At 39.5% G+C, this 60,948-nt stretch overlaps 1 protein-coding gene across 2 annotated transcripts; it reads left to right on the top strand.

Annotated features, from left to right (window-relative positions):
* The first annotated feature begins 1,068 nt into the window (after nucleotides 1–1,068).
* On the top strand, nucleotides 1,069–39,064 carry anxa6 (annexin A6). 2 transcript variants are annotated; one of them, XM_062045691.1, is made up of 25 exons: nucleotides 1,069–1,278; nucleotides 4,128–4,188; nucleotides 12,625–12,709; nucleotides 12,779–12,873; nucleotides 12,935–13,048; nucleotides 13,124–13,214; nucleotides 13,284–13,363; nucleotides 13,471–13,527; nucleotides 16,021–16,114; nucleotides 16,277–16,372; nucleotides 16,450–16,508; nucleotides 16,599–16,721; nucleotides 19,089–19,147; nucleotides 19,310–19,388; nucleotides 22,211–22,292; nucleotides 23,894–23,988; nucleotides 24,091–24,204; nucleotides 28,209–28,299; nucleotides 28,389–28,468; nucleotides 28,850–28,903; nucleotides 28,986–29,079; nucleotides 30,692–30,787; nucleotides 30,885–30,943; nucleotides 33,397–33,534; nucleotides 38,319–39,064. In XM_062045691.1, exons 2-25 carry the CDS (start codon nucleotides 4,186–4,188, stop codon nucleotides 38,376–38,378), a joined length of 1,998 nt encoding a protein of 665 aa, XP_061901675.1. In that variant the 5' UTR covers nucleotides 1,069–1,278; nucleotides 4,128–4,185; the 3' UTR covers nucleotides 38,379–39,064. The 2 variants fall into 2 exon arrangements, with proteins under 2 accessions (XP_061901675.1, XP_061901676.1); XM_062045692.1 differs by having other exon boundaries at nucleotides 1,072–1,278; nucleotides 33,397–33,519.
* Nucleotides 39,065–60,948: the final 21,884 nt, after the last annotated feature.

The raw sequence follows: 60,948 nt of genomic DNA, 5'->3' as shown, positions 1-60,948 counted from the left end.
TCTTTTCCTCTTTGGTCCGGAGGACACGACGTCCACAGTTTCCAAAAACAATTTGAAATGTGAACTCGTCAGACCACAGAACACTTTTCCACTTTGTATCAGTCCATCTTAGATGAGCTCAGGCCCAGCGAAGCCGACGGCGTTTATGGGTGTTGTTGATCATTATTTATTATGTGGTGATATCCTTTACACACTGATGTCGCTTGTTGATGCAGTACAGCCTGAGGGATCGAAGGTCACAGGCTTAGCTGCTTACGTGCAGTGATTTCTCCAGATTCTCTGAACCCTTTGATGATATTACGGACTGTAGATGGTGAAATCCCTAAATTCCTTGCAATAGCTGGTTGAGAAAGGTTTTTGTTAAACTGTTCAACAATTTGCTCACGCATTTGTTGACAAAGTGGTGACCCTCGCCCCATCCTTGTTTGTGAATGACTGAGCATTTCATGGAATGTACTTTTATACCCAATGATGGCACCCACCTGTTCCCAATTTGCCTGTTCACCTGTGGGATGTTCCAAATAAGTGTTTGATTAGCATTCCTCAACTTTATCAGTATTTATTGCCACCTTTCCCAACTTTTTTGTCACGTGTTGCTGGCATCAAATTCTAAAGTTAATGATTATTTGCAAAAAAAAAAAAAGTTTATCAGTTTGAACATCAAATATGTTGTCTTTTTTGTATATTCAACTGAATATGGGTTGAAAATGATTTGCAAATCATTGTATTCCGTTTATATTTACATCTAACACAATTTCCCAACTCATATTGGTTTGTATATGTATGTATATATATATATATATATACTGTATATATATTTTTTTTAAACTTGGGACTTCCCGCAGGCCGGATTTTGGACGCTGGCAGGCCATATTCGGCCCGCGGGCCGTAGTTTGGGGACCCCTGAACTATCCTCTTTTGATCCAAATTCAAACTCTATCCCGATTCCTCCGCGTGACTGACTCATCTCGGATATGTTAAAAAAAAAAAAAAAAAAAGGGCATGATAATAATCTTCATCGGACAAAAAGTCAACTGAGTCGAATGGTAGCTTCTTGTACGCGGAGAACAACTTAGAGAAAATGTGCGCATAGTTACGCGTAAAAGTTGTGCGTAAAGTCATACTGTATCAGTTCAACCCCCGGGACGTGCGAGAGCGCCGCCGTCGTGACGTCACGCAGGAGGTGGGACACGTAACGGTCCGCAAAGACAGAAGAGCAGTCGGCGGGACGCCACCGTTCTACCCCACCTATCCTTGTAACCACACTCTCTGAAACAGGTAAGATATTGTTTTTTTTATATCAGTTAGTTCATTCTGCGTTGCGTGTTAGCTACTTCGAGGTGACTTGTTTGAGAAGTGTTGAGAAGAGTGGGGTACAAGGGTGTGGTACGGTCGAGGCCCAGACCCTCAGACTGCATTCTATTGCTATTTTTAGAATTACACAGCACTTCTTCGACTAACAGTGCTGCATTTCACAACCAATGGGGGGCTTCTCTCCTACCCAGAGGGGCACCAAGCCTGTTGTGAGTTAGCTTAACACCCTTTTCAGGAACTAGACTTTTCTTCTAAACGTGACTCAAAATATGACATTTCTAAGAACGTGCATGAGAAAGAAGAGGCTGTGGTGTTAGAGACTAACACTGCTGTTGAGGCAGCACCACTGATTAGATTACCCGTGAGAGGAGTCACTGTGACTCTTTGCATGGAGAATTAGTTTTTTTTTTATTGATTGAGACTTTTATTAGTAGCTTGCACAGTGAAGTACATATTCCATACAATTGACCACTAAATGGTAACACCCAAATAAGTTTTTCAACTTTTTTAAGTTGATACAGATATACCGTATACTATCAGCTATATGCAGTGTTGGGTTAGTTACTGAAAACCAGTAACTAGTTACAGTTACTAGTTACTTTATTTCAAAAGTAACTCAGTTACTAACTCAGTTACTTACACCAAAAAGTAATGCGTTACTGTGAAAAGTAACTATTTAGTAACTATTTACCTACCCTTTTAGCCTTCATTTCAGTACTGTTATTGCACTGGAGAATAATACAATCTGTTGATCCACTTGACATGTATTTGCATCACTGAACTCTGCTAAGCAATGTGGTCTACATACAACACACAAAGACAAAGATATGTTTCAAAGGGCCAATTTATTTCAGGCCAGAACAAATTGACAAAACTATTTTAAATAGCTCCAACATAACATACACTACCGTTCAAAAGTTTGGGGTAACATTGAAATGTCCTCATTTTTGAAGGAAAAGCGCTGTACTTTTCAATGAAGATAACTTTAAACTAGTCTTAACTTTAAAGAAATACACTCTATACATTGCTAATGTGGTAAATGACTATTCTAGCTGCAAATGTCTGGTTTTTGGTGCAATATCTACATAGGTGTATAGAGGCCCATTTCCAGCAACTATCACTCCAGTGTTCTAATGGTACAATGTGTTTGCTCATTGGCTCAGAAGGCTAATTGATGATTAGAAAACCCTTGTGCAATCATGTTCACACATCTGAAAACAGTTTAGCTCGTTACAGAAGCTACAAAACTGACCTTCCTTTGAGCAGATTGAGTTTCTGGAGCATCACATTTGTGGGGTCAATTAAACGCTCAAAATGGCCAGAAAAAGAGAACTTTCATCTGAAACTCGACAGTCTATTCTTGTTCTTAGAAATGAAGGCTATTCCACAAAATTGTTTGGGTGACCCCAAACTTTTGAACAGTAGTGTACATAAGTAACAAACAGCATAATAACAACATAGCTGTAAACCTGGCTTTACCCAAGGAAGGCACACGTGACATACACAAAGCCTAACCAGGCAGATTTGAATTGTTCTTTTGGGCAGTAGACGGGATCTTTGATCCAAGACACAACTTACATTTAACTAAAATGTTCTTTTCTTTGTGTTCGACAAAAGAAAAGAAGTGAGAATACCTCATACTTGCCAACCCTTCTGAATTACAGTGCCTCTCCCCGGGACAACCATTCTCCCGAATTTCTCTCGATTTCCAGCCGGACTTAAGGCACGCCCCCTCCAGGTCCGTGCAGACCTGAGTGAGGACAGCCTGTCGTCACGTCCGCTATAACACTATACCGTATAGTGTTCTGTGGTTACTTTTTGGTTGGCCAACGGTTTACGTTGTATTGCGCACCCCCCTCCCCTCCCCTCCCTCCCCACAACCAGACACACCAAGAACGCGCCTCTGCTTGTGACACAAGAGATTCAGAAGCACGACACTGCAGCGCTGCAATAAAACACACTCAGATCTTCTGTTTCTAGCCGATACTACATAAAAAATAACGTAAAAGAACGCAGTAACGCATCATGTAGCAACGGTAACTGAGTTACTGAAGATAAAAAAATAACGCATTAGATTACTAGTTACCGCCAAAACTAACGGCGTTAAAGTAACGCATTACTTTGTAACGCGTTAGTCCCAACACTGGATATATACTATCATCATAATACAGTCATCACACAAGATAATCATCAGAGTATATACATTGAATTATTTACATTATTTACAATCCGGGGTGTGGGATGTGGAGGGGGGTGGGGGGGTAGGTTTGGTTGTTATCATCACTTCAGTCATCAACAATTGTATCATCAGAGAAATGTACATTGAAACAGTGTAGGTCTGACTTGGTAGGATATGTACAGCAAGTAGTGGACAGAGAGAGAGAGAGAGAGAGAGAGAGAGAGAGAGAGATCAGAAAGCATAAGAAAAAGTATCTACATTTGATTATTTACATTTGATTATTAACAATCCGGGGAGGGTGTTAGTTTAGGGTTGAAGTTGCCTGGAGGTGTTCTTTTAGTGCGGTTTTGAAGGAGGATAGAGATGCCCTTTCTTTTACACCTGTTGGGAGCGCATTCCACATTGATGTGGCATAGAAAGAGAATGAGTTAAGACCTTTGTTAGATCGGAATCTGGGTTTAACGTGGTTAGTGGCGCTCTCCCTGGTTTTGTGGTTATAGCGGTCATTTACGTTAAGGAAGTAGTTTGACATGTACTTAGGTATCAGGGAAGTATAGCGGATTTTATAGACTAGGCTCAGTGCAAGTTGTTTTACTCTGTTAAGCATTGCTCTTGTCGCTCTCTTTCCTTCTAGGCCTCCAACTATTGATTTCTGCGGTGTGCTCACACAGACGACCAAATACTGCACAAAGATGGTAAGCGGACCCTCATCTTTGTGTCATTTTAATGAGGCGTGGATAACCCATCCTGTGTGTGTGTGTGAATGAAGGTGTGAGCACAGAGAGAGCCACCTGTCAGCAGTGTAAGGTGTCACCCTGCACACCTTCTGCCAAATCTGACCAATTTGCATTCTCAAAGATAATGTACGCTCGATTTTGAGTCTGAGCATTATTGATAACAATTGTTATACGGTACATAGGCGCCCATCTACATTTCTGCCAGTGGGTGCTCGTGTGTGTGTATTAAAAAAAAAAAGACGTTCAGCAAAGTTAATATCCCATATGAATTGTGGCTTTATTATTTTGTGAAACGGACCAAACTCGCCACAAAATTAACTACGACAATATTGATTTTTCCAAATTTATTTTAAAGATTGAAAGTTGCCATCAATCCCACGTGGGTGCTCGGCATTGTCCGTGGGAGCTCGGGCCCCGAAGCACCCCCGGACATCGGTGCCTATGATACGGTATATGTTTTGTGTATCCTTAGTTAATTTAACCAGTTCAGTTCAGTTCAGTGGCAGCACGGTGTGAGAGGGGTTAATACATGTACCTCACAATACGAAGGTCCTGAGTTCAATCCCGGGCTCGGGATCTTTCTGTGTGGAGTTTGTATGTTCTCCCCGTGACTGTGTGGGTTCCCTCCGGGTACTCCGGCTTCCTCCCACCTCCAAAAACATGCACCTGGGGATAGGTTGATTGCCAACACTAAATCTATCTGTGTTGGCCCTGCGATAGAGTGGCGACTTGTCCAGGGTGTACCCCGCCTTCCGCCCGAATGCAGCTGAGATAGGCTCCAGCACCCCCCGTAACCCCGAAAGGGACAAGCTGTAGAAAATGGATGGATGGAGTTCAGTTCAGTTTCAGTTTATTTCGAACATGCATACAACACTGAAAGTCAATTATCACATATTTCAAGTTGTTTCATTACAGCATGTCCGAAAAGGAGTAGGAAGAAGCTGAGCTTATTTAATCCTACCCCTTTTCATACCATAGCAATTGTATCCCATTTCCTTGTTCTCTGTAACAGAACAGTGAATAAATAGTACATTTTAGTACATCTTGGTCGGGGGTGGTTGGGGGCGGGGGGGCGTGGTTGGGGGCGTTATTATTAACAGCTAGAATTCACCAACTCGAGTATTTCATATATATATATATATATATATATATATATATATATATATATATATATATATATATATATATATATATATATATATATATACATATATACAGGTATATGTATGAAATACTTGACTTTCAGTGAATTCTAGCTATATATATATATATATATATATTTATTTTATTTACATGTAAATAAAATAAATACTTGAATTTCAGTGTTCCGGTGGCTATCCATTAGATGGCAGTATTGTCCTGTTTAACTTCTCCGTTCATGATGAGTATATCATTTCGGCCACCGTGTTCAATGAAGAAGTCTGTTCTACAAAATTTACAGGCAACATACACCTTCCCCTTCGAACTGTCCTGGATGAACTGAAATTCTTGTTTCCATTCGTTTTGGAACTTGCAAGCGTATTTCTTCATCGTGCTCGTCGACGGCGTCGCCATGTCTGTAATTTCCTCGTTCTTCTGCTTCGTCTCCTTGTTGTGTGCGCAGTTGTGCACTCTACTCTCTAAAAGCCCTAGATGTTATGACGTCATTGGGCAGGCAAGCTGTTTATATTGTGGGAAAGCGGACGTGAGAACAGGCTGTCCCCACTCAGTCTCAGGTCCGTATTGAGCTGGAGGGGGGCGTGGCCTCCAGCTCCGGCTGAATACCGGGAGTTTGTCGGGAGAAAATCTCTGCCGGGAGGTTGTCGGGAGAGGCGCTGAATACCGGGATTCTCCCGCTAAAAACGGGAGGGTTGGCAAGTATGTCTTAAAGCGAAACACGTACTTGAAGGTGGCGCCGATAGAATGAATGCAACATCAACAAGAAGCAAAAGAAAACGCTACGCTGGCAGTTTACCTGCGTCAATTTTCTCAACAAAAATACCACGTAAATGAAAATGCCTTGCTAAATAGACTACCCCCGCATGTAAGCCATTTAACATTTGTGAAGACCAAGTCCTCCAAGAAGATGTCATTCATAACTGTGGTACAATACCTTGGAGAGGCACAATTACAGCAAGGATACACCAACTGTGCTACACAAACAAGAGCATCAAGTTGCAACTACTGGTTGAATGTGAATTTATTTTGCTTTCTGGAGAACATTGGACATCTATAAGTAATTACAATGAGCTGGGGTCGCATTGTACCCAAAAAGAGATCAGCATTGACATCTGAAGAGGTAAACAAGCTTTTTTGTTTAAACAACTGGTTAAACTAAAGAAGAGTAAATGCAGATTTATATGGTGCACTATGTTGTGTTGTTTATAAGTGTGTTTACCACACTATCGATTAGTAACTGTACCTTGTTTGCAAAATTATTGCAATGACTTTCAAAATGTGCACTAAATTTTTACCATACTTACTGTCACAAAGGTTTGAGCAAATCAATGACTTTCTAATTCAGTAAAACACTTAAAAAAACATTTATGTATGACATCTTGACTACCAAATTGCATTTGTATCCAAATATTGGGGTATTTTCTTAAGCAAATGTTATGTATGCAAGCAAATAAAAACCCATGATTAATCACAGTTCAAGAGTGTGATTAACCTGATTCAAAAATATATATTACTTGACAGCCCTAATTGTTATCAGTGACGGAGAAGGAAGGGTTTAGAACAAGGGTGGGCTAACTTTTTGGCTTGGGGCCACATTGGCTTTTGAAATTTGACGGGCCGGGCGAGCACATGATGCATTTCAAAGCATATCATACATGTTGGAACTAAGAGTAAACTTCCCAAACATGGGCTATTTTGATCATATTACAGCTATTTTCAACAATATCATATCAGAACATCAAATAAACATAACAATGGTATTAAAGGGTTAACACTTACATTGTCTTTTAGTGGGAGCAGCGTTGTTGATCACCCTTTTTTGCCAGTGCGTCCAAGTCTAGTATCAGTTTTGTTGTGGCAATTCTCAAAACAGAGCTTTGCTGAAATCTGTTTTAATATTTGACGGGCCGTATTAAAGGGACCAACTGTAGTTTGCCCACCCCTGGTTTAGAAACATGTTTGCGGTTATTCATTAATTCATTAATTTGACATTTTACACGCGCTTCTTCATACAAAAATAGGGCTACCCACGTATCGAGGAACCCTACGCACAGTGCATGATCTGCATTGAACATATTGAGGGGTGTTTTTTCTTCTCATACCTTCCTTAAAGTCAGCGTCCTCTACAGGGGACATTTGTTTTGGGGCTTTGACAGAGTTACACATTTCAGGAAAGAATAGCCCTAGACAAACATAAATGTCTAATACTGCAGAGGATGCTTGCTGCACAGCTCACTTTAGGATGTATGAACTATCCAAAATACTGGAAACACTTCTCAGTACGATGCGGTGTGACTGGACATCAAACTAAAGGTACATGTATTATATTTTTAAACAAAGTTTTAAATGAATACCAATCTGTGCCAAAAAAATAAAAAATATTGTCATTCTTAAAAAAGGCAGATATTTTGTTAATCAGAGAGTGCAGGATACTGAATAAAGCCACCAATATTCAGTTAACCCTGGCGCCCAGGCCATTTGGACTCTTCCATATTAGGCCCACTTTGAGGATTTTGCTCAAAGTCTTGTTGCTATGGGCTTGTTTTGGTGGTTGCTATGTGACTGAAGCAGTCCAGCTGTCGTGGTTGGAGTGAACGTGCAGCTTTTTGGCTGACTGCCCCAGTGCGGCATTGATCTGCACGGCAGCTGCTGCAATGAACGCTTCTCACAACCTGCAATGACTTAGCCCACTTCCCTCACAACGTTAGTTGACCACAATCATGGCCGTGAGGAACTGTTGTTTATTGTTTTTATAAGGGGCTTGTTCATGACCTTTTTTTGTCACATTTGAAAGAAAGAGCCCTGCAATGCGCGTGTAATCTGACTCCATGCTGTCCACGACACTCCCACGATCCCACCCCTTCGACCTTGAACCAGCAAGACAAACACACACACCAACCCACACACATACATACATTAAAAGTTGCTAGTGTGCAGGTGGTGGGACAGCTGCAAGCAGTCAGCTGCTTTGAAGACACATTTCCCACCTCATGTCCAGTCACATGTTGTGGAGTTCGATACCCTGCAAAGGAAGACCACATTAAAAAAAAACGCAATATGTGAAATGCAGAAGAACCTCCAAAGTCGAACACCTCCATGTTGCGCGAGATTCAATCCCATAACAAATTAATATTATTTTATTCCAAGCACATAAGAAAATATTCCAGATGAATTAGTTGAATTAATGTTACAATTCGTATGCAAGGCAATTCAAACTGCTTTACAAATGCATACAATTACAAAAAGGTGAACAAAATCATGAACACAAATAAAATCATCATAAAAAAAACCGATGAAGTAATTAGATTAAAAGCAAAGAGTGTAGATAAAATACTTGCACTTGTCGTATGCAAAGTTCAGCCTGATTTGAACATTGCCACAGTTGAGGCCTGTCTCACATCTTCTGAAAAACTGTTCCAAAATATTTGCCACCTGCCAAGATTCAAAACGTTATTTGTATAAATGTCCATAGTTTTAAGAGCTATTTATTTATTTGTTACCATTTGACTAATCTTAATTTTAGCATGAATTATTTTATTTGTTTATATTGTAGTTTAGAAAAATAAAATATTTAAAAAAAAAAAACTATTATAATAAAATATTTGTGTTTAAAGTTTCTGCAACATCCTAGGACGCTTAATTTGAGAATAAAATATTTTTTTCTAGTTTAAAAGTCCTGCTAATTTCTAGATATACAAATCTTGATTTATCCTGATTTACTTGATCGTCGTATCAAGTAAAATTGTAAAATCGTCTGTCCATTTGATTTCAGTAGTTTGTAAAAAAAAAAAAAAAAAGATATATATTTTTTTTAAATGTAGCCTTTTTATCTTAATCATTTTTTTGCAGTGTAAAAATCAAATACAGCCTCACCATGTTTAGTCCTGACTCTGGGCACCAGCAGGGGACCACTTCCTGAGGTTCTCAGAACCTGAGATGGTTCATATGCTTCTAACATGTCAGAGATGTACTTTGACACAAGACCATGAAAGTACAAAGCTTTTTTAAATTCTATTCTCTGAACAACAGGAAGCCAATGCAGTGACCTAAGCACTGGACTAATACAGTCATATTCTTAATTTCTAGTCAAGACTCAAGCAGCATCATTCTGGATGTACTGCAGCTGCTTTACAGTTTGTTTAGAGAGCCCAGTGGGAATGCCATTACAGTACTCTAAAATGCTGGAGACTAAGACATGGTTTAGTCTTTCTAAGACGGATTTAAACATTATTGCTCTGATTTTGGCAATATTTGTAGGTGGTAAAAAGCTGCTGATGTTATTAACTTAATGTGGCTGTTAAAGTCTGAGTCTGAGTCCCTTACTAATCCTTGATTTCTGACCTGATTATAATGTTTGAGGGAGTGGGTCCCAAGGTGACTAATAGTTTCCCTTTGCTTCTGTGGGCCACATACAATGATTTCAGTATTGTCTTAGGTTTGTCTGAGTTTTGTTTAGCTGAAGAAAACTGTTTTGCATCCGCACATTGAACTGTTTCGATGCAGTGACAAAGTTAATCAGCAGGTTGACTTTCTCCTGCCGTCAGTGACACGTTCATCTGAGTGTCATCTGCATAGTTGTGGTAGGAACCATTGAAGCTGCGTTTGAGCTAATTTAGTGGCAACATGTACAAGTTAAAAAATAAGGGTCCCAGCCAGGATTGACCCTGAGGAACCTCATAGATCAATTCCAACAAGTTACAGAGTTTAACCCCTGTATGAAGATAGTATGGTCAACTGTGTCAAAGGCAGCACTCAGGTCCAGCAGAACCAAGTCTGAGACTTTTCCTGCACCTGTGTTCAGGTGGATATAATTTGTCACCTTGATCAGCGCTGTTTCACTGCTCCGGTGGGGCCCAAAGCCAGTTTGGAAAGTATCAAACACATTGTTATACAAAAGAAAGTCATTGCGCTGTTGGTATACAACTTTTTCCCTGGACTCAACCCAAAAATGGCAAGTTTGATATGGGCCGATAGTTTTTCAGTACTGTGGCATCACGACTACTCTTCTTTAAGAAGTGCTTAATTACAGCAGTTTTTACGGCCTTTGGAAATGTTCCAGTCTGAAGTGAGACGTTAACTAGATGTGGTCATAAAGTGCTCAGCACAGACATTAGAAATCTAGTGGGTAACTCATCAAGACAGCATGTTGATGGACTCAGAGTGTGGATGATCTCTTCAACTGTTTTGTCAATTATAGCAGTGAAATGTTATCTCTAGTTGTATAGCTGTCAACAGAGTAGCAATTTGTTTATTGTGAATTATTGCATTATTAATGCCTGAAACCTTATCCTGGAAGAATATTGCAGACTCGTTGCACTTTGATGTCGAAATGAGTTCTAAGAGAAGTGAAACTAGAGTTGTTTTTTTTATCCATTTGTGTAGCAAACAGGACACAAGATGTGTTCCTACACAGCGTTAAATAAAGGAAAAAAGTGGTTTCAACTGACAGTAAATGCACTGCACAAGACCGGCTGCGCCTAAAATACCCATAAAAAGTGGTACAGGTCTCCTGCATGTTTTAAAACATAGCAAAGCGCGGACCGCCTTATTTAAATAAGGTGGTCCGCACAGTTTTTCAATTGCGCAAGCAGTGTTAGTAGATCACGCCCAACACGCCCACTAATAGTACATGCTATTTTATTGTTTGCACGCGCTGTTTAGCGCATAATATTTTGATCTTAGTAATTCAGGCACATGATGTATAACAGTTCAACAGATCATCAACATTAGGACTGCAGCTATTGATTATTTTAGTAATCAGGTAGTCTATCGATAAATGTGTTCGATTAATCAAGTAATCAAATATAACACACTTTCTGGCTTCAATGCGACTTTTACGGAAAATAGTTAAAATAAATAAGGATTTTTCTGACTAACCCTTACCTTCTCTTCTTATAAACATACGAATTACACTTTATCTATTTAAAGCATCACTTTTCTATTACTTTTACAGTATTTAAAACCAATAAGTTAATCTAAAAGCTTCTCTAATAAAGTATGATACATTGAGTAACAAAATATTTAATAATTTAACACATGCACATTTTAAAAGGTATTAATTGAAGAAGGGTTGTTTGACCTTTGGACAAACAACTCCTACTCCAACTTTTAAATTATCACAGTTTAAAACCTCTCTCGTCTTCTGGACCTTAGCGCTCTGTCTACTTTTTTGTTGTTGTTTTTTTTAAGCGATCCCTCTTTTGCTAGCACTTCGCTGTCCCTTTGCACTCAGCTTTACCACATTGAACATGTACATGTTTGCTGTTGGATACCCAAAAAAAGCCAATTCCCTAAAACATTCCAGGCTTCAGATTCAGCTTTGTTTTGTCTATGTTGTGATGAAGGTCGACATTACTTCAGTCTAAATCAACTTGATACAGTATTGTGCAAAAGACCAACCATAGTTTTGTTGTTTTAATTACCTTTTTCTACAGTCATAAAGATACTGGAACTTTTTGGATGAGTTTTTTATTCAAACAACAGTTAACTTTGTCATGCACTTGTCCGATGAATAGAATGAGATACATGTTTGATTGATTGATTGAAACTTTTATTAGTAGATTGCACAGTGAAGTACATATTCCGTACAATTGACCACTAAATGGTAACACCCGAATAAGTTTTTTAACTTGTTTAAGTCGGGGTCCACATAACAGTATATGATAAATAAGTAAAGTACATCTTTGCATGTGACAAATGAATGTAGCATGAGAGAAGATTCACTCTAAATACTTGTCACCTAAGCCTTTCAGTGATGTGGTGGTTGGTTCTAGGTGTGGAACAGACAAACAGTCCCATTATAATGTGTTTATCAGCGAGGGCGAACTGCCATAGAAATTTAAATACATGGTGAAACACTGCCTTTTATACTTTTCTAGTGTTATGTATCTGATTGTATTCTAATAAAGACATTGAGTAATGCCTATGTATGGTCATCAAAGCAAAGATAATGATAATAATAATGGACTAGATTTATATAACGCTTTTGTAGACACTCAGAGCGATGATGGTGGTAAGCTACATTTGTAGCCAGAGCTTTTCGCCTACACATTCATAAACCAGTGTAAGCAAACTGGGAGCAAGGTGGATGAAATGTCTTGCCTAAGGTCACAATGGCTGTGACTTTCATGGCGGAAGATGGATTAGAACCAAGAACCCTCAAAATAGTATCCAGCATCTGAGCCACGCCGCCCCTAAAAAGATAATACAAAGATCATGACGATTGCATTTTTTCAGGTGTTCCGAGGCACAATTACAAATGCCGCAGGTTTTGATCCCGCCACCGATGCTGAGGCTTTGTACACTGCCATGAAAGGCATGGGTGAGTGTCTGCAAACTGCACCGTCGTCTTCCTGCAGTCTGTGATGCATGTACGCAACATGCTCCTCAGGCAGTGACAAAGAAGCCATTTTGGACCTGGTCAGCTCTCGCAGTAACGCCCAGAGGCAGGAAGTCATTGCCGCATACAAGTGTACCTATGGAAAGGTACATCTCATCATATTTACACATTGAATTAGCAAGTGGGAGCACTTTGTTTTTGTTGCAGGATCTTATTGAGGATCTGAAATATGAGCTGACGGGTAAATTTGAGCGCCTCATTGTGAGTCTGATGAGAACTCCGGCATACCACGATGCCAAAGAAATCAAAGATGCACTTAAAGTAAGACGTTTACCCCATTCTTTTTTATTCTTGTGAGGTAACACGTTATATTGAACTTCTTGCTTACGTCTCAAGGGCGCTGGAACCAACGAGGGGTGTTTGATTGAAATCCTGGCTTCAAGAAACAACAAACAAATACATGACATGGTTCAAGCATACAAGGATGGTGAGGCCTGTTTTTCTCCGGTATTGAGAACTCAATCAGTTATACGCTGATGTTTGTTTTTGTTTCCAGCCTACGGTAGAAACATGGAGGAGGATGTGATCGCTGACACTTCTGGTCACTTTAAGAAGATGCTGGTTGTTTTACTCCAGGTGATTTATCTTAGGCATGACGTGGTCAGCAGCAGGAAACACCATCAAGTCATCAAGCAAGAATATTTACTTCTGGCGTGATGGTCAACTCGTTGTCATGCTTTCAGGGGACCAGAGATGAGTCGGGAGTTGTCAACGCAGATCTGGTGGAGCAAGATGCGCTGGTGAGGATCTGAAAAACACTCGCAACTGAAGGTTACAAGTGTTTTAATAAGCTCTTTGATAAGGAAAGAGGGACCGTATTTTTCGGATTATAAATCGCAGTTTTTTTCATAGTTTGGCCGGGGGTGCGACTTATACTCCGGAGCGATTTATGTGTGAAATTATTAACACATTAAATTACCGTAAAATATCAAATAATATTATTTATCTCATTCGCGTAAGAGACGAAGCAAATGTCCGCAATCGTCACACACACGTCAGCAATTGTCACACACGTCAACCAATAAGAATTCGGCAGGGGCGGGTCATGGCAGAAGTGCATTGTGCGTCATGGCAGAAGTGCATTGTGGGTCATGGGATGCTAACTGCTGCTACATCCGTAGCTATTAAAATGGATCATTTCAACATTGGCGGTAACTTATAAAAACTGAGAAGGGCTGAACTAAAATGGCACCGAAAAGGAAATCATATACTGCAGATTAAAAGCCGGACGTAGTAAAATATGCAGGAGAAAACGGCGATCGAGCAGCAGAAAGAAAGGAAACGGCGCATACCAGAGGCGACACCGGGGAGGAAGATTTCATCGGATTTAGCGATCGGGAGTGACAGATTGTTTGGTAAACGTATAGCATGTCCTATATGTTATAGTTATTTGAATGACTCTTGCCATGATGTGTTGCGTTAACATACCAGGCACGTTCTCAGTTGGTTATTTGTACGTCATATTCTTTATTTATTTTAAATTGCCTTTCAAATGTCTATTCTTGGTGTTGGATTTTATCAAATAAATTTCCCCCAAAAATGCGACTTATACTCCAGTGCGACGTATATGTTTTTTTCCTTTTTTATTGTTCATTTTCGGCCGGTGCGACGTATACTCCGGAGCGACTTATAGTCCGAAAAATACGGTACACATTATTGAAAGTAGTAAAGACTGAAGTTTGCATCCACATCTTCAATTAGGGTAAAAGTGATGTTAAAAGATAAATGTTCATTCATTCATTCGTTCATCTGTCTTGCATTGTTTTCTGAATGTAAAACTATATGATTCTTATACTATTTTAGTCAAAATTCAATTTAATTAGATGCATTTTTTGTACTAAAAGCAATTCATGGGAAATAAATTGTTCAGTCATATAACGAACAAAAATAATACATTTTGATGTATTTTTGGATAACGTCCTGACACGAACCCAGAATGACTGCTCACTTGCTCACTAAAGATGTGCGCAATGGGGGTCTTTGACAATGCACATTCACCATCAAATACTAATCATTGGCGAAGCAGGAATGGGTTAGGAACACATTTCTGGTAAAATGTCGTATGAAGCGCCGTCTCTTTCAATAATTGACATTTTACATGCGCTTATTTACGCAAAACGCGGCCCTTCACAGATTGCACCCAGCGCGTGATCCGCATATCAATCAATCAATCAATGTTTATTTATATAGCCCTAAATCACAAGTGTCTCAAAGGGCTGCACAAGCCACAACGACATCCTCGGTACAGAGCATATCAGTATTATTCTCCTTGAGAAGTGTTTTTGGGTGTTTGGAAAAGATTAATTGAATTTGCGTGTTTTCGAATTATTCGGTCTTTGTCCCACCTTTTGAAACAAACCGAGGTACCACTGTACAGAAAAAAAGGTTATCTGTCAACTTATTGTCCAGCTCAGCTCTTAAGGCATCGGGCAATGAGGTTTACACAACGTATTATCACAGAGTCACACTCGCTGGAAGCCATTACATAAGAATATGATTTTCAAGAGGCACTCCATATTTTACTGCCTTTATTTCTCTTTTCTTCTCTCTTTTTCGGGTTTGCAAGCTATTGGTATTTAAATTTTGTGTTACCCATTTTAGCGCACGATTCACTTCTACTTTTTTCACCTGACCATTTATTTTGAATAGGGATGAACGTTATTTATTTTTTCAAGCCAATATCGGTAACTCATTTGTATGTATTATTTTTTAAATGTAGATTTATCTCTGGTTTGTGCAAATGTTTCTTTGCGGCTAACTTTGCTGCATCTTTTTAGCAGCAAGCGGCTTCATACGCTTTTTAAAACAACTTTGTAGCGATGCTGACGTTTCAGGGGGCTGATAATGTTTGATGTGTTGAAGCTCTGTGGTTTTTTCCATCTTTGTGGAATGTTTTCAGAACATTTAGTGCAAAAGTTTCTGTTCCTCTGAAACATTCAAGAAGTCCCAACAAATCGACGCCATGTTTTTTTACAGTGAGCTCAGAGGAACTTTACAGCACGGGACAGGTAGGAGAAAAGGAGTGCTTGATTTGCTCACCCTAACCCATCTTCAGCATAGTACGGGTAATCTGGCCTAATTGGAGCATTTAAAAAAAAAAAAGATTTATTAGTATGACGTCATCATTCCTAATATTGGCCCAATATTGATCAAATGGACTCTACGGCCATTTCTCACTGTAATGTAGTTTGATTGTAATGCTGCCTTCTTTTGTCTTTCTTGTCTCAACACAGGACCTTTATGCTGCTGGCGAAGAGAAGTGGGGGACCGACGAGGCCAAATTCATCACGATTCTGGGCAACCGCAGTGTGACCCACCTCCACATGGGTGAGAAAGGAATGAGCATGCATGTGTGACATTTCGGATGCTTCTCGTGTGACCTGCAGTTGTGTATTTGTGAACTAGAGTAAAAACTTCAAAAGAGAAAGTAAGAATAAAGTTGTTTTTTAGTGAAGTTAAAAGCCTTTCTCCCACACCTTGACTATGCAGTTTTTGATGCATACGAGAAGAATACAGAGACCTCCATTGAGGACAGCATTAAGAACGAGCTGTCGGGAGACTTTGAGAGGCTGATGCTTGCTGTTGGTAAGACACCACTCAGCTGTTGTGATGAAGTAACCACTAAATGCAACACGCAACTAACAGTGTTTTTTCTCACACAGTGCAGTGCATACGCAGTGTTCCCATGTTCTTTGCCAGGCGCCTATACAAGTCAATGAAGGTAAAAGTATATGTCAAACCCAGGGTCACATTCCTCTAAAAAAAAAAAATACAGTTAAAACAGCCCACTCCAATCTCTGCTTATTTCCAGGGTCTAGGTACAGCTGACAACACCTTGATCAGGATCATGATTTCTCGCAGTGAAATAGACATGTTGGACATTCGCGAGTGTTTCAGGCTCCGATATGAGAAGTCACTCTACAACATGATTACGGTAACAGAAAGTCAAATAACCTCTACAGCATGCATATATCTGGTGTGTGCACAAGTCGGAATTAGAAATTTCAATTCAACTTATTTGAAGAATTGACATTTGAATGGACTTGGCTCCAGCCTACTGGATGTTGAATTGAAATGACAGGACGTTGAAATCATTAATCAGTAAGTACAGAAAATAACAGGAAGAATGTGTTAGGTTTTTGGCCTAAATACTAATGTACTTAAACACTCAAATCAAAACATAATTCCCTAAGTAAAGCATACTGGAAAATTTAGTATTGTTCTACCATTTCCAATAATTGTATACATTCTAATACATCAAATTTAATTATCTGTTTAATAAAAGATGATTTTATCTTATTGGCTGATGGCAAACTTTTGCTGTCATTAAAATATGCAATAATGTCTACAATGAGGTTAACAGTAATAGTTAGGGTTGTCCTGAACCGATACTGATATTGGTCCGATATCAGCAAAGAAACAGGTATTGGATTATATCAACCAGCATCTAAAACGTCCGTAAAAATAAGAACTCCCGGCACAAGCTATTGTCTCTTCTTCAGAACTAGAATCAGAATCTGTGTTTATTGCCAAGTACATTTACACATATAAGACATGTGTCTTGTGTATTGGTGCAAAAACATGAAAAAGTAAAGTAAAATGAATTATAAGAAGCTATTGACAGTATATAGAATATATTTTTTTTAAAGTCTAGCATAAGCATAATTGCAAAAAAGTTAACAAATAAAACACAAAAAAGGTACATTTGGGTGCAAATAAGGAAACATGTAAAGTCCATTCAGCGTAATGTAACGCAACAGTTTCAGCCTTCACATCGCTGTGATGTTTTGTGACTATGAGGCTGATGAGAGTTGTGTTATGTGGTGTCACGAGGAAGGGCAAGGACATTGTTGTTTAGTCTGACATCAGAGGGGAAGAAACTGGTTTTGATTCGAGAGGTTTTGGTCCTGACGAACAGCAGCCTCTTGGCAGAGGGGTCGGCCACAATCTTACCAGCCCGCCTCAGAGTCCTGGAGGTGTGGAGGTCATGGAGTGATGGTAGACTGCAACCTTCTCTGCAGAGCGGATGACTCGTTGCAGCCTGCACTTACACAGTAGTTTGCTGTGGCTGCCGCATACCAGACTATGATGGAGGAGGAGGAAATTGACTCGATGATGGCAGTGTAGACGTGCACCATCATGATCTATGGCAAGTTGAACTTCCTCAGCTGCCACAGGAAGTACATCCTCTGCTGTCCTTTCTTGATGAGGAAGGTGATGTTCAGCTCCTTCTTGAGGATCTGGGTGATGGTGGTACCCAGAAAGCGGAAAGACTCCACAAACAACTATCCCCACTAGCTGTCCTCAGACCATTGCGCTCTGGGTTGTTTTCGCTGCACCAGGTCACCAGATTATCAGCCTCACACTTGTTGGCATGGCTTAGCTTAGCAGGCAGATAACAGGTTGTCGTTAAAACACTGTTAAACTAATAACACATAAATAAAGTAGATCAATACAACATACATGAGATACAAAGTAAACAGTGGCATTCCAACATAAAATACATAAAATAAATGCATTAAAAATGTGTTAGCTCAATGCTAATTTGCGATACACATAAGACTAATTGGCATCAATGAATTTATGTGGACATTCCAACACTTCCAAATTTGGCAATCAAAACTACAACTAAGATGCGTGTTACAATCAAACAGCTGTTGTGTAATAAGTACAATAATTACAGTATGAACACTTTGTAGAACTCAACATAAGACAAAACAAGCACGTGCAACTCCATGCCAATAGACAACTCACTGGCTACTGCATCTCACTAGGACTAACTGTAATGAATGCATACTGACAAATGGGACTGACAAGTGTAAGAAAACAAGAAATAACAATTAAAGTTAAGTTAAAGTACCAATGATTGTCACACACACACTAGGTGTGGTGAAATTTGTCCTCTGCATTTGACCCATCCCCTTGATCACCCCCTGGGAGGTGAGGGGAGCAGTGGGCAGCAGCGGTGCCACGCCCGGGAATCATTTTTGGTGATTGAACCCCCAATTCCAACCCTTGATGCTGAGTGCCAAGCAGGGAGGTAATGGGTCCCATTTTTATAGTCTTTGGTATGACTCGGCCAGGGTTTGAACTCACAACCTACCGATCTCAGGGCGGACACTCTAACCACTAAGCCACTGAGTAGGTACCACTAGGCCACTGAGTAGGTTAGATAGTACAGTTCATTGCAGACTCTGCTCAACAAATATATCCAGCATTCAGAGCCCATGTGATACATTTGACCAATAATGGTTTAATGGTATTAATATGAATATATCTAATGAATTCTTGCTGACCACAGGATGACACATCAGGTGATTACAAGAGGACTCTGCTGAATCTGTGTGGAGGAGATGACGAGTAAGTACCTCTGTACTGTGGTGTGGGAGTGACAGTAACAACCTCACGGGGGTGATATAGCACCATCTGCAGGGGACGAGGACCATGACTGCATAATTCTGCTACATTTCTCTGTGTTGCCTCTGCTCACTGTGCTGTGTTGTGCCAAACTGATCATTGCAGTTTAGCTGGAGAGTTCTTCCCTGAAGCTGCTCAGATAGCCTACAAGATGTGGGAAATAAGTTCCATGACCAAAGTCAAGGTTGGGTTCCCCTTTGTGCTGCAACTGTCATTGGCAGAAATAAATGCACGCCTAGCAGAATTGCTACAAATAACACTAACAGAGCATGCCTTGTAAAAGGATAGGATGTGATAAGAGCGAAACATTACACACACATTTTTGCGTTAATGCTCATTGCAAACCATTTAAAGGGGAACTGCACTTTTTTTTAGAATCTTGCTTATTCAAAATCTCTATGCAAGACAGAAACACATAGTGTTCTTTTTTATGCATTCTTAAACGTAAAATATGGCAAGTATGAATGAGGTGGTTAACAATGCAGCTAATGGAAGTACACTATTCCACCCATAAAGCCGTCTAAAAATAATCCAAAAACCGACAACAATACTCCACTTACCGGTACATGCCGTGACCTGTATATTGACCAAGTATTAACAATATTGTTGTATGAGCGCTTATGCAGACAAACTATTTTTAGCGGCACCGTGAACACACAGAGGTAACTAGTTTATGCAGCCATATTGATATTGTAGCTGTGTCTCAATTCGGGGGCTGCATCCTTCCAAGGACCCAGCCCATGCATTCGACCAAGTGTGGGTCCTGGCCAGAGTCCTCCAACAGCGGCTGGAGCGATATAAATTGGGAGAGTTTAGTTTTCGAGACACTTCCTGGTCATGTCAGTTGTTCATGCTCTTACATTTACGTCATGTATCTGCTGCTTATTCGCACGAGGTTGAATAATGGTGAAATTTAGAGAAGAATGTTGAATCGTTCTTTGTGTTCTCTTGATCTTTTACCTTAGTTTAGAGGAAGCGGCTAAGATCTACCGGCACCGCCGGCGTCTGATTTTCCTGCAGTTAGAGCCGACCGATAATGGGAGATGGTTGTCATGAAGATGTGTCACATGTTGACAATTATTTTAAAGCTGCTATTTTTAATTGTGATTTTTTTGTTTGCTTCTGAATCGTTGTTGTAGTAGGACATGTACTTTTAAAAACATGCAGACAATCCAGATGATGTCCCAGAAAGATTCCTCACGGTCTATCCATACAGGAACACCACACAATCCTATTTAGCAGTTACTTCATTAGTATGTGATTCATATTTGATGTATGTTTCTAATTTTGTCAAATTGGTTGCATTATACCCAGTAGTAGTAAATATTGGGATAGCATAATATTTTTATTTTCATATAATTATTTGCAATGAAGGCAGAGGACATTAATCACAACAACTGCAGTTTAATGTGTATAGGTTATAAAACTACTTTGTTTTTAAAGAATCATCCAAACTGGTATATACATGTTTTGTGTCATTTCTTTTTGGTCTGTTGTTCTATATATTGCCTTGTTAAAGTCCATGTCCTTGTTCTGCACAGCAAAAAAAAACAATAAACAGAAAAGTTAAACACAAGATCAAATTAATCATTTATTTTCAAGTAACGAGCAAAGGTAAACAAAAAACAGCAATAACTAATATCGGTACATTGTTGCACACATTTACAACATTTTGACTATTTAATAGGCCATAATTAAGTTAAATTATTGCGGTCTAAAAAAATAAATAAAAACATGTAAGGCTTTACTTCCAAACGTTGAAAAAAGCTCCAGGCACAAAGCCGTCTGCATTTGCCAGATATATAGCCCTTTCTAGGGGTAAAGACAGGAGCAAAGAGAACGGAAGTCGCTCCACATAACGATAGTCAAGGTCTCGTATTTTAACACAAATGTATATTACTGCTGTCACCCAAGCTTGATTTGTCTGCATGTAGGTGTTATACATTTTTTATAAAGTTTTTTTTTTTTTTTTTTTTTTTTTTTGCTCTATGCTTTTTTAACCTGTAAAGCACTTTGGTTCAATTTAAAAGTTGTTGAAAACGTACTATATAAATAAAGTTGACTTGACTTGACTTGACTAAATGAAAAAAATGAAGCTATACTTACATTTTACTTACATTGTGGCCATAAACCGAGAAGTTAGTCAACTTTGACATTGGCGAGAAAACACATGACATTTTTTTTTAACCTTGTGAGGATTATGATTAATTCTTCATCTAAACGACATCTCATCAGTCCGCATCCCAGTGAGAGCAGACTATGTACAGTTTCATTACAATACTGCTGTGTGCTTCACTTAAGCTGTAGCAGTTTTCCACACAGCTTCTAAAACTTGCAGCTCATCCTCCGTGTATTCAGGCTAAAACATTTCAGGTTCTGATCATCATTCGTCCCAAAGTAGTCTTTGTTGGCTCTCATGAAGTGTGCCATAATTAGTACTGTAGTTGTTGTCAAAAGGAAAAATTAACGTTGGGATGCGTCTGTGAAAATATTGTGCTGCTGTATGCTTAAAATAAGCAAAATACGTCAACATTAAATGTTATTATGAATACTACTGTTACTAAATTACATATATACTTTTATACAAAATTATATCAAACGATAATGGAGGTTTTCAGATTTTTTTAGCGCGCTTAGTAGAGCGTACCCCATTAGCTGCATTGTTAGCTGACAGCGTTTATTAGAGTTAGTATGCATTAAAAAAAGGTAAGCATATGTTTACTTGTCTTACATTAGAATTGTGAATGATGGACAGAATTAAAATAAACTGCAGCTCCCCTTTAACTGTAGTTTTTCAGGCCGCCCACTCACATGTCATTGTTGGTCCTGTCATTGTCTCTAAGGGTGACACGCTTCCCATCAAATGTTTTTCAAAAATGTTAATAGGCTGTCACTCAATTGAAGTTAATTCTCCTCACCAACATGCAATTATGTGAGCTTTCTAACACTTTTTTTTATGTCAAAGTGTAGCATTAACCTTTTTTATTTTTTTAATTCCACTTCCAGCTGAGGCCAACGGTTGTCCCTGCACCCAACTTTGACCCTGCTGCCGATGCACAAGCGCTTAGAAAAGCCATGAAAGGGTTCGGTATGTAACCTCATTTTGACAGTGTAGAGTAAACCAGGGGTAGCCGAAGTGGGGCCTGGAGGCAAAATTTGGCCCGTTGTGTCGTTTGATCGGACCCGCCAAAGGGTGGCTTACCAAATGTTATTCATATTCATACTGACCTTCTTTTAAGATCACTAGGGGTGTCCCGATCCGATAAGGATATCGGATATCAGTGTCAAATTATATCGGCTCGCATCTAAACTTTCCAATATTAGCTCTAATACAAGCAGTCCTGCAGCATGTTTACTTGTGCAATGCTGGATAGCCAGTTAACATTTAAATGTCCTCCTATAAGCACACAAGGTTGCTCTTTTCTTGTATTTTAGAGAAGTCCTTTACAAAAGGTAAACATGGTGGGCTATAGGCTACTAAGAGCTAGCAGCTACACAACAGCTAAGAACACGATAGCACACAAGCGATACGTATGTAATAAGTGTATTTAATTGATCAACATTGCAGTCTATAAAACATTTTCAATATAAACAAGTACTGTAATCAAATAAATATACCGGTAGTTGCATATTACTTACACATACTGAGTATCCAACACAGAAGCGTTTCAAAAACTGTTCTGTAGCAAGGGTGTCCGCATCATTCAACTTACTGTGTCATGAGTCGAATTAATTATTATGAACACTTGGGGCCTGATTTACTAAGATCTAAATACCGTATTTTTCGGAGTATAAGTCGCTCCGGAGTATAAGTCGCATCTGCCGAAAATGCATAATAAAGAAGGAAAAAAACATATATAAGTCGCACTGGAGTATAAGTCGCATTTTTTGGGGACATTTATTTGATAAAACCCAACACCAAGAATAGACATTTGAAAGGCAATTTAAAATAAATAAAGAATAGTGAACAACAGGCTGAATAAGTGTACGTTATATGAGGCATAAATAACCAACTGAGAACGTGCCTGGTATGTTAACGTAACATATTATGGTAAGAGTCATTCAAATAACTATAACATATACATGCTATACGTTTACCAAACAATCTGTCACTCCTGATCGCTAAATCCCATGAAATCTTATACGTCTAGTCTCTTACGTGAATGATCTAAATAATATTATTTGATACTTTACGGTAATGTGTTAATAATTTCACACATAAGTCGCTCCTGAGTATAAGTCGCACCCCCGGTCAAACTATGAAAAAAACTGCGACTTATAGTCCGAAAAACACGGTAAGTCAATACTAGACGGTTAATAATAATTAAGGTTTTTTTTTCTGTTTGACTAATTTCACCTAAACAATCCCTTTTCTAACATTTCACACTACACAATAATAAAAGTATGTATGATTTCTGCTGATATTGTATCGGATCAATAACGGCCAGTACTAAAATCTTCCATATCGGTATCGTATTGAAAGTGAAAATGTTCTGGACATCCCTACTGCTCACACAGTCATTGATGGCATGTTCTCAAGGCTAACGAGTTGTCATCTGTCTATGTTATTGGCATTAATTATAGGAACATTTAATTATTTTGTTTTTTCCGCTTAAAATTTTTACTTTGGGCCTTGCAGGCAAAAAGTTTTTGCACACCATTTTTTACCCCAGTCTTTCTGTACCACAGGAACTGATGAAGATGCAATTATTGACATCGTTGCACATAGAAGTAATGCGCAGAGACAAGTGATCAGACAGACCTTCAAATCACTACTGGGAAGGGTAAGTGATGATTGCTTATGAACATAAGAATGATGGTAATTGATATAAGTAGAATAAACAACACTACATTTGCAGTCTGTAACAAATTTGAACCGTTTGCAGGATCTGATGAAGGACCTGAAGTCTGAACTGTCAAAGAACATGGAGAGACTGATCATTGGCCTCATGTTAACCCCCGCTGAGTTTAATGCCAAAATGATGAAGAAAGCCATTGAGGTAGTATCACATAAGACCGTGACTTGTTTCCTACACTTTTCAAAGACTGCAAACAGAGAATACAGTACAATGTTATCACAGCAGGGGGCAGCATATGGTTGTAGTTGTGGCTGCCATCATAAACTGAACTAAATCAGTGACTTTATTGTGTGAGGTGTGTCACATGAAAGTATCCAATTCCACCTGATTGGTGAAAAAGTATTTATTTTCTACAAATACAGACAGAACAATTAAATGCTCTTGCACTTGATGGTAGAAGATACAAACTAACCTGTGTATCCACTAGTTACCATGCATACAACATTTTTGTCATTAAATATATATATATAAATGACTTTGTCAGCAAATAAAGAAGTATCACATGATATTGGCTTGCATCTAAAATGTCCGATACAAGCACACAAGGTTGGTCTTTTCTATTTAGTCAAGTCATTTACAAAAGGTAAACATGGTTAGCTATAGACCAGTGGTCACCAAACTTTTCGAGCCCAAGATCCCTGGTCCCAGCCAAAAACCAATACAAGATCTACCTCTGCGTCAACAATGTTTATATATTTATATATATAGCTATATAGTATATATATATATATACATATGTATGCATATATATATATATATACACATATATGTATGTATGTAATATGTATATATATATATATATATATATATATTAGGGGTGTGGGAAAAAATCGATTCGAATTCAAATCGCGATTCTCATGTTGTGCGATTCAGAATCGATTCTCATTTTTAAAAAATCGATTTTTTTACTTTTTTTTTTAAAAAATATATTTTTTTTTTTCTTTTAATTAATCAATCCAACAAAACAATACACAGCAATACCATAACATCCATCCATTCCATCCATTTTCTACCGCTTAGTCCCTTTGGGGTCGCGGGGGGCGCTGGAGCCTATCTCAGCTACAATCGGGCGGAAGGCAGGGTACACCCTGGACAAGTCGCCACCTCATCGCAGGGCCAACACAGAGAGACAGACAACATTCACACTCACATTCACACACTAGGGCCAATTTAGTGTTGCCAATCAACCTATCCCCAGGTGCATGTCTTTGGAGGTGGGAGGAAGCCGGAGTACCCGGAGGGAACCCACGCAGTCACGGGGAGAACATGCAAACTCCACACAGAAAGATCCCGAGCCTGGGATTGAACCCAAGACTACTCAGGACCTTCGTATTGTGAGGCAGACGCACTAACCCCTCTGCCACCGTGCTGCCCCATAACAATACCATAACAATGCAATCCAATTCCAAAACCAAACCCGACCCAGCAACACTCAGAACTGCAAAAACAGAGCAATTGAGAGGAGACACAAACACGACACAGAACAAACCAAAAGTAGTGAAACAAAAATGAATATTATCAACAACAGTATCGATATTAGTTACAATTTCAACATAGCAGTGATTAAACATCCCTCATTGACATTATCAGTAGACATTTATAAAAAATAAAAAAAAAAGAACAATAGTGTCACAGTGGCTTACACTTGCATCGCATCTCATAAGCTTGACAACACACTGTGTCCAATATTTTCACAAAGATAGAATAAGTCATATTTTTGGTTCATTTAATAGTTAAAACAAATTTACATTATTGCAATCAGTTGATAAAACCTTGTCCTTTACAATTATAAAAGCTTTTTACAAAAATATACTAGTCTGCTTGCATGTCAGCAGACTGGGGTAGATCCTGCTGAAAACCTATGTATTGAATGAATAGAGAATCGTTTTGAATCGGGAAAAAATCGTTTTTGAATTGAGAATCGTGTTGAATTGAAAAAAAAATCGATTTTGAATTAAATCATGACCCCAAGAATCGATATTGAATCGAATCGTGGGACACCCAAAGATTCACAGCCTTAATATATATTTCATACCTACCATTGTTCTCTGTTTGACAAATTTCACTTGATTAAACCTTTTCCACACTACAAAATAAAGTGCTTAGTATGATTTTTGCTAACATCATTAATAACAGTGTTGGCCAATACTCAAGGCTCCAAAATCTGTATGGTATCAGAAGTGAAAAAGTTATATCGGGACACACATTGTTATTATTATTAGTAATGTTATAAATTACGTTATTTTCAGGAGCTCGATATAATTGTAAGCCATTTTTTACCATTCCATTTTTTCTGATGCATATAAATAACCTAATTAAATAAAACAGATGATATAAAACATACTATGCATGTTTAATTGGGACTATTGCTTTACAGATAAGACACTGATAAGTTTCTTAGGTTGGAATACAGTTTTTACTTTTCTAAAAAGATGGTAGTTGATAGTAATAACATCATACTTGCCAACCCTCCCGATTTTCCCGGGAGAGTCCCGAATTTCAGTGCCCCCCCCGAAAATCTCCCGGGGCAACCATTCTCACAAATTTCTCACGATTTCCACCCGGACAACAATATTGGGGGCGTGCCTTTAGCGTCCTGTCTCACCTGAAACCTTTACCCTTTAACGGCCGCATGCTGTCCTCAGTCACGTCCGCTTTTCCTCCATATAAACAGCGTGCCGGCCCAGTCACATAACATCTATGGCTTTTGGAACTCAGTGCGCACACAAGGTGCACACACAACAACCTATCTAGATTCGATAAGAGATTCGATAAGGAATCGGTTTGTTAGAGGATTCGCTAATGGCATCGACATAGATAATTTCTTAACAAACATCATCCCTATCCTCCTTCTATTATTTATATATATAATTAAATAAATACTTGAATTTCAGTGAATTACAGCTATATATAGCTGTAATTCAATGAAATTCAAGTGTTTCTTTTATATACTGTGTATATATATATATATATATGTGTGTGTGTGTATATATATATATATATATATATATATATATATATATATATATATGCACTACCATTCAAAAGTTTGGGGTCACCCAAACAATTTTGTGGAATAACCTTCATTTCTAAGAACAAGAATAGACTGTCGAGTTTCAGATGAAAGTTCTCTTTTTCTGGCCATTTTTAGCGTTTAATTGACCCCACAAATGTGATGCTCCAGAAACTCAATCTGCTCAAAGGAAGGTCAGTTTTGTAGCTTCTGTAACAAGCTAAACTGTTTTCAGATGTGTGAACATGATTGCACAAGGGTTTTCTAATCATCAATTAGCCTTCTGAGCCAATGAGCAAACACATTGTACCATTAGAACACTGGAGTGATAGTTGCTGGAAATGGGCCTCTATACACCTATGTAGATATTGCACCAAAAACCAGACATTTGCAGCTAGAATAGTCATTTACCACATTAGCAATGTATAGAGTGTATTTCTTTAAAGTTAAGACTAGTTTAAAGTTATCTTCATTGAAAAGTACAGTGCTTTTCCTTCAAAAATAAGGACATTTCAATGTGACCCCAAACTTTTGAACGGTAGTGTATATATATATATATATATAAGGAATACTTGAATTTCAGTGAATTACAGCTATATACAGTATATATATATATATATATATATATATATATATATATATATATATATATATATATATATATATATATATATATATATATATATATATATATTTATATATATATATATATATATATATATATATGTATATATATACATATATATATATATATATATATATATATATATATATATATATATATATATATATATATATATATATATATATATATATATATATATATATATAGATATATATAGATATATATATATAACCCCACCTCAAGCGGGCCTTTTGAATATCTCCCTAATTCTGAGGTCTCAAGGTTGGCAAGTATGAATAACAGTGGCTTGTTTGCAGTCAAAAAGATGATTTTGGTGATTTGACCTTTTTCACTTAAATACAAGTGGGTTGAGACTTAAAAACTATTGGAAAAGGTTTACTGTATCCAATGGTTTAGTTTATTTGAAAGCACTTGCTCTTAAGATATCCACCAAATCCTGGTGGTGCAGTTGTGTTTGTTTTTGTTGAGTTATGCACTTTTTCACAGGGCGCTGGCACAGATGAACACGCTCTGATTGAGATCCTGGTCACCAGGAGCAACGAGGAAATACAAGCCATGAATGCTGCCTATCAAGAAGGTGAGATAGTCGGCAGCAATGAGGATGTTTTGTTTTGCGAAAAAAATTTCAACGTGACATTAATTAAAACTTCAATACAAACTTCACAGCCTATAAGAAGTCTTTAGAGGAAGCAATTCAATCTGACACATCAGGCCACTTCTGCCGCATCCTGGTTTCACTTGTGCAGGTAATTGAGATCTACTCACTGGAGGGTTTTTTTAAATCATTATTCACTGTAGTACATATTGTGGAGAAAACACTAACATGAGGACAGTGAATATTAACTTTTGCAAAAGAAAGCTGTTTTATTGAGGAAACTTGATAATATATCATAGCATAGCAAAACAATCCCACACATTATACAAATGTGCCTCCTAAAGGCTGTGAGCAGTATATGCAGAACAGAAGAACAATCTGATGATGTCATGACAATATTGCCATATTTTTTTGTCTCTTTTATGATCCCATAATGAAAAAGTGTAATCATCAATACATTTATAATTCAATAAAGCATTAGAACAATCTAAGTTTGATTACATAATTGGCCAATTTAATCCATGCACAACAGGGTGCAAGGGAAGATGACCCTGCAGATGTTGAAAGAGCCAATACAGATGCTCAGGTGAGTATAAATATCCAACATAAATTATTCAGTTTAAAAAAAAGTTTATTCTTAACCTTCTTGCTTGGCTTTATATCAACAGGAACTTGCTGAAGCTTGCAATGCTGACTCTGATGACAGGGTGATGAAATTCATGAGCATTCTTTGCACCAGAAGCTTCCCTCACCTGAGGAAAGGTAAACCTAACCTGATGGAACTCAGTTTCTATAAGTAACCTACAATATGTAATACATAGTATCTCACTAAAGTCGTTGACCAGTTTTATTACAGTATATCTTTTCAAGGGACAAAACTACGTTTGTATAAAAATGAAAGCTGGATATGCATTAGAGTAGTCCGTGTACAACTTGTAGAGCAGTATATATCAACACACAGACATTAATGTGCAAGGCTTTTTGTGGCCCTAACAACATGTTGTTTTGTGTAACAAACTAGCGTGCCATTGGGCTGATTGCAGCCTATAGTGAGTATTGTAATACAGTTGTCCCTCGCCACGTTGCCCTTCAAAGTTTGTGACTTGCAAAGGTGATTTTGTGAGTGTTTTCTAATGTCCACAGAGTTTTCTTAAAGTAAAGGGTAGAGTAACATGTTTATATTCCAGATAATGCCCAAAGTTAATGTGAAAAGATTAAAAAAATAGGTTGATTGGTCCAAGGGAAAAAGAAAAGTGTTCAATATTCCCTACCGTATTGGAGCCAATTCAAAACTGCAATGCCACTAGGACATTAATTGAAAAAGTAAACAACATACAATACATGCCTGAAAAACCAATGGTTTTCGGACATTATAATTTCAGGGATAAGGTTCAGCTGCATTGAAAACTTAAAAAATACGGTCATTTTACAAATACAGCTGTAAATCTGACACAATGATGTTGTTCCAAGCAATGCTAAATTATCGATTTTCTCAATGGGCTTTTGAACGATGCGGCCAAGATCCTGCTAAACCAAACTTTAAGTATTACAAAGGACATGTTGACTCACTGCTGAATACAATTTAGCAGAAACAAAGGATAACTGTGTCCATGCGGTAATTCAGTCCATAATGGTTGTGGTCCTAAACAACCTCATAAAGTGTTCATGCCAGAGGCAGGCCCTGGCAACACAAGTGAGAAGCAACATAATTATTTTGTTCCTATACAGTCTAGCATTGTGGCTGCATGAGTGCTGCTGTGGTTCATTGAAGGAAAGCAATGATTCCAGATTGTAGTGTGACATTCGAAAGCAGACAATAGTTTTTTCAGCGTGATAAGGAGTACAAACACAACTCCCAGATGACAAGTGCCTTTCTGAGGAAAAAGAAGGTGAAGGCGTGGCCAAGTATGTTTTTACACCTGAACCAGGTTGAGTGCCTGTGAGGTATCCTCATGTGGAAGGTGGAAAACAAGGTGTGTGATGTCAAAAGGATTCCAGTAACAACTCTACTCACATCTATGCCCAGGAGCATTAAGGCAATGCTAGACAACAATGATGTTCACACTAATTATTGATCCTTACGACCAGGGCTAAATTGGGGCCCTAAGCAGAGTTTTATTTGGAGCCCTCGTCCACCTAAACAACATTTTACACACTTTTTTTATTTGTGTGAGACCATTTTTATATTATTTGACTTAAACTTAAATTTAATTTAATGCATGTTTTAGATTCAAATGAATACATGGGAAAGAAACTATTTTGAAATCTTACTGTCATAGCTACATGGGATAGTGCATGGCACAGTAGTCAGTGCAAAGTGGGTCAGCATTGGTAGACTAATAACATGTGATAATAACACAATTTCCGTATTCAGTTTTCCAGGAGTTTGTGCGATTTTCCAATAAGGACATTGAGCAGATCATCAAGAAGGAAATGTCAGGAGATGTGAAAAATGCCTTTTATGCCCTAGGTAATATCTGCCATTGGAATAAAAAATAATAACCTTCAACGCTCACGACATTGTTTTTTCTGTTAACTCCACCGCTTGTGCTCTGTTTTCGTTGCAGTTCGCAGTGTGAAGAACCAGCCGTCTTATTTTGCAGACCGTTTGTACAAAGCAATGAAGGTATGTCTCCGTAGAGTACAGTAAATAGGATTGTGTAGGTCATGTGGCCTTGGAAGCGTCCAAAGACTACATGATGTGAACGGTATATACTAGGGGTGTGGGAAAAAATTTGATTCGAATTCTAATCGTGATTCTCACGTTGTATAAAGCATCGCGTCTCATAAGCTTGACAACACACTGTGTCCAATATTTTCACAAAGATAAAATAAGTCATATTTTTGGTTAATTTAATAGTTAAAACAAATTTACATTATTGCAATCAGTTGATAAAATATTGTCCTCTACAATTATAAAAGCTTTTCACAAAAATCTGCTACTCCGCTTGCATGTCAGCAGACTGGGGTAGATCCTGCTGAAATCCTATGTATCGAAGGAATAGAGAATTGTTTTGAATCGAGAAAAAATCGTTTTTGAATCAAGAATCGTGTTGAATTGAAAAAAAAAAAGGATTTTGAATCGAATCGTGACCCCAATAATCAATATTGAATCGAATCGTGGGACACCCAAAGATTCACAGCCCTAGTATATACTATATGTAAAAAGGTATAGGGACACTTGATATTAAAATGTAAAAACAATTGTGTGCAATTTTCTCATTTAACAGCTTTTATCATTTCTCTGTCTGTGCTATTTTTTATCATTTGGGAGGTCAAAAGCCATTTATGTTAGAAAAGCCTATTCCAAAGGCTTCAGGACAGGGCTCTTCCATACCTGAGACCAAGAGAAGCTCACCCAACCATGATTTTGTTTTTATAGTGTATAGCAGGCGTGCCAAACTCATTTTCATTGAGGGCCACATCGCAGTTATGGTTGCCTCGAGAGGGCCGCTCATAACAGTGATTAAAATATGAATATAAATACATGTATGTAATTGCCAATGCATTTGATTATTATATATTTTTTAACGTACGCTGTAAATAAAACAAAATCTTTAGATTTTACTGTAAAAAAACTGGCAGCTCAGTCGCCAGAAATTTACCGTAAAAGTTTTTATTACTGTAAGGCAAGGCAAGGCAAGGCAACTTTATTTGTATAGCGCTTTTCATACACAAGGCAGACTCAAAGTGCTTCACAGACAACAAAGTGAAATGAAAGAAAATAAAAGCAAAATTAAAATGCAGACAATACAAATAAAAACAGTGCAGACGTTAAAAGTTAAAAGATTAAAAGATTTAGCTGAAAGCTAAGGTGAACATAAAAGTCTTCAGTCTAGTTTTAAAAGTAGTCAGAGTTGGGGAAAGTCTGACATCTTCAGGAAGTTTATTCCAGCTATTTGTTGCATAGTGACTGAATGATGCTCTCCCTTGATTTGAGTTTACTCTTGGAACCGCTAACAGATTGGTCTCAGAAGATCTTAGTGATCTAGAGGGCTTATATAGTGGGATCATATCAGTAATATACTTTGGCCCTAGACCATGTAGTGATTTATATGTGAGCAGGAGGATTTTGAAATCAATTCTCTGATGTACAGGGAGCCAATGTAAGGATTTAAGAATTGGTGTAATGTGCTCACATTTTTTGGTCTTTGTTAGACCTTTGTTAGGTCTTTGTAAATGGAATAGAAAAACAGTACGGTGAGCAGCACGGTGGAAGAGGGGTTAGTGCGTCTGCCTCACAATACGAAGGTCCTGAGTAGTCCTGGGTTCAATCCCAGGCTCGGGATCTTTCTGTGTGGAGTTTGCATGTTCTCCCCGTGACTGCGTGGGTTCCCTCCGGGTAGTCTGGCTTCCTCCCACCTCCAAAGACATGCACCTGGGGATAGGTTGATTGGCAACACTAAATTAGCCCTAGTGTGTGAATGTGAGTGTGAATGTTGTCTGTCTATCTGTGTTGGCCCTGTGATGAGGTGGGGACTTGTCCAGGGTGTACCCCGCCTTCCGCCCGATTGTAGCTGAGATAGGCTCCAGCGCCCCCTGCTACCCCGAAGGGAATAAGCAGTAGAAAATGGATGGATGGATGTTTTTACGGTAAAAGTCATGCAACAGAGCTGCCAGTTTTTTATGGTAAAATTTAGTTTTTTTAGTGTATCACAGTAAATAAAAACTGACAGTCGCCGGAATTTTACCGTAAAATCTATTGCCATTTTTTACACAGTGTAGAATTTCATGGATAACTTGCTTTAAAATCCAAAGTCAAGCAGATATTTAGGTATTTATTTGTATTTTAACAAACAAATATTTTGAATTGTATGACAATATGATATTTTGTTGCACTATTAGATACAATTAAATACAAAATATATGCAATTGCATGCAGTAGATGTATTTTTTTTAACGTGGAAATGGAAGGAATCAATACATTTTGTAAAAAAAGATAAGGTACGCATATTATTTTCAGGCACATAAAATGATGTGGCGGGCCAGGTCTGGCCCCAGAGCTTTGAGTTTGACACATGTGATGTGTATTATTCCCTATTTGCTGCTACTAAATCTCATTATTATTGACCTCATTAGGGTCTTGGCACAGACGACAGAGCGTTGATCCGCATCATGGTGTCCCGTAGCGAGATTGACCTTTTCAACATTCGTAAGGAGTTTAAAGAAACACAGGATACCTCCCTCCATGAATTCATCCAGGTAGAGACAATGATCGTAAGTCAGCGTCTTTGTCCACTAACCCTCTTGGCTGCTTTGTTGTGTTACATTGTGTGAAAGTGTGTGTTGCCTTGTGCTTAGACGATGGAGCGCAATAACCTATAAGCTTCCTGCGGTGGACCGTGGGTCTGTGGCTTCTTCACAGCTGTTTAGGAATTCCCCTTGTTTGCTTAACTTCCTCTCTATATCTGCTGCATGATTGGCCGACAGCTTTGGAGACAGGAAGTACCCAAGAACATTTCTATAATAACTTCCACATGAAATGACAGTGACAATAATACAAATAGGTGTCAGTTTGGCTTTGCAGAAATATTTTCAGATGATGAAACTACTTCGAGGTTTTATTATTCTGTTATTTACTATATTGTGTAACAGAGTTTTTGAGTGAGGAAATACATTGCCAAATGTGACTAAAATGTCGGTTGAGCTGACATCAAGGAAAAATGTGTCGATTGGACTGATAATATGAGTAGTTAGTAGACTTTCTTAGATATGTGTTTTCCCTTAATATTTTAAAAATGTTTTAAAAGGGGACCTATTATTATTTTCATCTTTTCTGACTTGTAAATGATAATATTATATTTTATTCGTATTGCACTTAACATTTGGTACCGTATTTTTCGGAGTATAAGTCGCTCCGGAGTATAAGTCGCACCGGCCGAAAATGCATAATAAAGAAGGAAAAAAACATATATACTGTAAGTCGCACTGGAGTATAAGTCACATTTTTTGGGGTAATTTATTTGATAAAACCCAACACCAAGAATAGACATTTGAAAGGCAATTTAAAATAAATAAAGAATAGTGAACAACAGGCTGAATAAGTGTACGTTATATGACGCATAAATAACCAACTGAGAACGTGCCTGGTATGTTAACGTAACATATTATGGTAAGAGTCATTCAAATAACTATAACATATAGAACATGCTATACGTTTACCAAACAATCTGTAACTCCTAATCGCTAAATCCCATGAAATCTTATACGTCTAGTCCAGTGGTTCTTAACCTTATTGGAGGTACCGAACCCCACCAGTTTCATATGCGCATTCACCGAACCCTTCTTTAGTAAAAAATTAAATGTTTTTTTTTTCAAATTCAAGACAAAGTTATATGTTTTTGGTAACACTTTAGTATGGGGAACATATTGTAAGTAACAAAGACTTAATTTAGAGTTATTTGCACACTAAGGGAACATATTCTAAGTACTAAAGACTTAATTTAGAGTTATTTGGTTAGGGTTCGGGTCAGGATTAGAGTGTTAGGGTTATAATAAGGCCATGTCGAATAAGGCATTAATGAGTACTTAATAATGACTAGTTAAGAGCCAATATGTTACTAATTTGCATTTTAATAAGCAACTAATTAATGGTGAATATGTTCCCCATAATAAAGTGTTACCATGTTTTTTACTGGTGCATAAAATGAACCGTACATGAACATCACCTTGTTCAAACAACAAAACCAACACAGCATAAACTCACAACAAACTACACACCTGCAAACCAGTCTGACTTCTGCTGTTGCCGTATCCGTAATACGCCGATAGGGAGAAGTTTGTATTTACACGATGAGTCGGGTGTGTTTTGACCTCCGCCGAACCCCTGAGGCCGACTCACCAAACCCCTAGGGTTCGATCGAACCCAGGTTAAGAACCACTGCTTTAGTCTCTTACGTGAATGAGCTAAATAATATTATTTGATATTTTACGGTAATGTGTTAATAATTTCACACATAAGTCGCTCCTGAGGATAAGTCGCACCCCCGGCCAAACTATGAAAAAAAACTGCGACTTATAGTCCGAAAAATACGGTAGTTGTATTGCGTATTTTAGTGTTGAATTGAAGTATTTATTTCAAACCTGCACAGTACAACAAAACATTTTTTTTTTTTTTTTTTTTTTACATTTTGGCAGAGACATTTATGCAAGGCTTGAAAAGGGGTTGGATGAAGCAGATGCTTATAATATCCCAACCCCTCTCACTCATTCCACATTTAACATAAACAATATAATACAAGAACAATACTATACAAACAAAAACAAGAAAAGCTCCTGTACACTAACAATACAATAGTACCACTGTTACTTTGATACAAGACAAGACGAGACAAAACAAACACACACACACACACACACATACACAGGCCCAAACACTCTCTGACCATACACCTCTCTCCCATCGCTCTGTGCTGAGGGCATCACTCTCTTTCCTCCTCGTACTTCTTCAGTACTTCTTTTTTAAACAGTCTTTTAAATTGAATCATGTCAGAACACGTTTTTAACTCTTCCCCTAAGTTGTTCCACAGACTGACTCCACGCACTGAAATGCACATTGACTTTAAAGTTGTTCTAAATTTAGGCAAATATAATTTGTTGTTTCCTCTTAGACTGTACCTATGGTGAGCATCTCTATCCTGGAATAGGTTCTGTATATTGGATGGTAGAGAGTTTTGGGATGCCCTAAACATAATTTGAGCAGTTTTAAATTTGATGATGTTGATATTGTTCAGTCAACAATAATGACATCCTTACACCAGAGCTAGGCAAATATTTTGACTCGGGGGCCACATTGAGAGAAAAAATGTGTCTGGGGGGCCAATGTGTATGTGTGTAAAAATGATATATTTAGCTGTAAAAATCTGCTGTACAGTATGTGTGTTTGGGTCCCTTTTCTTCAGGAGCAATAATAGCAAAAGTCACAATGTCCGATAGAGTTCTAAAAAAGTTATGACAGACCAGCTCAAAAAAACGAAATGGAAATTTACAGTTTTTTACTGAATGGGACACCGGAAATGTACATTAAGATAAAGAGAGTGGGATTTGCAATATTAACTATGAAGAATTAAACACTGAATATTAACAACATATGAACATCGCTCCTATTTTACTGCTCAGACCAGCTCCTCCTTTTACAATCAAGCAAAACACAACAAAAATGTACCAAACAACAAAATATGAATACAAAGGGTAATAAACACTTAAAATATGATATATTATCACTTTTATGCAGAAATGTGTTGTAAAAATTTGTTTCCGCATCTGTTTCTGACACATGCGTTTGGGGCTGGCTGCTCTGAAAACAAACCCCGCCAACTCTGCTTTGATCCTCGTCTGAGCTGCCATGATGTAGATCACCGTAATAACTCTTATAACACTCAAAAACACAGATTTCAACCATTGAAATACTTTCTACAGTCATTTAAAAACTGCTCTGCACATCATAATGGCTGCGACAGTTTTGAGGTTAAAGGTCTACACTGCAAAAAGTCAGTGTTCAAAAACAAGGGAAAAAAAATACAAAAATTAGCGGTATTTTACTTGAACTAAGCAAAATTATCTGCCAATAGAACAAGAACATTTGGCTTGTCAAGACTTTCCAAAACAAGTAAAATTAGCTAACCTCAATGAACCCCAAAATACCATAAAATAAATATATTCTCACGAATAAAAGTGCACTTTTCTTGATGGAAAAAATAAATATGAGACCTTTTTTCCCAGTATGTTGAAAAATATTCTTAAATGAAGTAAATGCTAGTGCCATTATCTTGACATAATGATATGCGCTCGGCATTACATTTCTTGAAACCAGTAAACTTAAACTAAAAACGAGTTTATTTTTCTTAATGGAAAGGCAACAAGGCAACCGCTTGTTACTCTCGGGGTCTACTAGCCGCTCAGGCAAATCATATTGTCTAAAAATGCATTTTCCCATCGATAACATGACATCATCACGCCAAGTGCGTGCTCTTTCAGTCAATTAGTGCGCAAGGATTTTATTGTATATATATATATATATATATATATATATATATATATATATATATATATATATATATATATATATATATATATATATATATATATATATATATATATGTATTTACAGCCCGGCCCCCGGCCAATTTTTTTTTTATTGTAATTTTGAAGAATTTATCTGAATGTGCATGAACTATTTCTGTTCAAAATTGTTTGAAATGTCAAATGTTTTTAAATATTAACTGTCAGTTTACTGTACTGTGCCAACTGTACTACTATATGAGTACATCTTTTCTATTGTTTCATTGAAAATAAAACAGCAAAGTCCATTTGGTTGTCATCTGTTTTAATTATGAGACACAATTGTGTCAAAGTCATGATTTTTTATTTCATGCCTGAAATAAGAAATTATTACTTTGAAAAAGCAGTTTTATACTTGTGAGTGTTGATGACACAGCTTTGCATCAGTTGATATTCTTTCAAGCATGTTTTACTCAATATAGGTCATCAAATCTCAGCAACAAGATGTAATATTTTACTGAGATCATTTAGGACCAAAACACTTAAAACAAGTAAAACACTCTAACATAAAATCTGCTTAGTGAGAAGAATTATCTTATCAGACAGAAAAGAAGCTAATATCACCCTTATTTGAGGTATTTAATCTTACTTAGATTTCAGTTTTTGCAATGTAAAAAAATTATTTAGAATGTCCGTCGGGCCGGATTGAAAATTTTAATGGGCCGCATGTGGCCCGCGGTCCATATTTTGCCCAGTTCTGTCATAAACCCTTACATATACCCCAATTTAATCATAAATGTTTATCAGTTGACTGCGACAAACACGTCCTCGTCCACTTCCCTTTGTACTGGTAAACACTTTGACTGCTGCCTTGATTGGCATGTTCCCCTTCTGCATTCAGCGTGCAGTGAAAGTTTGTCCTTTGTGTCGAACTAGTGACGATAAGAAGATCTTTCACTCATTTTGATATTTTGCTCTATGTACTCTCCGGCTTTGAACAGGGTGACACTTCAGGAGATTACCGTAAAACCCTTTTGGTGCTCTGCGGAGGTGAGGATTAACGTCGGCACATCTGCACAGCCCGCAGTGGCGAGGCCCGCCAGACGCCATCACCCAGTCAAGCTGCGATGGTGGATATCTAACGCCAGCGCCCTAAACTGCTGCCACTCTGCCAAAACGAAGTTACATCCACGTCTTTCAAGCCAGTTTTCTCCTCACATGAAAGATCCCTCACGGCATTTTTTTTTTGTCTTGTTTTTTACAGAATCACTATGAATAGTGTGACAATTATCACATGACGCAGTGCCTATTCAGTCATCATCGTGACGATACGTAGTAATAATAATCAAAAGATTTAGATTAAACTGAATGTTTTCAAATTTCCCCATCATGCTGTTGACTTTTCGTCACAGTAATTGGTAAAGGTGCAGCATTCGGATTTGCATGTTAGCTGCTAGTTTAATTATTTATTGTGTTTATACTGACAATGACTAGGAACTATTTGGCATTAGGAAACTCCCTCCAAGTCAAAGCGTCTGCCAAAAGGCCGTACATACAGTGTTAAACGCTCCTTTCTTCCTTTCCTCACACCAAATTCCCCCACGTTTGTATTCCTGTACCACCGCATGCAAAAAGGTGAACATTTGGCAAGACATACATCCCCATTGCGTGCATGAAACTATCCTTCTAAGAAATCTGCCCCAGAGAGTTCCTGGTATCGAGCCTTAAAATAAATGTTTGGCAGGCCTCTCGTCCCAAAAATGTGATTGACTTAAGTTGAAACTCACTTTCAGTTTGTTGCATTCTACAGACACACACATACGCACACAGATATGAGGATGTTCAGTATGTAATTTCGAGCTAATAAGTGGGCCATTACACTGAATTGTTGCCATTTGCGTTCCCAGGAAATAAACTGTACACTTTCAAAAATAGACAAGAGCATGTTGGATGTTCTCTAAAAAGTAAAAAATTGGTCTTTCCAGAAATGTACATTTTACTACCAAAACAGGTACAATGCGATATAAAGTATGAACTTGTGCCATTTCATTTATGTTTAGCTCACAGACAATACATATCATTAGAAGTATAGTACACACTAAAAAATGTTGGGTTAAAAAATAACCCAACTGCTGGTTCAGAAAAGTACAAACCCCTTTTTGGAGTTATTTTAACTCAAAATTTTGGGTTAATTTTTTCAACCCAACTTTTTTGTTGAATTATTTAACCCAAAAGTTGAGTTATGATAACTTAATGTTGGGTTATTCCCAACCAAACTCTTGGGCTGAATTATTTAACCCAAAAGTTGAGTTATGTTAACTCAATGTTGGGTGATTGAAAATTATGTTAATGAGATTCATCCATAGTAAAATTCCCTTCAAGAAAAAAGTAACTTTTTAATAAAGACAATAAAATAAAAAAAGCCTTTTACCCAAAAATGTGTTACTTGTTGAAAAACAACCCAAAAATGGTTCATAATTTTGAAAACCCAGAAATTGAGTTAAAATAATACCCTTATAACCCAAAAAATGGATTGCTCGTCATAAAAATAACTCCTAAATTTAACCAATTTTAACCCAACTGCTGGTTCTGAAAAGGACAAACCCCTTATTGGAGTTATTTTAACTCAACATTTTGGGTTCATTTCTTCAACCCAACTTTTGTGTTGAATTATTTAACCCAAAAGTTGAGTTATGATAACTTAATGTTGGGTTATTCCCAACCAAACTATTGGGTTGAATTATTTAACCCAAAAGTTGAGTTATGCTAACTCAATGTTAGGTGATTGAAAATAATGTTAATGAGATTAATCCAAAATAAAATTCCCTTCAAGAAAAAAGTAACTTTTAGAAAAAGGAAAAAAAAGCCTTTTACCCAAAAATGCGTTACTTGTTGAAAAAAACCCCAAAATGGTTCATAATTTTGAAAACCCAGAAATTGACTAGTCTCCCAGTTCCTGCCGCTGAAAAACAACCCCACAGCATGATGCTACCACTACCATGCTTCATTGTAGGGATGGTATTGGCCTGGTGATGAGTGGTGTCTGGTTTCCTTCAAACATGACGCCTGGCATTCACGCCAAATACTTTAATCTTTGTTTCTCATTGTCTGAGAGTCTTTCTGGTGCATTTTGACAAACTTTTTACTAAGAAATGGCTTCCCTCTGGCTTCTATACCATAGAGGCCTGATTGGTGGATTGCTGCAGAGTTGGTTGTCCTTCTGGAAGGTTCTCTTTTCTTCACAGAGGAATGCTGTAGCTCTGACAGAGTAATCATCGGGTTCTTGGTCACCTCCCTGACTAGACTAAGATGAATGCGGCAATGTACAGAGACATCCTGGATGAAAACCAACGCTTCACATTCAAGCTGATGGATCTTGAGATGCTGCAAAGAGGAACGTGCAAAACTGCCCAAAGATAGGTGCAGGGCCGCCGTATAGGGGGGAAAGGTGACAACTATTCTAAGGGCCCACAGCCACTTAGGGGCCACACACAGCCCCAAGTAGCTTCTATGGCAAAATGATTACGCATACACTGAACTAATATATATTCACACGAATGAATCTGAATTAAAACTGATGTGTATTTCTGGTCTTGTCATCCTCGTCCGGACAGAAGGATGACACGGCAGTGCGGCTGGATCAAAAGAGACGTCGGAGACGCTTTACTGAACCAAAAGTTGCTTTATTACAAGCGAGCGTCATTATGCAGGACTGCAGTTCCTGGAGGAGGTCAGGTCAAAAATTAATGACTCCTAATTTGGAGAAGCCAAACCATCAGTTTTATATTCCTCCTTCCTGTCTCTGGGTGTGTGCTAAGTCAGGACAGCACACCCTGACCATAAAAGGAGATGTACATGTGTAAGTGTCTGGGAAGACAACAGATGCAGGTCGTATCTTAGATCATCATCATCATCATCATCATTTTTATTTATCTCCTTCATTGATGTGCATCTTTGATAGACAATTATACCACAATTATTCAGTTACACCGTTACACACCAATGCCTGAGAAGGAGCAGGATGAAGAAAAATCTTATATTTTCCTGCCCCCTTCACATAATACATAGTCTTACTTAATGATATGTGAACCAACAATTACATCCAAATATAACGAAAACAAAACAAAACAAAAAAAAAACAAAAAAAACACAAGTGCAAAACTTCATGAAGTACAAACCGAACAAAAATACAAAAGAAGTAATATACAGGTACACCTCACAGGATGATACAAAACAGATACAAAACCAGGCAAAAAACAAGTAAATTAATAAATATAAAGCAAAATGTAAACACTTATGGCTGTCCATATGATTTTATTGTTCTGTCTTTATATATTTTTTTCAATTTGAATATATTTTTACAATCTTTTATCTCATTATAAAGAGAATTCCATAGTTTAACCCCCACCACTGATATACACATTTGTTTTAAAGTTGTCCTTGAATACTGATGTTGGAAATGACCTTTTCTTCTATGCTCTTCATTCTCAGAAGTGATGACAAACATTTTTTGTAAATTTGCTGGTAATGTTTTGCTTTTAGCCTTAAACATGACACATAATGTCTGTAACTTTACTAGCTCCTGTAATTTCAATAAACCTGAATTAATGAATAATATGTTAGTGTGTTCTAAGTAATCTACTTTATGAATAATCCTTATAGCTCTTTTCTGTAGTTGATACAATGCCTTTATGTTACTCTTATATGTGTTCCCCCACACTTCCACACAGTAGTTGATATATGGCAATATAAGTGCACAATACAATATACGCATTGCCCTATAATCTAACACATATTTTACCTTATTTAATATAAAAATACTCTTAGACATCTTTTTCCGCAGATGTGCAATATGAGATTTCCATGTCAGACCGTCATCCAGTATCACTCCTAAAAATCTAAGTTCAGAAACCCTTTCAATATCTATTCCATTTATTGACAATTTGATCGTTTCCTCCCTTTTCCTCTTACAAAAAATCATGAACTTTGTTTTTTCTACATTTAATGATAATTTATTGGCATCAAACCATCTCTTAAGTTTAATCATTTCCTGTTCAATAATTTTTGATAATGCTTTTAAGTCGTGTCCCGAACTATAAAAGTTGGTGTCGTCCGCAAATAATACAAATTTCAATAACTTTGATACCTCACATATATCATTAATATATAAAATAAACAATTTTGGTCCCAAAACCGAACCTTGTGGAATTCCACATTCAATCCTCATTTGTTCAGATGTATTACCCATAAAATCCACAAACTCTTGTCTATTATCTAAATAACTTCTTAGCCAGTCTAAAACTACTCCTCTCACACCAAATGAATACAACTTGGACAATAATATAGAATGATCTATAGTATCAAATGCTTTTTTAAGATCGATAAATACCCCTATAGTGTATTTCTTATTATCAGTTGCTGTTGCTATATCCTCAATTATATTCATTACAGCTGAAGCAGTGGATCTATTGGTCCGGAATCCATACTGGCTCTCACTCAACAGCATGTTCTTTTCAATAAAACTATCTAATTTTTTTACAAATATTTTTTCAATTATTTTAGAAAATTGTGACAGTAGTGACACTGGTCTGTAATTAGTGAATCTATGTTTATCTCCCGTTTTAAAGAGTGGAATTACCTTTGCTACCTTCATTTTATTTGGAAAGGTCCCTGTTTGAAAAGAAAGATTAAAAATATAACAAAGAGGTTTGATGATACAGTCAATAGTCTTTTTTACAATTATCATGTCTATACCATCACTGTCTGTTGATGTCTTATTTTTCAGTTTTGTTACCACCGATACAATTTCATTTTCACTAACATCTCCTAGAAGCATGGACTGTAGCACTTTGCTTCCCCCTCTCCATCCACTCTGTATATCTTTATGTTCTCCAATACTCTCTGCCAATTTGGGTCCAACATTCACAAAAAAAGAATTGAATCCGTTTGCCACTTCATTCATATTTGTTATCATCTTATTATCCTCATTGATAAAATGGCTTGGTGGGTTTGTAGGCCCAGATGTTTTTCCTATTACCTTGTTCAGAATATTCCAAGTTCCTTTGATATTGTTTTTATTTTTTTCTAGTAAATTATTATAATATTCTCTTTTTGCTTGTCTCATTATTGTTATCAATTTGTTTTTGTAAACCTTATATTTTGTTTCAGCATCCTTTGTTTTTACTTTTATGAAATCTCTATAAAGTTTGTTTTTCTTTTTACAAGCATTCTGTAGTCCCTTTATAATCCAAGGCTTTTTATTGTAGCTGTCTCTTTGTTTCCATACATTCGGACAATGCTTTTCATACAATGATAAATATATATTAAGAAAAGCCTCATATGCAGCATTTGCTTCTCCCCCATACACCTCATTCCAGTCTGTTTCAAATAAGTCCTTCCTAAACCTATTTATTGCCTCTTCAGTTCTTTTCCTTACATATCTATGAGTTTTTTCCTCCCTCTTTTTATCAATTGGACAGTCATAAGTAAGAAACACAGGTAAGTGGTCACTTATATCATTAATTACTAGTCCACTTTTTATATTATTTTTTATGTCATTTATAAAGATGTGATCAATTAACGTTGCACAATTTGTCGTTATTCTACTGGGTTTGGTGATCAATGGATAAAGCCCTCTACTATATACCACATCCAAGAAGTCTCTTGTTGATTTATTTCTGGGTGAGCTTAGCAGGTCTATGTTATAGTCGCCACACATGACAAATGTTTTATTTTCCTTCACCTTACACAATAATTCTTCCAAACTATCATTAAATGCTTCTACTTTAGACCCAGGTGTCCTATACATACACGTAACAATAACATTTCTCTTCTTTTCTATTTCTACCTCTACAGTTACACATTCAAATAAATCATCAATTACCACTGTCATACATTCCACAGGTCTACATTTCAATTCACAGTCAACAAACAGGGCCACACCTCCTCCCTTCTTGTTTCTTCTACTACAGTGATACAACTCATACCCATCAATGGAGAAATCGATACCTCTGTCTTTATCGATCCATGTTTCAGAAAGTGCTATTATTTTGAATTTGCCATTTAGAGTCTTCAGGTATTCGTCAATCTTTGAGAAATTTGCATATAAGCTTCTACAGTTGAAATGTATTAAAGAAAATGTATTATCTAAACTAACATTGTCATTGAATTGTTCCTCTGTGTAGTAGTCACATGTAGCATTGATTGAGTTGAACAGATGGTTTTCTGGGTCAACATCATTTTCAAAGTCATACAGTTTATAGTCCATGTATTCAGCTCTTAGAAACTTTTGATTCTCAGTTGTCTCACCTTCTTGCTGCGTAGCCTTCCCCGTCTCCAGCCAAGGATGAGCCGTGTCAGTCATAAGTCTAGCAGGTCTCATCTATATTGATCCAAGTCGCGGAGCTCTCGGATCATGACAACTTTGGCTTCTTCATATGGTCCATTTAGCCGAATCATGATTTTGCAGTTCCGTGTCCATGTTGCTTGTATCTTGTTTTCTTTTCTGAGGATGCGTGCTTGTCTTGCAATGTCAGCGTTCTTCTTGGTAAGATGTTCATTGATGTAAACCCCAGTTCCCTTCAGCTTCCTTCCCTGCCGTAGTAACTCCGTCTTGTGTTTCCGATTTACAAACCGGATCACAATGGCTGGGTTGGTTCTGCTGTCCTTCCTGGGGATAGTATGGCACGCTGAAATGCTGCCACTTTGAAGAGTCATGTTCTTACTGGAAAAAAAGTTAATTACTTGCCGTTCAAGTGTCACAAGTTCGTCTGCCGGGGCTTCGGCGTCCTTGTCAGCGTCCCTGCTGCGAGTCCCGGCCACTCTTGCATATGTGCGATGTTTGGTTTCTAGTCCACTTATAATTAAATCGTCCATTCTGGTGTACTGTTCAATTTCGTCAATTCTTGCTTCTAGGTCTTGTCTTTTTCCTTGATGATGTTTTTCAGCATTTTGATTTCGGTCAACAACTCCATGAGTGTGTCTTGCTGTTTGGCCACTGTCCTTACATCCTCCGACAGGGAGTTAAGCGATTTTCTGATCTCCTCCAAGTCTTCCTCGAATTTCTTGTGTTTCGCACTCATTTTCTTAATTCACTTGGTTTTCTTCTTAATTTCAGTTCGGTTTCTTTACTGGCTAAAACTCACAACCCAAATTGCCGAGACGCGTCACTGCACTTTCGCCTTCCCACCGATGGGGTCCCGTCCGGCCTGGCAAGCCTCGCTCCAGCCTCTCTCCTCTCCCGGGCCTCGCCGCAGTCACCTGCCGGTCTCGTCTCCACGAGATGGTCCCGCTGCTGCCAGCCGCTAGCCGTTAGCCGCCAGCCTGGCCTCTCCCTCGCCGCCCTGCTGCCGTCACTTGCCGCCGCGAGAAAGCTGCTGGTCCCGCCGCAGTGAGGTGGTGGTGCCGCCGCTGCTGGCCGGTAGCCGGGCCTCTCCCTGCTTGGTTGGTGCGGGCCTCACTGCTGTGTAGCCGGGCGACGGCGGCATGAGCCTCTTCCTTTCCAGATGTTTCGCGTTCGTTTGTGGCGTGCTGCTGCTCGGCCCCGCTGTGGTCTGCTGTGGCGTGCTGCTGCTCGGCCTCGCCGTGGTCTGCTGTGGCGTGCTGCTGCTCGGCCTCGCCGTGGTCTGCTGTGGCGTGCTGCTGCTCGGCCCCGCCGTGGTCTGCTGTGGCGTGCTGCTGCTCGGCCCCGCCGTGGTCTGCTGTGGCGTGCTGCTGCTCGGCCTCGCCGTGGTCTGCTGTGGCGTGCTGTGGGTTGAATTATTTAACCCAAAAGTTGAGTTATGCTAACTCAATGTTAGGTGATTGAAAATAATGTTAATGAGATTAATCCATAATAAAATTCCCTTCAAGAAAAAAGTAACTTTTACAAAAAGGAAAAAAAAAGCCTTTTACCCAAAAATGCGTTACTTGTTGAAAAAAACCCCAAAATGGTTCATAATTTTGAAAACCCAGAAATTGACTAGTCTCCCAGTTCCTGCCGCTGAAAAACAACCCCACAGCATGATGCTACCACTACCATGCTTCATTGTAGGGATGGTATTGGCCTGGTGATGAGTGGTGTCTGGTTTCCTTCAAACATGACGCCTGGCATTCACGCCAAATACTTTAATCTTTGTTTCTCATTGTCTGAGAGTCTTTCTGGTGCATTTTGACAAACTTTTTACTAAGAAATGGCTTCCCTCTGGCTTCTATACCATAGAGGCCTGATTGGTGGATTGCTGCAGAGTTGGTTGTCCTTCTGGAAGGTTCTCTTTTCTTCACAGAGGAATGCTGTAGCTCTGACAGAGTAATCATCGGGTTCTTGGTCACCTCCCTGACTAGACTAAGATGAATGCAGCAATGTACAGAGACATCCTGGATGAAAACCAACGCTTCACATTCAAGCTGATGGATCTTGAGATGCTGCAAAGAGGAACGTGCAAAACTGCCCAAAGATAGGTGCAGGGCCGCCGTATAGGGGGGAAAGGTGACAACTATTCTAAGGGCCCACAGCCACTTAGGGGCAGGGGCGGATTAAGAAATTTTGGCCCCCTGGGCCTGACATGGTCTTGGCCCCTCAACCCCCCGCGCGTGTGGGCGCACACACACGCACGCACTATGCAAGAAATACTGTATACTGTGAACAGACATGCACACTGTACTGTACAGAAGAGTGCACATACTGCACACACACTATTAGGTATACCACACAGACACTGACAAGCACAGGTTTCACACAGACACAGGGGGAGGGGATAAATGGCCTAAAAATAAACATTTTTGAAAATGATTACGCCCACTTCAGTGATGGTGCATTGGGTCATTTGAGAGATATTATGTATTGGAAGTTGGTAGCTATCATGAAATAAACCCCCCAACCCACCCAAAAAACTGAATCGGACATGATTTTTGCCCCCTTTTCCTCCCTTCTATCATTAAAAATAAAATAATATCTTAGGAAAACACATTGGCATAACGGCAGCTGTGCAGCAAATTGAGGCTCAAAGTCTGTATCTATTTGTGGTTAAGCTTGAGGAGAAGGAGAAAGGTAAAATGATAACATGCATCGGAGAGCACCACAAAGAAAGGTGTAGGCCAGTTCATGGTACAAGGGCTGCATGCAGGTCAAGATAGCCCATTTCCAAGAATGCTATAGTGGCTGGACAGGCACTGGACATGTCCTGAACTCAGTGTCAGACGTGGCTGCCGAATACTTGGATGAAGTGAAGCAGCTGACAGATCTCATGCTGCCCCATCTGAAGACTGTCCTGGCCAGGCAGAGGATGGATGAGGAGACCTTCCCAATGGACCCTGTCAGTGAACAGGCTAGTAACATTGATGGCACCCCTGTGCACAACATTGGGATGGAGAGACAATGTGGCAAGGTGGACTACAAACTGAAGAAGTTGGGCACACTGAACGCAGTCAATAGGTCAATAATTTTACAGAAGAGCCAGGAGCTTCAGAGGTTTCAAGGCAGCAGCACAAGCAAAAAGGGAGGTTGAACTCAACTGGAGTAAATTCATGAAGGCAAAATTCGAGAGTAGGGCAGATGAGAAACAAGAGATGGCTCAAAGAAAGGAGAGTAAGAGACTAGACATGCTGGACACACTGAAATCTTTTGATGGCCCCTTCACGATAGTGGGGAAGTTGAAAAGTTCCTTGTGGATGAAAGTCTGCACAAGAATGCAAAGCTGCAGAGAATGAAGCTTGAGGTTCAGTTTGCCAGAGAAAGCACCAAGCTTCTGCCTAAAGTCAATCCTATCTTCACAATCCAGGTGACACTTCCCAGAAATGGCAAAAGTGCAATTCTCCAAGTCATAATGGATACTTAGAATTTTATGGTGGTGGTAAGTATTCATGAAAACAGGTAGCCTAACATTAGTGAATGGGTGAATTCTGGAAATAACCTAAAAATCTTACACAGTGCACCTTTAAGCAAGGGGTTTCTTTCGTGCTTTCAATTTTGCAAAATCATCCACCACATCATTGAAGTCCAACTCTCTTGTCAGCTCACTCTCAATTGCCATTAGAGATAACGCATTTAATCTTTTCTGAGTCATTCTTGTGCGCAGCTCATTTTTTACTCTTGACAAAAGAGAGAATGAGCGTTCTCCCTCACAGTTACTGACCGGTAGAGTGAGAAAAATCTGTAGCGCAATGTATGTATTAGGAAACGTAGGCTGTAGTCCAAAATGTATTATTGTTTTGAGCAGTCCTGAAGGGGTCCTCTCCTCATCAGTGTTGTTGAGCTGTATAAAAGATTTGAACTGTATAAGCTCCTGTCCAAGACTTTCATTGAGGTCAGATGGGTATGATTCAGTGAGAATCTTGGCCTTGTGAAGGACTGAAGCATTGGACTCTGTATCCAAAGAGAAAAGGACACTGAACAAATTGTTCAGATGTTTGTAGGCCTCCAGACGGTGATTAAGGCTTGAACTCAGTTGATCAATAGAGGCAATAAATGTCTCTATTTGAAACAGTTGCCTTCCCTCAAGCACAACATCTGGGGATGCTGATTCATCAGCAAACTTTTTACGTTTCCTCGTCCGTTCAGCCCTGTAAGATGGGGTGCCACCCAACATGTTTAAGGCTTTCTGCTCAAAATGATCAAATAGATCTCTTTGGGAGAGAACAAAGGTGCGCAGAGATTCCAGCAATCTAACTGCTGTACCAAGGTCCATGTCTGCTTTTTGAAGTTGCAGACTTGTGGCCTGAAATCTGGACAGAACAGTGTCCCAAAAGCCTGCCATGAAGGCCATCTCAAGTGAATCCAGCTTCCGCACTAGACTGTCAGCTTCAGTTCGTGTGTCTCGTTTCTCTGTGTCATCAGTGGAAATAACCTGTAGTGCTGCTTTTATTTTACTGTAGTTCTGCCACAGTGCTTTGGTAGATTCTGCACGGCAACTCCAACGCGTGTTGGATAAAGCTTTAAGTGTGAGATCTATGTTGGAATTGCCAAATACCCTGTCCCATCGGTGTGTGGATGCAGTTGTGAAGTTGTAAATAGACTGAATCAAGTCAAAATACTTAGAGACTTCATTTCCACATCTGTCAATGCTGTTGACTCCCACCAAATTCAAAGAGTGAGCTGCACATGGAATATAGTGTATTAATGGGTTGCTTTTCTTTAAGTGAGCCTGCAACCCATTATACCTCCCTGACATGTTGCTGGCATTATCATAAGCCTGCCCCCTGCAATTTGACAGCTCTAACCCTAGATTTTCCAACACAGACATGACACAGTTAGCCAAACTTTCACCTGTATGGCTAGTAATGGGCTCAAAACCCACAAAGCGTTCAACAACACTGCCCTCTTTGCTAACAAAACGGAATATGAATGTCAATTGGTCCACATGAGATAAATCTGGGGTTGAATCCACAATGATAGAGTAGTATTTGCTTGCTTGCAGTTCATCTGCTATAGCCTGTTTGGTTTTTGCACCCATCAATTCAATGAATTCCTCACAAATGGTGGAGGACAGATATGAGGTATTACCTCGACCCATCTGCCCAAACTTTCTGATGTGATCCTTTAGAAAGGGATCAAATTCAGCCAGGACCTCCAGAATACCAAGGTAGTTCCCATTGAGAGGAGACCCTAACGATTCATTTTTACCCCTAAATGCAAGGCCCCTTTCTGCAAGGAATTTAATGACTGCAACAACTCTTTGTAACACCTGCCTCCAATAGCTGCTCTCTGCCTGAAACTGTTTGAACAGGTCTGCATCAACTGTGGCACCTTTGGCGCGGTTCAAGACTGCTTGCATGCAGGTTATGTGCTCAGCACTTCGCTCATGTTCACCAAATCTTTCTGAGTGTTTCCAATCACAATAGCCTGTCACAAAAGAATGCGTTTTTGGGGAAAACAGTTTGCATGCAAAGCAGTAAACATTACCAGTAGAGGGAGAGTACATCAGCCACTCTCTTTGTACTCGTTGTCCATTGGGCAAGTGTGAAGTAAAATGTTCATTGTTTAGGCATCGGGTTTTGCCTCCTAGCCCACTGTTCCTCACAGAAGCTGGATAATGGCTGTGACGGTTGTGAAATGATTTTGCACCTCTTTGAATAAGAACTTCCTTCATTGACTCAGTGAGGGTCTCAGCCCATTTAGCGGGATCACTAGGTAGAGTTGTCACTGTAGATGGTGTTGAAGAAAGATTCAGCTCATTTTCTATGCTGTCCAGAGGTGCAGTGACCTCACATTCATCCGAGCAACTGGCTACTGCTGAATTGGTTGAATCATAAGCATCAGAAGCATTTGGTTCAGTGTCTACACTTGTAGTGGTCTCAGGATCTTGGGAGCTACATGCTAGCTCAGGTGCATTGCTAACCTTAGCTGAATTTGCAGTAGCATTTATAGAATTGCTTTCAGCAGATGTCTTTGTACTGAAGAAGCTGGAGATATTTGGAACACTCTCAAGTAAAACTGATTCCTTTTTTTTCTTTTCTTGCTGAATTTTTTTTCTAGCTCCTCCACTTAAACGTTTATGATCCATATTTCCCTTCTTTCTTTGCACATTGGCTCTTTGCCTATCACAACAGATAAACCAACTATGTGTGTGTGTGTGTGTGTGTGTGTGTGTGTGTGTGTGTGTGTGTGTGTGTGTGTGTGTGTGTGTGTGTGTGTGTGTGTGTGTGTGTGTGTGTGTGAGTTTGTTTGTGTGTTTATGATCGGTGCTGCTTCCTTCAAGTGTGTGAGGTGATTTAGAAAACTAGCAACCCAGCATCAACACTCCAAAGCAGAGAATAACAGCTTACTAGCATAGACAATTGAGAGCAGAGAATCAACTGATTCGTCTGATAGACAGCAGGAGAGCAGAGTGGTCAGTGATGATCGAATCAAGAAAATGTCTAAATGGCAAGGGAACAGACTGATTTGTACTGAGGAGAAAGAGAGAGAGAGCCAATTACAGTGAAATATATTCCAAAAGAGCCAAGTGACTAGCTGAAGGCAGGGACAAATGCCTTGGAGTGACCAACAAGAGTGCAAAGTACCAAATGGCAAAATGTGGAAAGACCAACAGGCAGATCTGCTTTTACCTCTTATCTTCACAACCAAAAAGTTGCTAAATGATGTTTTCAGTCGCTAGCCAGGTATGGCCAAAAGACGCGAAATCTAGCGGCAAAGTCGGTCAATCACACTGACAGTGAAACAAATATTTTGAAAAGATAATAATTGTACACCTTTGTGCACTTTAGTCTTCTATCTAAATATTTTCACAAAGGACACCAAGGCAGCTTGCTAGCTATGATGGGAGCAACAATGTCTGATAGACAGCAGGAGAGCAGAGTGGTCAGTGATGATCCAATCAAGAAAATGTCTAAATGGCAAGGGAACAGACTGATTTGTACTGAGGAGAAAGAGAGAGCCAAGTACAGTTAAATATATTCCAGAGCCAAGTGACTAACTGAAGGCAAAGACAACAGCCAGATACCTTAGCAGAGACCAACAAGAATTCAAAGTACCTAATAGCAAGATGGCGAGACCAACACAATAAATTGTATTAGGATTTAATTTATTAACGTTAATCTTAACAGCCAAAAAGTTGCTGAATAATGTTTGTAGTCGCTAGCCAGGTATGCCCAAAACAAGAGTCGCTAAACCTAGCAGCAAAGTTGCTTAATTGCAACACACTCTAGGATTCAGGGGAATTAAGGATAATAAAGATATTAATTGTACAACTTTTTGTACTTTTTTTCTAGTTTTTTGAGTCGCCAGCCATGTATGGCCAAAAGTCGCTAATTGAATGCCAACGTTGCTTAATCGTCAACACACTGGGACTCACTGAAGGACTGACTGAATAAAAAAGATAATTAAGATAATTGTGTACTTTTCTCTTCTGATATTTTCTCTAAGGACCCCAAGCTATCTGCAAGCAGCAATAATGTCTGACAGACAGGAGAGCAGAGTGGTCAGTGATGAATGGCAAGGGAACAGGCTGATTTGTACTGAGGAGAAAGAGAGAGAGAGAGCCAATTACAGTGAAATATATTCCAAAAGAGCCAAGTGACTAGCTGAAGGCAGGGACAAATGCCTTGGAGTGACCAAGAAGAGTGCAAAGTACCAAATGGCAAAATGTGGGAAGACCAACAGGAAGATCTGCTTTTACCACTTATCTTCACAACCAAAAAGTCGCTAAATGATGTTTTTAGTCGCTAGCCAGGTATGGCCAAAAGACGCGAAATCTAGCGGCAAAGTCGGTCAATCACACAGTGAAACAAATAATTTTAAAAAGATAGTAATCGTACAATGTCTTGTACTTTTGTCTTCTTTCTTAATATTTCTCAAAGGACACCAAAATGTCGCTATCTGCAGGCAGCTTGCTAGCTATGATGGCAGCAACAATGTACCTTAGAGTGACTGACCAACAAGAGCTCAAAGTACCTAATGGCAAAATGTGGAGAGACAGACACAATAAATTGCATTAAGATGAAGAGAACTGTTGCTATTATTAATCTTAACATCAACCAGAAAGTCGCTAAATGTCACCAGCCAGGTATGGCCAAAAGTCGCTTAATTGGCCACACACAGTAACAGAGAAACTAACAAAAAAAAGATCATAAAGATAATAGTTGTACAACTGTGTGTACTTTTGTCTTCTTTCTAAATATTTTCCCAAAGGACACCAAAATGTTGCTATCTGCAGGCGGGAGCGTGCCTATGTTCCCCGGGTCCTATGTTCCCCGGGTCCTATGTTCCCCGGTTGTTCCTGGGTCTTTGTATGCGACCGGGGAACTTAGGACCCTTTTTCTAAAAAAGGGTCCTATGTTCCCTGCATTGTATCTGGCGAAATTGCGAAATTGTGCCCTGACCAAAACCATCCCTAAACCTAACCTGTCACAGGGCGTTGTGGAGCACTTTTTTTTGGCGAAATTGTGCCCTGACCAAAACTATCCCTAAACCTAACCTGTCACAGGGCGTTGTGGAGCACTTTTTTGGCGAAATTGTGCCCTGACCAAAACCATCCCTAAACCTAACCTGTCACAGGGCGTGCGGCAGCAGATAGAGCAACTCAAACGCGAACTTCCTTCCTTCGACAACTTAAACGCGTCTCTGTCATGCGTGTCTGCGTGCGTCTTACTTAGTCGCGCATTGGAAGCAGCGGGGAACATAGAACCCTTTTCTGGAAAAAGTGTTGTACGTTCCCCGCAGCGGGGAACATAGAACCCTTTTTTTAAAAAGGGTCCTTAGTTCCCCGGTAGAGGGGAACATAGGACCCGGGTAACATAGGGACGGGGAACATAGGGATGACCCGCTGCAGGCAGCTTGCTAGCTATGATGGCAGCAACGATGTCTGCCAGACAGGAGAGAGTGGTCAGTGACGATCGAATCGAGAAAATGACAAAATGGGTCAAAGACCAAAAAGTTATTAACTGACAGCAGTGACAAATGTCAGACTGTAAACTTTCTCGAAAGAAAAGGACAAAATGGGAAGATGCTGATAATAACAGCAAAATGGAAAATATAAGAATTTCCAAGTAATGCTCAACTCAAGTGTGTGTGTGTGTGTGTGTGCGCGCGTTAAACTTCTTGTTGAATGATTTCAAATTATCTCTGAGTCTGAACTGAGGGAAAGGAAACCAAATTTTGAGCAGTCTCTCACGAGTTCAAAATACCAAATGAGGAGATTCTAAAAGAACAGACCGGTTTATGAAAGACTTGATGGGGGAGGGGCACAGCTAAGAATACTTGAGTGAGATTCTGTGATCCAAATTCGAGATAGAGCTTTTTGATAATGATAATTTGTCAGAGTAAGGTTGTGTAATCAAAATTTGAGAATGAGCTTTGTCAATCAATCAAGAATATTTGCATTAAGTTCTGTGATCAAAATTCAGAAACAACCTTTAATAATTGATAAAGAATATGTGAGTGAGGTTGTGTGATCCATCCAATTTGAGAATTAGCTTTGATAATAATGATTGAGAGCCTCTGGCCCTCTGTGGATCATGGCCGCGGGGCCAATTTTGCCTGGCCCCTTGGGGCCTCTGTGGGTCGTGGCCGCGGGGCCAAGTTGGCCTGGCCCCTTGGGGCCTCTGACCCTCTATGGATCGGGGCCAAGTTGGCCTGACCCCTCGGGGCCTCTGGCCCTCTATGGATCATGGCCGCGGGGCCAAGTTGGCCTGACCCCTTAGGACCTCAGGCCCTCTGTGGGTCGCGGCCGCGGGGCCAAGTTGACCTGGCCCCTTGGGGCCTCTTACCCTCTATGGATCGTGGCCGCGGGGCCAAGTTGACCTGGCCCCTTGGGGCCTCTGGCCTTCTGTGGCTCGCGGCCGCGGGGCCAAGTTGGCCTGGCCCTTTGGGGCCTCTGGCCTTCTGTGGGTCGTGGCCGCGGGGCCAAGTTGGCCTGGCCCCTTGGGGCCTCTGACCGTCTATGGATCGTGGCCGCGGGGCCAAGTTGACCTGGCCCCCTGGGGCCTCTGACCCTCTATGGATCGTGGCCGCGGGGCCAAGTTGGCCTGGCCCCTTGGGGCCTCTGACCGTCTATGGATCATGGCCGCGGGGCCATGTTGGCCTGGCCCCTTGGGGCCTCTGGCCCTCTGTGGGTCGCGGCCGCGGGGCCAAGTTGACCTGGCCACTTGGGGCCTCTTACCCTCTATGGATCATGGCCGCGGGGCCAAGTTGGCCTGGCCCCTTGGGGCTTAAGATTATTATTTTTGCAAAAGTAGTTTTGCTTGGGTCGCGGCCGCGGGGCCAAGTTGGCCTGGCCCCTTGGGGCCTCTGGCCCCCTGGGCCTGGGCCCGGTAGGCCCGGTCATTAATCCACCTATGCTTAGGGGCCACACACAGCCCCAAGTAGCTTCTATGGCAAAATGATTACGCATACACTGAACTAATATATATTCACACGAATGAATCTGAATTAAAACTGATGTGTATTTCTGGTCTTGTCATCCTCGTCCGGACAGAAGGATGACACGGCAGTGCGGCTGGATCAAAAGAGACGTCGGAGACGCTTTACTGAACCAAAAGTTGCTTTATTACAAGCGAGCGTCATTATGCAGGACTGCAGTTCCTGGAGGAGGTCAGGTCAAAAATTAATGACTCCTAATTTGGAGAAGCCAAACCATCAGTTTTATATTCCTCCTTCCTGTCTCTGGGTGTGTGCTAAGTCAGGACAGCACACCCTGACCATAAAAGGAGATGTACATGTGTAAGTGTCTGGGAAGACAACAGATGCAGGTCGTATCTTAGATGCTGTCGTTGAGCTAAACATGTAGTCTCTTCTCACGGATAGGGCCATCACCTTTGCATACCAAGGTCCAATTTTATTGCCTCTTCTTCCGCGAGAACTAATCCAATCCACACACAAATGTCAGTACTAAAGGGCCCTATGTTATTATGTGCCCAAACTGAAATACCTACCATTTAAACTGGTGGTTTGCTTTCTCCTAGATCAGTGGTTCTTAACCTTGTTGGAGGCACTGAACCCCACCAGTTTCATATGCGCATTCACCGAACCCTTCTTTAGTGAATTGTATTTCATTTTTTTCTTAATTTAATCTTAATTTATTAATATTTAGCATAAAATGATTAATATTATATTAAATAAATACTAATAAAGATATATGTTACAAACAGGAAGTTGCAGGAATGTACTCATGATCCCCTGCCTACATCTCATTGTGCAACATGTGAATGTTTTATGGGAACTAAATGCGATATCGGAAAGGGGTAAAAATTATTTCCAAACCAGGACCCCCACCCAGACATACAATACTAGTACACAGCTCATGAAAAACTAAATGTTTTGTTATTTTCATTGTAAGTGGGCCAAAACACTTATATTAGAAAATAATACCATTTAATTGTGCAGCCCTTTGAGACATTTGTGATTTAGGGCTATATAAATAAACATTGATTGATTGATTGATTAAATGACTGCTGTCATTTGATTATAATAATAAAACATCCATCCATCCATCCATTTTCTATCGCTTGTCCCTTTTGGGGTCATTAACTTAGTATTTAGTCAGGTTTGGGACAGGTGTGCTGCTGGTGTGGCCACAGTGTGCACATCTAAGTTAAAGTACCAATGATTGTCACACACTAGGTGTGGTGAAATTTGTCCTCTGCATTTGACCCATCCCCTTGTTCACCCCCTGGGAAGTGAGGGGAGCAGTGGGCAGCAGCGGTGCCGCGCCCAGAAATCATTTTTGGTGATTTAACCCCCAATTCCAACCCTTGATGCTGAGTGCCAAGCAGGGAGGTAATGGGTCCCATTGGTATAGTCTTTGGTAAGACTCGGCCGAGGTTTGAACTCACAACCTACAGATCTCAGAGCGGACACTCTAACCACGAGGCCACTGAGTAGGTCCACGCATATGGAAAACTAGAGGGTACATTGTTTGGGGGTATCCATAATACGCCGATAGGGAGAAGTTTTTATTTACACATAACATGAGTTAATTAATTCACTTCAAAACAAAGCCACAAATCATACAATATTCTGATTGTAATCATTTCAATAACCCCCTTGACCCCTTCTTGAAAAATCAATCAATCAAAGTTTCCTTCCATAGCTCTAAATCACGAGTGTCTCAAAGGGCTGCACAAGCCACAACGACATCCTCGGCTCAGATCCCACATGGTCGGGTCCACACCGAGGTTCAATCTTCCCATGTTTCTTCGTCTTTGGAATTAAGTGAGCGCAAGCGGACTCAAGCCGGGTTAGGATGCCCAACATAAAGCACAAGTTCAGACACCAGAAAATAGTGGACAAGGAGACCAAGAGTAAGAGCAGCCGACCAGGGGCCCGGGACATCAAAAACTATTAACTGGGAATGGTAAGAGAGTAAAACTAATGCGGGAGTTTGAAACAATTAGCCTACTTTGTCATTAATTTAATGTCTGTAGCGTTACCTTCGACGGCACGCACGCTGGACTCTGGAGCCTAGATTACGTAGCTGTCATCTGACCCCGCTACACTCTGAATGAGTCGCCAGTTCATTAAAAAAAAAATGTTGCCAGCTCATTGTAGCGCAACGGTGTGACTGTGTGCTTCACACATATCATGTCGGACAGTGCGCCCGTTCAGAGGCTGCATAGAATTGTTTTACGACACATTCAAGTTATACTCCATAATTAATAATTACTGAGTAATTATTAAACATTATTATTAATAACTACTGAGTAACTGGATAATTACTTTTGCCAGATGCTCATAATTACTCTGAGCTTATCATAATGTGTTCAATGTGGTTTTGTAAAATATGTAAAACAAAAGTACATGTTTGAAAAGGTTTATGATCTCTTCCACCAGCTTAACAGCAACGAAGCAGCTGTTTCTAAATATTTTTTTCACAAATCTCTCTCACTCCTGATTGCACGCAGCGTGTCACTGAACCCAACACTTTTACTGTAATTCATAGAAACAATAATCAACATTTATTAAAGTGTAATCCATTTTACAGAGATCATAATGTTGTTGGTGCAGTTAGGTGGAATGTGAGGCATTGCCCTATTGTTGTGAAGGCCGGATATGTGTGACTGGTGAGAAAAGGAGAGCTCCTGACATTGGCCGTGTTTGAATGAGACAGGATTGTTGAGCTTGCACTACATTTTACCAGACCCTCGGTTACAATAGTTTACCATTGGGGACGCTTTAAGACTCATATGTTTGTGATGACAGCACTGATTACATACATTTTTAGGTAGTGTGTATTTCATTGTATTTAACAATGAAGCGCTCATATGTAAAAAAAATAAAAAAAAAAGATAGTGCATAGGTAATATAGCAATACAACTTTTTAAACAATGTCAATTATTTTTTTGGATACCAAATCTTACTGGCAGTGGTCTGGCTTTATAAGTTGGCAAGTAAGGTTTAATACACCAGCACAACATTGTTAACGTTTTAAATTAGAATTTTTTTTTTCAATGTAACATACTTATTGTCAACATGCTTTTAACAATAATGTAATGTGGCTGTAGTTCGTGTAGCTGGTAATCCAATGCTAAAAAGTTCTGTTATCGTCAGTTCTCTTACTCAAATAAATCATCTTAAGCTTGGGAACCTTAAAAAACATGAAAAAATGTTGCCTGAATGACCCATAGATTAACTGAAACATGGTTAATTTGCTTTTTTTTATTTTCTAAATTTCCTGTCTAACAAATGTTTTGATGTGAAAAACAAAATGCCACCATAAGTCTAGCATGTAATTTCCCCATACCTCAATGATATATTTTTCTTATCACTAATCTTAATCAATTAATCATTACCCTCAATCATCAGGCCATAACCCTGACCTTGTAAGTGTGAGTAAGTTTACACACATTTCTAGCTTAATGTTTTACTAAATCAGTGTTTAGCAAATGGTGTGTCGGGATCTCCTTGGGGGTCTCATATGGGTCACAAGCAGCAGGGAGATCTTCATTATTTGTGTCTACAATCTATTATTCATGCTGGAACAAAACACAAGCCTGCAACTAGGTGGCGGCAGTGCTCAATCTAATCGACAGACCCCCTGTTCACGCTCACACACGCCCCCTTCATGTTAATACAGAGTACTGCGCAGGAGACAAACATTGGAAGACAAACATTTTTGCAGCAAATTCCTAAAAAAACTGGATTGATGAACTTGGACCATTGTACACATATTAGGCCATGTCTGCCATTTTTCAGCCCTGGTGGTTCCGCCCTTCTCTGACACCACCGCCCTCTGCTGGTCTGTCTCCCTTCCTCGTCATCTTCTGTGTCTGCCCAGGTCTTCCCTATCTAGGGTCATCACAAGCCCCGTATTCTGTATAGCCCCTTGTGCCAGTTTGTCTGTACTTCATGTCACGTACCAGCATTCTCGTTTCTGATCAGTCTCGTTATCGACCTACACCTGTTTTTGGATCTTATCTTCTGACTGCCACCTACCTTTACTGTGTAGGACTGTCCTTTGTGTACCGACCCTTGCTGGTAATAAACTCACCTGCATCTTGTCTGCCAACTCTGCCTTTGTGTCCTTCTTTTGTCAAGTCCATGGCAGAACGAACGGGTCAGCATGGACCAAGTGGAGTTGGAACCAGTGCACAATGCACTCAGAAATCAAAGTCAGCGGCTAGTTCAGCAGGAGGAACAACTCTCTGCTCTAGGAAATGGCCTCAAGATCTTGTCAAAGCGACAGGAATCAATCGCGGCCAATCTAAGTGCTCAACTCAATACCATGTTAATGGAATTTCAAACAGATGCAGATCCTGGGACTATTCAAGCAGCAGTGCCTTCACCTTCACCCGTTCTGGCTTCCTCACCCTTGCCATCAACTCTCCTGGACAAAGTGGTTCTATGTCGGGCGATACGCACCAATTGATAAGCGATATGAACTCCACATTGAACTTCAGGCCAGAGCATTTCCCACCGAACGAGCTCGGGTCAATCAATCAAACAATCAATGTTTATTTATATAGCCCTAAATCACAAAAGTCTCAAAGGGCTGCACAAGCCACAACGACATCCTCGGCACAGAGCCCACACAAGGGACGTCGATGTGAATGACTATGAGAAACCTTGGGGAGGATCGCATATGTGGGTAACCCCCCCTCTAAGTACAGTCCCTAGTGGATCCAACATAACAGTGAGAGTCCAGTCCATAGTGGGGCCAGCAGGAAACCATCCCGAGCGGAGAACGTAGGACACCGCTGAATGGAGTCGTCATTCTGAATCATGTATCACGTGTGCAGCATTTGCCAAGCCCCTGCAGGTGTTTCAGCACAATCCAACTGGTAGAGAAGCAGCTCGCTCCATCCTCAAGTTAAGTCAGGTCCATTGCTAGGTCAGTGATTACGCCATTAAGTTCCGCACTCTTGCCTCTAAGAGTGACTGGAACACCTCTGCTTAACACATTTTTGGGGGGACTTTTCAATCACATAAAGGAACAGATGATCCCACTGGACCTCCCTGAGAACCTCGAGGACTCGATTACACTCGCAGTCAGAATTAACAAGCGCCTGCGTGGCCATGACAAGGAGAAAAGCCAGCTGCGGGGGTGAGTGTCTACAGCCAATAGGAGGAAGGATCCCCTCAATTCATCCACACCTGGCGGACCGCTGCCTGCTGCCATACAGCTCTTTGCAAGGCATTAGTACAATTTTTTCTCACAGCATGCCACTGTCAAGGCTCCTGTGTTTGTGGACTTTAGTTCAGATGCTAACCTGATGAACCTCTACCTTGCCAGGCGAATAAAGCTACGATTATACCTCCAAACGCATCCCCTGGCAGAGAAAGCAGTGGACGGAGCATCTCTGGGAAGATTAATCATCGGACACTTGGGGTAAAAGTCACATTCCCTGATACACACACAGAAGAGCTAAGCTTCCATGTGTTTTTTAAGTCCAATCATGAAGTAATCTTGGGGCACCCATGATTAGAAAGTCATAATCCAAACTTCAACTGGTCCACCGGCCAAATCCTCTCCTAGGGCCTTGGCTGTGAGGACACCTGTTTGAAGAAAAGCCCACATTCATCTCCACAAACAAGCAAGAGGAAATGGATTTGTCACAAGTCCCTGTCTGCTATTATAATCTTGCACCCGTTTTCAGTAAATCTATGGCCAAGTCATTGCCCGCTCACCATTCCTATGATTTCACCATAGACCTGCTACCAGGCGCTAACCTCCCATGGGGAATCATTTTTTCTTTATCCGTGCCAGAGCACCAGGCAGTGTA

Source organism: Entelurus aequoreus, linkage group LG04 (assembly GCF_033978785.1).
Source record: "Entelurus aequoreus isolate RoL-2023_Sb linkage group LG04, RoL_Eaeq_v1.1, whole genome shotgun sequence".
Taxonomy (NCBI): Eukaryota; Metazoa; Chordata; class Actinopteri; order Syngnathiformes; family Syngnathidae; genus Entelurus; species Entelurus aequoreus.
This window is presented reverse-complemented; position numbering and strand designations above follow the sequence as displayed.

Coding starts and splice junctions, on each gene's coding strand:
- anxa6 (XM_062045691.1), top strand. Junction 13,528..16,020: donor TGGTGGAGCAAGATGCGCTG/GTGAGGATCTGA, acceptor GTCTCAACACAG/GACCTTTATGCTGCTGGCGA. Junction 16,373..16,449: donor GAGGCTGATGCTTGCTGTTG/GTAAGACACCAC, acceptor TTTCTCACACAG/TGCAGTGCATACGCAGTGTT.